At 46.2% G+C, this 71,745-nt stretch overlaps 3 protein-coding genes and 1 long non-coding RNA gene across 11 annotated transcripts; 1 reads left to right on the forward strand and 3 right to left on the reverse strand.

Annotated features, from left to right (window-relative positions):
* Nucleotides 1-34,631: 34,631 nt before the first annotated feature.
* LOC109738535 (uncharacterized) lies at nt 34,632-36,176 on the reverse strand. The gene is made up of 3 exons (XR_002226836.4): nt 35,905-36,176; nt 34,993-35,083; nt 34,632-34,887 (listed from the first exon to the last, which is right to left on the reverse strand). It is a non-coding gene; the product is annotated as an uncharacterized lncRNA (long non-coding RNA).
* A 539-nt stretch (nt 36,177-36,715) lies between these two features.
* Nucleotides 36,716-37,768, forward strand: LOC109738536 (uncharacterized). Its single transcript, XM_020297634.1, has one exon. It carries the CDS (start codon nt 36,716-36,718, stop codon nt 37,766-37,768), a length of 1,053 nt encoding a protein of 350 aa, XP_020153223.1.
* A 4,273-nt stretch (nt 37,769-42,041) lies between these two features.
* LOC109738534 (uncharacterized) lies at nt 42,042-43,231 on the reverse strand. The gene has a single exon (XM_020297632.4). It carries the CDS (start codon nt 43,129-43,131, stop codon nt 42,229-42,231), a length of 903 nt encoding a protein of 300 aa, XP_020153221.1. The 5' UTR covers nt 43,132-43,231; the 3' UTR covers nt 42,042-42,228.
* A 951-nt stretch (nt 43,232-44,182) lies between these two features.
* On the reverse strand, nt 44,183-59,171 carry LOC109738532 (transcriptional corepressor LEUNIG). Of its 8 annotated transcripts, none has more exons than XM_020297628.4 (18): nt 58,793-59,171; nt 57,787-57,884; nt 57,563-57,672; nt 55,862-56,206; nt 55,640-55,725; nt 54,541-54,628; nt 54,365-54,440; nt 54,170-54,219; nt 52,824-53,126; nt 51,991-52,194; nt 51,013-51,243; nt 50,828-50,942; nt 47,193-47,302; nt 46,966-47,115; nt 46,659-46,823; nt 46,441-46,560; nt 44,919-45,125; nt 44,183-44,572 (listed from the first exon to the last, which is right to left on the reverse strand). In XM_020297628.4, exons 1-18 carry the CDS (start codon nt 58,822-58,824, stop codon nt 44,426-44,428), a joined length of 2,637 nt encoding a protein of 878 aa, XP_020153217.2. In that variant the 5' UTR covers nt 58,825-59,171; the 3' UTR covers nt 44,183-44,425. The 8 variants fall into 8 exon arrangements, with proteins under 8 accessions (XP_020153217.2, XP_040259884.1, XP_020153219.2 ...); XM_040403950.3 differs by having other exon boundaries at nt 51,991-52,161; nt 52,824-53,123; nt 58,793-59,169; XM_020297630.4 differs by having other exon boundaries at nt 52,824-53,123; nt 58,793-59,169.
* Nucleotides 59,172-71,745: the final 12,574 nt, after the last annotated feature.

A 71,745-nucleotide genomic window follows, 5' to 3' on the forward strand; every position in this document is an offset into this window, starting at 1 on the left:
TAAGGCCCATAACTTCTCCCGGGTGGGGGGGTTCCGGTAACCTCCTGGTACTTTGAAAAATGCCCGAATCACTCGGAATCATTCCGATGTCCAAATGCAACCTTCCAATATATGAATCTTTACCTCTTGACCATTTCGAGACTCCTTGTCATGTCCGTGATCTCATCCGGGACTCCGAACAAACTTCGGTACATCAAATCACATAACTCATAATACAAATCGTCATCGAACTTAAGCGTGCGGACCCTACGGGTTCAAGAACTATGTAGACATGACCGAGACACATCTCCGGTCAATAACCAATAGCGGAACTTGGATGCTCATATTGGCTCCTACATATTCTACGAAGATCTTTATCGGTCAAACCGCATAACAACATACGTTGTTCCCTTTGTCATCGGTATGTTACTTGCCCGAGATTCGATCGTCGGTATCATCATACCTAGTCCAATCTCGTTACCGGCAAGTCTCTTTACTCGTTCCGTAATGCATCATCCCGTAACTAACTTATTAGTCACATTGCTTGCAAGGCTTATAGTGATGTGCATTACCGAGAGGGCCCAAAGATACCTCACCGATACACGGAGTGACAAATCCTAATCTCGATCTATGCCAACTCAACAAACACCTTCGGATACACCTGTAGAGCATCTTTATAATCATCCAATTACGTTGTGACGTTTGACATCACACAAGGTGTTCCTCCGGTACTCGGGAGTTGCATAATCTCATAGTTAGAGGAACATGTATAAGTCATGAAGAAAGCAATAGCAATAAAACTTAACGATCATTATGCTAAGCTAACGGATGGGTCTTGTCCATCACATCATTCTCCTAATGATGTGATCCCGTTCATCAAATGACAACACATGTCTATGGTTAGGAAACTTAACCATCTTTGATTAACGAGCTAGTCAAGTAGAGGCATACTAGGGACACTTTGTTTTTTCTATGTATTCACACATGTATCAAGTTTCCGGTTAATACAATTCTAGCATGAATAATAAACATTTATCTTGATATAAGGAAATATAAAATAACAACTTTATTATTGCCTCTAGGGCATATTTCCTTCAAAACCATGAAGAAGGGTGTATAACCCGTTGACCTGTTGGGGTGGTCCTGATGCTCCAAAGAACTGAAGGAATCTCTTCCACCCAACAACACGGTGTTCTCTTTAAAGGAACCATGGGTTGGGGTTTGATTCCTCTCAAGATCTCATGGTTAGCACGTTCTGCCTGACCATTTGGACTGAGAATGTGCAACTGATGAAGCATCAAGCCTGATGTGCTCTCGTTGACAAAATTCTTTCATAGCACCTTTAGACAAATTCATCCCATTATCAGTGATGATACTATGAGGATAACCAAAGCGGAAAATCAGCTTTTTGACAAACTAAACTGCAGTAGACGCCTCACAATTGCTGACCGGCTCTGCCTCAACCCACTTAGTGAACTTCTCAACCGCCACTAGAAGGTCGGTGTTCTTATCTTCAGAGCTCTCGAAAGGTCCAACCATATCAAGCCCCCAAACCGCAAACGGCCAAGTGATTGGGATCATCTGCAATTCCTGAGCCAGCGCATGAGCTTGCCTTACGAATTTCTGACACCGTAACACTTACTAACAATATCCTCTGCGTTTGCATGAGCGGTTAACCAAAAAAATCCATGATGAAACACCTTAGCCACCAATGATCGTGAGCCGGCATGACGACCACAGTCGCCTGCATGTATCTCTCGCAAAATCTCACGGCCCTCTTCAGGAGAGACACAACGTTGGAAGACACCAGTCACACTGCATCGATGTAACTCGCCATTGAAAATAGTCATAGACTTAGAATGTCGTGTGATCTGTCGCGCCAAGTTTTCATCCTCGGGTAACTCGCCACGAGTAAGACAAGCTAGATAAGGCAGCATCCAGTCAGGGAATGAAGAGCCGCCACCAACTGTCACTCTGTGTCAAGTATAGAAAAATCCTCCTCAGATGGTAACTTGACTGAATGATTGTGTAAGACATCAAGGAATATATTAGGGGGCACTGGCTTACGTTGAGATCCAAGTCGGGACAGTGCATCAGTCGCCTCATTATTCCGTCGATCAAGGTGATCCACCTGATAGCCTTTAAAGTGACCAACAATATTATCAATCGCCCGGCGATAAGCCGCCATGAGTGGGTGTTTAGAATCCCACTTGCCTGAAGCTTGCTATGGCACTAAGTCTGAGTCGCCCAAACATCTGACCCGCCTTAAATTCATCTCTTTAGCCATACGAAGCCCATGGAGCAATGCTTCATACTCACTTGCATTGTTAGTACAAGGAAACATTAGCCTTAAAACATAACAGAACTTTTCACCTCGTGGGGAGGTCAAAATAACTCCAGCCCCCGAGCCCTCCAACTGCCTGGACCCGTCAAAGTGGATTGTCCAATATGTATTGCCAGTCTTCTCTTTGGGTGTCTGCAACTCTGTCCAATCATTTATGAAATCCACCAAAGCTTGAGACCTGATGGCTGTTCTTGGCACATACATAAAATTATGAGGTCCAAGCTCAATTGCCCACTTAACAACCCGGTCGGTGGCTTCTCTGTTTTGAATAATATCTCCCAAAGGAGCAGAGCTGACCATAGTAATAGGATGCCCAAGGAAATAATGTTTCAATTTGCGACTCGCCATGAACAGCCCAAACACCAACTTCTGCCAATGTGGGTATCTTTGCTTGGATTCAGTCAAAACCTCACTAACATAATAAGCCGGCCGTTGAACTGGGTACTCTTTCCCTGCCTCCTTGCGCTCCATGACAACTGCTACGCTGACCGCCTTATTATTAGCAGCCACGTATAGGAGCAAAGGCTCTTTGTCTATAGGAGCAGTCAAGATGGGCGGCTCAGCTAATTGTTTCTTAAGGGCCTCAAACGCTTGATCAGCAGCATCACACCAGACAAAGTGGTATGTCTTCTTCATCATCTGGTAGAGAGGAATTGCCTTCTCTCCCAGGCGACTAATGAACCAGCTCAAAGCCGCAATACAACCCGCTAGACACTGAACATCATTGACACACGCCAGCTTAGAAAGTGAAGTGATAGCCTTAATGTTCTCCGGGTTAGCTCCAATGCCCCATACTGAGACCAGAAAATCTAGCAATTTACCTACTGGCACACCAAAGACACACTTGGCCGGGTTAAGCATCATTTTGTAGACCAGGAGATTGTCAAAACTTCCTTTCCACTCATCCAGAAGAGTCTCCTTCTTCCTAGACACATAAGCATGAACGTTACGCCCAATTTGGTTATGAAAACAATTCTGAACGCAGCGTTGATAAGTCGCCTAGGCACTCTTGAGCCCAAAAGGCATGGAAACATAGCAGAAAGCTCCAAAAGGTGTGATGAAAGCCGTCTTCTCTTGGTCTTTAACTGCCATCTTGATCTGATCATAACCAGAATAAGCATCCAGGAAGCATAAGCTCTCACAACCCACTGTTGCATCAATGATTTGGTCAATACGGGGGAGAGAAAATGGATCAACCAGACAAGCCTTGTTAAGATCTATGTAGTCAACACACATACGCCATGTGCCTTTTTCTTAAGAACAAGCACAGGGTTAGCCAACCACTCAGGGTGAAAAGCTTCCACGATAAACCCAGCTGCCAAGAGCCGGGCTACCTCTTCTCCAATAGCTTTATGCCATTCTTCATTGAAACACCGAAGGAATTGTTTCACTGGCTTAAACTTGGGATCCACATTAAGGTTGTGCTCAGCGAATTCTCTCGGCACACCTGGCATGTCAGAAGGTTTCCATGCAAAGATGTCCCGATTCTCAAGGATGAACTCGATGAGCGCACTTTCATATTTGGGATCCATATTTGCCCCCACAGTGAACTGATGAGATGAGTCGCCAGGGACAAAATCCACCTGCTTGGTATCGTCAGCCGACTTAAACTTTCACAGAGGGTCTTGTTCTGTAGTGGGCTTTTAAGAGGGGTCATATCAGCCGGGTCAACATTGTCCTTATAAAACTTGAGCTCCTCAGTAGCACAAGGTGATTATGCATAAGCTGCATCTCCTTCCTCGCACTCCAGGGCGACTTTACGATCACCATGTACCGTAATCATCCCGTTTGGCTCTGGCATCTTAAGCTACAAGTAAATATAACAAGGGCGAGCGATAAACCGAGCATAAGTCGGCCGTCCAAACAGAGCATGATATGGACTCTTGATCTTGACCACCTCGAATCACAAGGTCTCTGTTCTGTAATTACTGTCATCACCAAAAGCCACTTCCAGTAATATCTTCCCGACAGGATAAGCCAACTTACCAGGCACCACGCCATGAAAAACTATAGAGGACGGCTTGAGATGTTTGTCAGTCAGATCCATTCGACAAAAGGTGTCGTTCTATAATATGTTGATGCTGCTACCACCATCCATGAGCACTTTTGTGAACTTATAGCCGCCCACTTGAGGGGCTACCACCAATGCCAGATGACTTGGATTCTCAACCCGGGGCGGGTGATCCTCCTGACTCCATGTGATCGGATGCTCTGACCGTCGTAGGTATTGGGTTACTGCTGGCTCAAAAGCATTGACTGGGCGCTTATGAACCTTCTGATCCCGCTTGCAAAGACTTGTAGTGAAAACGTGGTATTGACCTCTGTTAAGCTGCTTTGGATTACTCTGATATCCCGATTGATTATTTTGCTGCTGGTTACCTTGACCAGACTGCTGATTATAACCACCTTGACCCTGATATCCAGAGTTTGAGCCGCCACCACCAAAGCCGGGCCCTTGAGAGCCGGATCCTGACCCGCCTGGTGGCCCATTGCTATTATCATGATGCTGGTTAAGGCCGTGATTTCTGAACTCCCGCATAGTGAAACAATCCTTCCAGGCATGAGTGGACGGCGTGTTGGGGAGACTATGCTTCGGGCACGGATCATTAAGCGTTGCCTCAAGATTAAAAGGCTTTGCTCTACCAAAAGGCGGCTTACCATTACCGTTGCGGCGCTGGTTCTTGTACCCAGTGTTGGTGTTAGCCACTAGATCTGACCCGTCGTTGGGGTGTCTGCGCTTACCACCATTACCCTGGTTGTTTCCATTATGCCCTGCTATATTCTGCTGCTGACCCTTACCATTGCCATTCTTCTTGCCCTTGTTGGATTTCTCATCATCAGATCAAGGGTCTTTTGTGTTATCAGAGTCTGCATACTTAATAAGAGCCGCCATGAGTTCGCCCATGTCATTGCAATAACACTTAAGCCGCTCGAGCTTCTGCTTAAGGGGGACAAAGTGACAGTTCTTTTCTAAGATTAGAACCGCCTGACGTGCCACAATGCTATCTGACGAGTGAATAATAGCGGAGACCCACCGGACCCAATGGTGAGCCGACTCATTCGCACGCTGCACGCAGTGATCCAGGTCAATAATCATCAAAGGTTGCTTGCATGTCCCTTGAAAGTTTTTGACGAAACGCACCTTCAACTCTACCCATGAGCTGATAGAATTAGGAGGTAAACCTTTTAGCCATGTACGAGCTGGCCCTTCCAACATCATAGTAAAGTATTTGGCACAGACAGCATCATTGACATCCAACATCTCCATGGCTAACTCATAACTCTCAATCCAACCTTCAGGAGGGAGATTAGTTGTATAACTGGGCACCTTGCGAGGACCCTTAAAATCCTTAGGCAGACATTCATTACGCAAAGCCGGTACTAAACACGGCACTCCAACCGTCCTAGAAATCGTCCCAGCCCCTACTGAGGCCGAAGGGGTCATCAGAGGCAGATAAGCTCCCTGCTGAGCCACCGCTTCTGCCTCACGGTGATCTCTGGCTTCATCCACGATCGCCTGAGCATTGCCCATTGGGTTACGGGGTAGGTTATCATCACGGGGTGGGTCACGTCGTCGTTCATTGTTGGAGACAGCGGGCAACTCAATACAATGGCTGTAACTTCGACTTGGGTGAGGGGTCGAATGAAGACGATCATGGTTGTATGAGTAAGCCGCCTGCTCCGCAACGGCCGTCTGAAGGAGCTCAACTGCGTTCTAGGTCTCCACTGCAAATGGTGACTCGCGATCGATCGGAATAACCGTCAGTCGGGTCGCTGCCACTAACATGTTATCCACCGGGTTAGAAAAGTGTCCTGACGGTGGCATCAAAAAATGATGTGGCGGCGTATGATTGGGGGCGGGTTAGGCCCCGGCTCCTCCCTCCGTGCTGTCTCAGGTTGACGAGGTTGAGCCGCCCGGTTTTCCAGCAAGTCTGGGTTTAATTGATGATTCACCCGTGCATCAGGAGTACTAGGACCTGCTCCAGGAGTGTTAAACAAACGCCTTGGATCATACGTCGATGGCAGACGACTCTGATACCTCCTCTAGAAAACTGCATTGGACGCATCCTGATTCAAACTCAAACGCCAGGCCTCAGCCTTCACACGCTCCGCCTCTGCATCAATCTGAGCCTTCAATGCAGCTGTCTGGACATTCTCAGCCGCGATATCCTCTTGGGCCTTGGTGATCTCCGCCCAAATCTTTACAATCTCTGCATTGCACTCTACTTGATTCGCCGCAGTAACCTCTATCTCTAGCAAAGTTGTCAGAGTGCCCAAGAGATCTAATAAAACCTGAGCCGGCGGCCTACCTGAGCCGCCAGCACCAGCGGCTGCCACAGCAGCGGTCGAGCCCGATGTCATAGTTGCAGCTGTTGACAAATTGAGAGTCGTCCCTATGCCCGCCATGAAGATAGCAGCCCTGCATGGCGACTAATAGGGGTCCGGAATATTATCACCGTCGGAATAGCCCTCAAGGCCGTCGTCTTCAAGCTAATAGATCGACTACGTCTCTTCGGTCGAGGACTCATCACCTGAGTAGATGAGAGTCTCTCCTCCAGATACAGAATCCTCCGCAAGATCCATGCCATGTGCGAAACCGACAAAAACATGCTTCCGGTCGGTTGAATCCGGGCGGGTTGCATGTGCCGAGCCGACTCGATGATGTCGGTGGAGGTGTCCGTCTCAGGCTCAGATCCGCCGATCTTTCTGATGAAGACATGAATTCCGCCGAAGGGGACCCAGTGCCCATACACGATTGAGTCGGCCTCGCAGCCCCAGCCAGCATCGTCGATGTAGTGCTTGCCGCGGTGACTCTTGGTCATCCTGCCAATGGCATATCTCTCGATCCCTGGGAAAGAGCCCTTCAAGAACTCAAAACCACCATGCGCTGGCCCCACGGTGGGCACCAACTGTCGTGGTTTTGTCACGGCAGATGCCCTCGTGAAAGGACTTAGGTGTGAGGCCATGGCTACGGTGATTAGCTTAAAGGGGTTGAGGGGATGAGAGACACGAGTTTACCAGGTTCGGCCCCTCACGGTGGAGGTAAAAGCCTACTCCTGCTCTTGTTGCTATTGCTTGAGTATCGATTACAAGGGAGCGGATTCGCTTGACCTAGCTATCGATTGATTGTAACTTAAGTTTACTTGCCGCAAGGACTCGTCTTTATATACACAGGTCGAGGCCCTGGGCTTACAAGAGTCCGAGTTGAGTCATACTCCGTGACCGACCCTGGTTCTAAGTCGCCTTGCCTTGCTAGGCAAGTCGCCTTCGGGCGGCTTACACTTCCGGGTCAAGCACCGTATTCTGGCCTTGGGCCTCCGTCCGGCTCACCACGTAAGTCGCCTCCCTGGTTCCATGTCTAGGCTTCTTGGGCCTGTATAAGGCTTCCTTTATGAGTCGCCAACAGCCTAATCCGGCCCTGTTAGGGTGGGTCTCACTGTGGGGTTATATCCCCAACACATTATGTGTCAATGCTTTGTTCCGGTTCTCTATTAAAAGGAGGCCTTAACATCCCTTAGTTTCCTTATGGACCCCGCTGCCACGGGAGGGTAGGACAAAAGATGGCATGCAAGTTCTTTTCCATAAGCACGTATGACTATTTACGGAATACATGCCTACATTATATTAATGAATTGGAGTTAGTTATGTGTCGCCCTAGGTTATGACTATTATATGATGAATATTATCCAACGTTGTCACTAATCCAATGCCTACGAGCTTTTCACAAATTGTTCTTGCTAAGTTACTACTGCTGTCACTACTGTTACAACTGCTACAAAACTGCCGCTACTACTATTACTGTTACTGTTGCTATCATTGCTACTGCTATCAAATTGTCAAAATACTATGCTACTGATCACTCTGATGCGGATATTTAGTCTCCATGTGTGGTTGAATTAATAACTCAGCTGGTAATACTTGCAAATATTCTTTGGCACCCCTTGTGTCGAATCAATAAATTGGGGTTGAATACTCTACCCTCAAAAACTATTGCGATCCCCTATAGTTGTGGGTTATCAAGACCTTTTTCAGGCGCCGCTACCGGGGAGCATCGCTATATTTGTTGAGTCACTTGGGATTTATATCTATTGATCACTATGAAGAATATTAAATATGACAGAACCAAGATTGTTCCCTCTAAGACGAGGGGAGGTAAGGAATTGTTATCTAGATCTGCACTTGATTCACCTTCTGTTTTGAGTAAGCTTGCAACACCACCACCTGCTATTAATTCAAATATGTTGCAAGTAATTGATCATGCTACTTCTGCTATGAATGATGCTAGTACTTTGCTTGATAAGACTGTGCCACTGGGTGAATTTCTTGATGAACAACTTGCTAGAGCTAAATAAAATGAGGTTACTGAAACTGATGAAATTATTGAAACTGAAAATTTTGATTCATCTATTGGAACTAGTGCTCCTAGATATGAATTTCCTGAGATGCCTAAGGGTTATGTTATGGATGGAGAGGTAGCTAGGGACGTTCTTACTCATAAGGATAGAGATGATCTTAAGAAATTACTATGCACGTTGAAACGAAAATCTTTGAATGCTAGAATGAAATATGATCCTAAGTTTGCCACTTCACCTATCTTTCTTAGTGATAAGGATTATTAATTCTCTGTCAACCCAGAGTTAATTACTTTGATTGAATCTAATCCTTTCCATGGCTATGAAATTGTAACTGTTGTGGCACATATTACAAAATTAAATGATATAGCCACCCTATTTGCTCATGATGAAATTTTTTACTATTACTATATTCTTAAGTTATTTCCTTTCTCGTTAAAGGGTGATGCTAAGATATGGTACAGCACTCTTACTCCTGGTTGTGTGCGTAGTCCCCAGGACATGATTTATTACTTCCCTGAAAAATACTTTCCTGCTCATAAGAAACAAGCCGCCTTACAGGAAATATTTAACTTTGTGCAAATTGAAGAAGATAGTCTCCCACAAGCTTGGGGAGGCTTCTCCAATTACTTAATGCTTTGCCTGATCATCCTCTTAAGAAAAATAAAATACTTGATATCTTTTATAACGGACTAACTAATGCTTCTAGGGACCACCTAGATAGTTGTGTTGGTTGTGTTTCAGGGAACGAACTATTGAACAAGCTGAGGAACTATTGAATAATATATTGAAGAATTATGATGATTGGACACTTCCTGAACCACCGCCTAAACCCACTCCAAAGAAGAGGGGCATTTTATTTCTCAGTCCTGAAGATATGCAAGTGATACGTCTCCAACGTATCTATAATTTTTGATTGTTCCATGCTGTTATATTATCATTCTTGGATGTTTTATAATCATTTTATATCATTTTTTGGTACTAACCTATTGACATAGTGCCAAGTGCCAGTTGCTGTTTTTTACATTGCAGGAAATCAATACCAAACGGAGTCCAAACGCAGCAAAACTTTTTGTGGATTTTTTTGGACCAGAAAACATCCAGTGGGCCGGAGAAGCACGTGGGGGGTGCTCCGAGGGGAGCACAGCCCACCAAGGCGCGCCTGGAGGCCCAGGCGCGCCCAGGTGGGTTGTGCCCACCTTGGGTGCCCCCTGAACCGCCTCTTTGCTCTATAAATACCCCAATATTCCAGAAACCATAGGGGAGTCGACGAAAATCAATTCCAGCCGCCGCAAGTTCCAGAACCACCAGATCCAATCTAGACACCATCACAGAGGGGTTCATCATGTCCATTGGTGCCTCTCCGATGATGTGTGAGTAGTTCTTTGTAGACCTATGGGTCCGTAGTTAGTAGCTAGATGGCTTCCTCTCTCTCGTTTGATTGTCAATACAATGGTCTCATGGAGATCCATATGATGTAACTCTTTTTGCGGTGTGTTTGTTGGGATCCGATGAACTTTCAGTTTATGATCAGATCTATCTTTTTATCCATGAAAGTTATTTGAGTCTTCTTTGATCTCTTATATGCATGATTACTTATAGCCTCGTATTTCTTCTCCGATATTTGGGTTTTCTTTGGCCAACTTGATCTATTTATCTTGCAATGGAAATAAGTGATTTTTGATGGGTTCGATCTTACGGTGCTTGATCCCAATGACAGAAAGGGAACCGACACGTATGTATCTTTGCTATTAAGGATAACAAGATGGGTCTATTTATACATAAATGGATCTTGTCTACATCATGTTATCGTTCTTATTGCATTACTCTGTTTTTCCATGAACTTAATACACTAGATGCATGCTGGATAGCGGTCGATGTGTGGAGTAATAGTAGTAGATGCAGGCAGGAGTCGGTCTACTAATCTTGGGCGTGATGCCTATATAATGATCATTGCTTGGATATCGTCATATTTGAAGTTCTATCAATTGCCCAACAGTAATTTGTTCACCCACCGTTTGCTATTTTTTCTCGAGAGAAGCCGCTAGTGAAACCTACGGCCCCCGGGTCTCTTCTTTATTATATTTGCCTTTGCGATCTATTTTCTTTTGCTTTTATTTTCAGATCTATTAAACCAAAAATAAAAAAATACCTTGCTGCACTTCATTTTATTTGGCATTCGATCTATCAATATTTACAACTCTCTCTCACGTCTGTTTGCCTATTTCTTGCGCCGTTGTCCGAAAGGGATTGACAACCCTTTTACACGTCAGGTTGCGAGTATTTGTTATTTGTGTGCAGGTGCTGTTCACGTAGTGTTGCGTGGTTCTCCTGCTGGTTCGGTAACCTTGGTCTCATCACTGAGGGAAATACCTACCATTGCTATGCTTCATCATCCCTTCCTCTTTGGGGAAATACCGACGTAGTTCAAGCAGACATCAAAAGGAATTTCTGGCGCCGTTGCCGGGAGACATCATCAACATCGACCAGGTTCCTAATCACAAATCTCATCTCCTCGCAATTTACATTATTTTCCATTTGCCTCTCATTTTCCTCTCCCCCACTTCACAAAAAAAATCTGTTTTATTTGCCCTCTTTTTCGTTCGCCGTTTTCTTGCCGGATCTGTTTTTGAGTGTAATCTTGTTGCGTAGTCACAATGACTCAAGAGAACACCAAGTTGTGTGATTTCTCAAATACCAACAACAATTATTATATTGGCACTCCAATTGCTGCTCCCGCCACTAGTGTGGAGTCTTGTGATATTAATACTGCTTTGCCAAATCTTGTTATGAAAGATCAATTTTCCAGTCCTCCTAATGAGGATGCCGCATCCCATCTTAACACATTCGTGGAATTATGCGATATGCAAAAAAAGATGTGGACAATGATGTTGTGAACTTGAAATTATTTCCGTTTTCTTTGCGAGATCATGCAAAAATTTGGTTTTCTTCTTTGCCTCGCAATAGTATTGGTTCTTGGAATAAGTGCAACGATGCTTTTATCACTAAGTATTTTCCGCCCGCAAATATTATTTTCCTTAGAACCCAGATCATGAATTTCAAGCAACTTGAACATGAGCATGTTGCACAATCTTTGGAAAGGATGAAAATAATGCTAAGGAATTGCCCAACTCATGGGTTAAATCTTTGGATGATCATACAAAAAATTTATGCAGGGTTGAATTTTGTTTCTCGTAATCTTTTGGATTCCGCCACGGGTGGTACTTTTATGGAAATTACTTTGGGTGAAGCCACCAAATTTCTTGATAATATCGTGGCAAATTATTCACAATGGCATTCCGAAAGAGCTCCTACTAGTAAAAAGGTTAATTCGGTTGAAGAAAGTTCTTCTTTGAGTGAAAAGGTTGATGCTCTTATGAAACTGGTTGCTAGTAAAAGTGCTCCTGTTGATTTTAATAATGTACCTTTGTCTACTTTGATTGAGCAAAATAGTGATGCCATAGATGTGAATTTTATCTCTCGAAATAATTTCAATAACAATGCTTATAGAGGCAATTTTAATACTAGGCCTTTTCCTAGTAATTCCTCTAATAGTTATGGTAATTCCTATGGTAACCAATCTTATAATTATTATAATAATAATAATAATAATAATAATAATAATAATAATAATAGGAACACCTCTGATCTTGAAAATAATATTAAAGAATTTATCAACACCCAAAAAGGTTTTCAATACTACAATGGAAGAAAAGTTGAATAAGATTGATGATTTGTCTAGAAGTGTTGATAGAATTTCTCATGATGTGGAAAATCTCAAGATGACAATTTTTGTGCCTAAGGTAGAGGAATCAATTAAATCTCTTTATGTTTCTATGCATGAAAGTAAGAAAAGGACCGCTATGCTTAGAGCTAGAAGAGAATTTTTAGAAAAAGCGTTTTCTAGTGATTTCTTTCATAAAAAATGATGAAGATCTTAAAATGATTGGTGTTTCTTCTATTGATTCATTGTTTAGTAAAATTAATATTGATGAAAAAGGGACTGGAGAAGAGTCAACTTTAGCTAGAAGGCGTCCCGATAATTTGGAGGGTGAAAATCTTGTTGAGAAAATTGATAAAAGTGGGTTTGAAGAGGTCAAAACTTTAACTAGTGATGTGCCCAATTTTTTTGATTACAAAAAATTTAATTATGATAGTTTCTCTTTGATTGATTATATTTCTTTGTTGCAATCCATGATAAATTCACCCCATGCTTATGAACAAAATAAAGCTTTTACTAAACATATTGTTGATGCTTTGATGAAAGCTTTGGAAGAAAAGTTGGAATTAGAAGTTTCAATTCCTAGAAAACTACATGATGAGTGGGAACCTACTATCAAAGTCAAGATTAAAAATTATGAGTGTTTTGCTTTATGTGACTTGGGTGCTAGTGTTTCTACAATTCTGAAATCTTTATGTGATGTGCTTGGTCTTACTAATATTGAAGAATGTTCTTCAAATTTGCACTTGGCGGATTCTACTATTAAAAAGCCTATGCGAAGAATTAATGATGTTATTATTCTTACAAATAGGAATTATATGCCCATAGATTTTATTGTTCTTGATATTGATTGCAATATGTCTTGTCCAATTATCCTCGGTAGACCGTTTTTACGTACTATTGGTGTCGTGATTGATATGAAAGAAGGCAATATTAAATTTCAATTTCCACTAAGGAAGCGTATGGAACACTTCCCTAGAACAAGAATTGGGCCACCACATGAATCAATCATGAGGGCATCTTATGGGTCTAGAAACAAAGACAACAAAACATAGATCCTTGCCTTTTGCCTAGCTAGGGGCATGAGACAATAGCGCTTGTTGCGAGGCAACCCAATGAATAAAATTTATTTTTGCTTTTTGCTTTATGTTATTGAGTGTTTGCACAATTATGCTATTGTTATGATTGTTTTTTTGTGTGTGTTTTAATTAGTGTTTGTGCCAAGCAAAGCCTTTAGGATCATGCTGGGTGATAGTAGATTTGATCTTGCTAAAAAATAGAAACTTTTACGCTCACGAAAATAATTCTCATTTTTAACAGAATAGTGATTTTGAGTTGATTCTTTTTGCAGAAGATTAATATACAAATTGTTCACGTGTTCCTAATTTTTCAGAATTTTTGGAGTTACAGAAGTATTCGAAATATCCAAATTGCTACAGACTGTTCTGTTTTGACAGATTCTGTTTTCTTTGCGTTGTGTGCTTGTTTTGATGTTTCTATGGTTTTCTTTGATGAGTTTTTTCCATAGAAAAGTTGTAATACAGTAGATATAATGCAAGAATAAAATATGAATCGGTTTGCTACAGTACTTATAGTAGTGATTTATTTTCTTATACTAACGGATCTCACGAAGGTTTTGTTGAGTTTTGTGTGATTGAAGTTTTCAAGTTTTGGGTGATGTTACGATGGATGAAGGAATAAGGAGTAAGAAGAGCCTAAGCTTGGGTATGCCCATGGCATCCCAAGCTATTATCCAAAGAGAAGCAAGCAACTAAGCTTGGGAATGCCCCGAGTGGCATCCCCTCTTTCTTCTAACGACCATCAGTATTTTACTCGAAGCTATATTTTTATTCGTCACATACTATGAGTTTTGCTTGGAGCGTCTTGTATGATATGAGTCTTTGCTTGTTTTGCTTTTTATTTTAAGTCTTGAATCCTTGCTGGACACACCTATTTGAGAGAGCCAGAAATATGCTATGACTTGGTAGAATTGCTCTCTATGCTTCACTTAAATCTTTATGAGCTATGGAATTGCTCTAGTGCTTCACTTATATCTTTTTGAACACGGTGTGCTTTAGTATTTTTGAAGAAATGCTCTCTTGATTCACTTAGATTTGTTTGAGAGTTAGTAAAAAATTTAAGAAATTCTCTCTTGCTTCACTTAAATTAATTTTAGAGAAATAAATATTATGCTCTTGATCTTCACTTATATTTGTTTGAGCTTATCAGAAGCAACACATGAAAATTAGTTCCAAAGTGATAGACATCCAAGGAGGATATAATAAAAACTTTCATGAAGATCATTGGACAAAATAAACTTGATTCCTTGTAATAGTTTTGAGATATGATGATGTGATATGTGAGTCATGTTGATGAGTATTGTGCTTTAGTAAGAATATTGGTGTTAATGTTTGTGATTCCCTATGCAAGCGCGAAAGTCAATAGTCATGCAATGAAATTACATCCTTCTTGTGGTGCATTATTCCGTGTTAATTATGCTTAATGCTCGCTTATGAGATTATTCGTTTCTTGGTTGGTCGCTTCTCAATCTTTTGCTAGCCTTCATTTTGCACTAAGTATGATCACTACTTGTGCATCCAAAAACCTTTAAACCAGTTTTGCCACATGAGTCCACTATATCTACCTATATGCGGTATTATTTTGCCGTTCTGAGCAAATTTGCATGTGCCATCTCTAATTTTCAAAATAAATTTCTCTTTTGTGTGCTCGTACCGCTCGCGAGGCGGGGAAGGGTGGCCGATATTTTCCATGCTAGAAGTGTTATTCTCACGATGAGTCTTTATTCACTTGTCATCGCACGAGAGTATGCCCAGTCCCGAAATGAAAAATGAATTTACTTTATGTTGTCAAATAATAAATTCCTTAGAAAGTGTTGGTATGGAGGGCACCCGTGGATACGGTTAGCCATGGAAAGTGAAAGTATGGTGGAAAAAGGAATAAACTTTATTTTCTGTTTGGGAACCGCCTATGATATATCTAGCATGGAAAGTGTGGGGAACTCTAATTCGTTTTCGTTGGTGGGAAGAGTACGACTCCCAAAATGTTTTTATCTGTATGTTTTTCGCTTTGAGCTCTGGCACCTCTACAAATCACTACTTCCCTCCGCGAAGGGCCTTTCTTTTATTTTATGCAATTTTTATTTTTAATTTGAGTCTCCATCTTCTCTTATAAAGCACCAACTAGGAGGCACTGTGATCGTACTTGAGCATTGGGTGTAGCTAATATGCGAGTGTGTTGAAAGACATGGTTGCTTATTGATATGATTGAGTATTTAAGTCTCATGTCAAAACTAGACTATTGCTTTGAACCATATAAAAGTCCAAATGTCCATGCTATAAAGAAAATAATATGAGATGACATGTTAGGCAACATTCCACATCAAAAATTCTGTTTTTATCATTTACCTACTCGAGGACGAGCAGGAATTAAGTTGGGGATGTTGATACGTCTCCAACGTATCTATAATTTTTTATTGTTCCATGCTGTTATATTATCATTCTTGGATGTTTTATAATCATTTTATAGTCATTTTATATCATTTTTGGTACTAACCTATTAACATAGGGCCAAGTGCCAATTGCTGTTTTTTGCATGTTTTTTACATCGCAGGAAATCAATACCAAACGGAGTCCAAACGCAGCGAAACTTTTTGTGGATTTTTTTGGACCAGAAGACATCCAGTGGGCCGAAGAAGCGCCTAGGGTTGCTCCGAGGGGGGCACAACCCACCAGGGTGCGCCTGGAGGCCCAAGCGCGCCCAGGTGGGTTGTACCCACCTCGGGTGCCCCCTGAACCGCCTCGTTTTTCTATAAATACCCCAATATTACAGAAACCCAAGGGGAGTCGATGAAAATCAATTACAGCCGCCGCAAGTTCCAGAACCACCAGATCAAATCTAGTTACCATCATGGAGGGGTTCATCATGTCTATTGGTGCCTCTCCGATGATGCGTGAGTAGTTCTTTGTAGACCTACGGGTCCGTAGTTAGTAGCTAGATGGCTTCCTCTCTCTCGTTTGATTCTCAATACAATGGTCTCTTGGAGATCCATATGATGTAACTCTTTTTGCGGTGTGTTTGTTGGGATCCGATGAACTTTGAGTTTATGATCAGATCTATATTTTTATCCATGAAATTCATTTGAGTCTTCCTTGATCTCTTATATGCATGATTACTTATAGCCTCATATTTCTTCTCCGATATTTGGGGTTTGTTTGGTCAACTTGATCTATTTATCTTGCAATGGGAAGAGGTGCTTTGTGATGGGTTCGATCTTACGGTGCTTGATCCCAGTGACAGAAAGGGAACCCACACGTATGTATCGTTGCTATTAAGGATAATAAGATGGGGTCTATTTCTACATAAATACATCTTGTCTACATCATGTCATCGTTCTTATTGCATTACTCCGTTTTTCCATGAACTTAATACACTAGATGCATGCTGGATAGCGGTCGATGTGTGGAGTAATAGTAGTAGATGCAGGCCGGAGTCGGTCTACTAATCTTGGACGTGATGCCTATATAATGATCATTGCCTGGATATCGTCATGATTATTTGAAGTTATATCAATTGCCCAACAGTAATTTGTTCACCCACCGTTTGCTATTTTTTCTCGAGAGAAGCCACTAGTGAAACCTACGGCCCCCGGGTCTCTTCTTTATTATATTTGCCTTTGCGATCTACATTCCTTTGCTTTTATTTTCAGATCTATTAAACCAAAAATACAAAAATACCTTGCTGCACTTTATTTTATTTGGCGTTCGATCTATCAATATTTACAACTCTCTCTCAAGTCTGTTTGCCAATTTCTGGCGCCGTTGCCCGAAAGGGATTGACAACCCCTTTCACACGTTGGGTTGCGAGTATTTGTTATTTGTGTGTAGGTGTTGTTCACATAGTGTTGCGTGGTTCTCCTACTGGTTCGATAACCTTGGTCTCATCACTAAGGGAAATAACTACCATTGTTGTGATGCATCATCCCTTCCTCTTTGGGGAAATATTGACGTAGTTCAAGCAGACATGAGCAAGAAGCAAGGAAATGTATGAGGGAAAAGGTATTAAAGCTGAAGATGTTAAGAATTTACCTCATATTGAAGAAATACATGGTCTTGACACACCACCACAGGTGGTAGAGGTAAATTCTTTCATAAAGTTTGATGAAGGTGACGTCCCTTATAATAAACATCCTAGTCAATGCTTGTATGAATTCGACAATTACATTATGAAACAAGATCACTTCAATGCCTATGTTATGAAACAAGTAAAGCAAAATGTTGATATGATTGCTCGCTTGAGTGACTTATTATTTAGAATCACTAATGATGTTAAAGGAGTAGGAAAACATGCTTCTATGGTTCAAACTCAGTTAGAACAAGTTGCTAAATCTCAGAGTAGTAACTAGAGGAGGTACAATGACTCAGGAGCCACTTTATCCTGAGGGACTCCCTAAGAGAATTGAGAAAGACTCCCAAAGAATTAATGTTGATGCACCTAGTCCTTCCAAAAATAAAAATAAAAGGAAGAATGATAGGACTTTGCATACTTCTAGTGAACCTGAGTTAGAAAAAACTTCTGAGGATAATAATGATGTCTCTATCTCTGATGCTGAAACTCAATCTGGTAATGAACATTCACCTGGTGATAATGAAAATGACAATTATGATGTTCGTATAGATGCTCAACCAGAAAATGATAAAGAACCAGATAATGATGTTGAAATAGAACCTGTTGTTGATCTTGATAAACCACCTGCTAAAAATAAAGGTTACGATAAAATAGATTTTGTTGCTAGAAAACATGGTAAAGAAAGAGAACCATGGGTCCAGAAACCCATGCCTTTTCCACCTAAACCATCCAAGAAAAAAGATGAGGAAGAATTTGAACGCTTTGCTGAAATGCTTAGGCCAATTTTTTTGCGTACTCGTTTGACTGATATTTTAAAGATAGCCCCTTATGCTAAATATATGAAAGATATTGTCACTAATAAAGAAAAAATACCTGAAGCTGAAATCTCCACCATGCTTGCAAACTACTCTTTTAAGGATGGAGTACCTAAGAAATTAGGAGATCCAGGAATACCAACCATACCATGATCCATTAAAAGAAATTATGTCAAAACTGCCTTATGTGATTTGGGAGTCGGTGTTAGAGTTATGCCTTTCTATTTCTACAAAAGACTTGATTTGAATAAACTCACACCTACTGAAATATCTTTGCAAATGGCTGACAAATCAACTGCCATACCTATCGGTATTTGTGAGGATGTGCCCGTTGTTGTTGCAAATGTTACAATCTTGACGGACTTTGTTATACTTGAGATGCCCGAGGACGACAACATGTCGATTATCCTTGGTAGACCCTTTTTGAATACTGCAGGGGCTATTATTGATTGCAACAAAAGCAAGGTCACTTTTCATATCAATGATAATGAGCATACGGTACATTTTCCGAAGAAACAATTTCAAGTGAATGGAATTAATGTTATTGAAAAGACTCCGACAATCACTTTTGGAAGTTTTCAATTCCCTCTACATACTGTCAAAAAGAAATATGAAACACTTATTGTTGGGGAGATGCATGTCCTCGTTGAGGTAACTTAGTGTTTTACAAAAGTTCTTCGGGTGCATGCTAATCGAAAGTGGTTGTTAATAAGACTTGATCAACCTTATTAATGGATTATTTTTTAGAGGCATGTGGTCGACGATTTAGTAAGCACAACCTTTTGTCCCTACCTTTTGTTTTCTGTTATTTTTAGTTAAATACAATAAAATGCCATGGATATCCTGTTTTCTGAATTATTCGTGCAATAAAAAAGTGCCCGAAAATGAAAATGCTCAGAATGACCTGAAATTATAACACGGTTTTTTCTAAATATTTAAGAATTTTTGGCACTGAAAACATCACAGGGGGTGCCCCAGGTGCTCACTAGGCACCAGGGCGTGCCACACCCACCTGGCGCGCCCTGGTGGGTAGTGGGCCCCACAAGGTCCCACTCACTTATCCTCTTAGCTCACTTCATCATCTACCTCCAAAAAACATCTATGTGGCTCTCTCTCTCTCATGTTCTTGCTCTCAAACCCGCGAATTTTGATCTCATTGCTGTCGGCATTCTGGGAACGGGGGTCCCCAGACTTGCCTGCCTGCGGCCCACGGGGTGGCTATGCTAGCAGGCCTGTACGGCCCATCTTATTCAAGGAGACATTCAAGACCCTCGCGAGGGGCCAAGCCTCGCGGGGCGGACGACGCAAGACCTCCTCAGGAGCGGCCTCACCAGGCTGCCTCGCGAGGAGCGGAGAAATCAAGGCAGGGCAAACCTCGCGAGGCTCTCGTGACGTGAGCCATGACGATCAAGATCAGGCGGGCTCCAGGAGGGCGCCAACGCGCGCAGTGTCCTGTTTTCCTCTTTGGTGCTAAGGAGGCAAGCGCAGGCGCAGAGTACCGAGGCATCAAGCAAAGGTTTCCATATCGGTGCAACGAGACCAAGACCAGTGGGACGGCAAGACAGAGGTCACCATGGAGCCCAAGACGGCGTCACCACCAGAGCCTTTCGCAGGCGAAGACCGCTTTTGTCAGGATAAGTTGTACTATTTGTCCCCTTCAAATTGGCCGTTGTTGGCTCCCTTCCTGCTCAATATTTGGGGAGAGGACCAGGGCCTATATAAGTAGAGCTAGCCACCATCGTAGGGGGCGGATTGAGAGGCATCTCACCCACACAAGTTTGTCAAGCACAAGAACACCTCAACCTCAGGAGGCTGTTATTCCCCTTGTACTGTTCACCATCAGCCCAAGAGGCAATCCACCACCACCACACTGGAGTAGGGTATTACACCACAACGGTGGCCCGAACCAGTATAAATCTTGTGTCTTTTGTGTTGCGAGTTCGTCAAGTTCGTCCACGAGATCTTAGCGAGCTAGGGCGTGGATCGGTAGGGAGGAAATCTTCGCGCGCACCCCAGTGTTCGAACCTTGAGGGTTTTGCCGGAACCCATGATCCGACATTTGGCACGCTAGGTAGGGGGTGAGCCGGAGCTTCCTTCCTGTCGTTTCGCGTCCGGTTGCTCCGTCGTCTCCATGGCGGACGCTCGTCGTGCTCGTGCTGAGCGCCGGGCTGCCCTAGCCACCCGCGTCGCTCAGACGGCTCCCGTCGGTGGGCCACCTCGTCGTTCTCCGTCTCCTGCCGCCAACGCCGCCACCGGCCCGGTGGGGAAAGAGCAGCAAGCGTCCTCGCTGCACCCCTCGGTGCGGCGGGACGGTCGCACCGCCACTCCATTGCTGACCCCTGCCGGTTCCTCGTCCCACGCTCGTCGCGCTCCCATGGACGCACGGGCCGCGCTCCTCATGGCGCACGAGCTCCTGCGCTATCGCCCGGTCGACGACCTCTACGAGGACTAGCTCGACCGCGTCGCCGAGCTCGTCCGCGCCGCAGGGGGCTCCCCTGCGCCGTCCCTCTCTCCGCCTCACCCTCCACCAGCTACAGGCAACGTAGCTCACGAAGCGCCTCCACCAGCCCTGCCCCAAGACGGCGCCCTGGCGCCAAGGCGCGTGGCTCCATGACGCGACCCGCCACGTCCGGCGCCTGCGCGTGAAGAAAGAAGCTGCCAAGAAGTCCCTCAACCGCAAGAGAACGCTCCGCCACTCCTCGCGCCAAGAGGATTGTCTGCCGCGGTAGGGCCCCGCGCCGCTTGCTGTGGCGGCACGTGAGCGTCAGGACCAAGCTCCACCTCCAAGACGGGCCCCGGCGACCACGGCCGGCTGCCGCGCCTTCACCCCCGAGCTGCGTAGCGTCGCCTGGCCAGGCAAGTTCAAGCCAGATATGCCTCCTCGCTACGACGGCACCCCCGACCCCGCGGAGTTCCTGCAGCTCTACGAGCTGAGCATCGAGGCGGCCAACGGCGACGAGAAAGTCATGGCGAACTGGTTTCCTATGGCACTCAAAGACGGCGCCCGTTCGTGGCTCTTGAACCTGCCTCCAGGGTCGATCTCCTCCTGGGACGAGATGCGCGACCGCTTCGTCGCCAACTTCCAGAGCACTCGCGACCGCCCGCCGGCCGCGGGTGACCTGCGCCGCGTCAAGCAACAACCAGGAGAGACCCTCCAGAAGTACATCCAGCGCTTCAACAACATTTTCTGATGGTGTCAAGGTGACGGACGAGGCCATCATCTCCGCGTTTTCTGATGGCGTCCGCGACATCAAGATGAAGGAAGAGCTCGCTATCCACGAGGAGCTGTGCACATCTCAGGAGCTGTTCAACCTGGCAACCAAGTGCGCAAGAGCTGAGGAAGGGCGCCTCTCCCTCCTCGAGCTGCCGGCTGCGGACCCGGAGGAGAAGAAAGCCAAGACCAAGGACGTCAAGCGCAAGGGAGCAGCCGTGCTCGCGGCGGAGCCGGACACCAAGCAAGGCAGAGACCAGCCCGAATCATCCAAGAGCAGCCGACCGTTCTGCGCCTTCCACAACCTGAATACCCACAACACCAGCGACTGTCAATAGCTCAGAGCCATTTGTGAAGGACGCTTCGGTCGACGCCCCGAGTGCAGCGACCGGGGCTACGGCCGAGGAGGAGGAGGACGTGCTGGCGGGCGCTGGGACGACCGTGGCCCGCGCCAGGAGTGGCGCGACCGGCCTCGTGAGGACCGCTGGCAGGATCATCCTCGCGAGGGCGCCTGGAGGGACCAGCCTCGTGAGGATCGTCCTCAGGGCAATGCCGGTCTTCCCCCGCTGCCGCCACCGCCAAGAAGGAATGACGACCACCATCAGGACGAGGGGGCTGGGGGCTTCCAGGAGCCGCGCGCTATCGCCTGCATCTTGGGCGGAGCCCAGGCCCCCAGCCTCGCAGCATATCTTCAAACAGTTTGCTCGTGAAGTGAATGCAGTCCTCCCCAAACTGGAGGCCACGCGCCCGCTCAGGTGGTCCCAGTGCGCCATCACCTTTAGCTCGGCAGATCAGCTCAAGTGCGCAGCCACCTTTGGCGCCCTCCCGATGCTTTGTTCACCAGTCATCAGCAACGTGCAAGTCACCAAGACCCTCATCGACGACGGCGCAGGGCTCAATGTCCTGTCTGTCGACACGTTCGACAACCTCCAAGTGCCGTATGACCAGCTCCAGCCTACCAAGCCTTTCTCAGGAGTGACCGACGGTTCTACCACACCGGTAGGGCAGGTCCACCTCCCTGTCACCTTCGGAGAACGCAAGAACTACCGCACCGAGCTCATCGACTTCGACATCGCGCACATCCGTCTGCCATACAACGCCATCCTTGGGTATCCAACCCTGGCCAAGTTCATGGCGGTGACCCACCACGGCTACAATGTCCTCAAGATGCCGGGAAGCCGCGGAATAATCACGGTCTCGTGCGAAAGAGACACGGTGTGCTCCCTCGAGCGTGCCTTTCAAGCTGCAGCAATCGACGACCCCGACAACAAGGGCGAGGGCCCTCTAGAGGCCATCCCCAAGAAGAAGAAGAAGCTGCGCCGTGCCGGACCTCAGGAGGGCGGCATCGCAGCTGGAACCTCGTCAGGATCAGCGCCCGCTCCAGGGGCGCCCCCCTCCATCGCATAGGAAGGCGCGCCCAGCGCCCTCCTCGGGCAGGGCTCGGGGGCTCTCTTCTGGAGGGCCTCAGACCTTGCCAACATCACGAGGGAGGCGCTCGGGCACCACTTGGAGGCGTGCTTCACGGCACGTTTCCCTCAGGAGGACACAGGGCGAGGAGCGCCCGCTGCTCAGGAGTTCATCACCAAGACCACTCAGAAACTGCAAGACGCAAGGGCCATGCGCGGCGACCGCTGCTCAGGAGGCGCAGCTCCCCATCCAGGCGAGGATGCCGGGCTGCGCGTCTGCATCGACGTCCCAGGGCTCAACAGGGCCGCTTCTCAGGAGCTTTTCTGGCCTTCGCACATGGGCCGTTGCGAGGGTCCACCACACAACTACGTTCGCATGCCTTTCGGCCTGCCGAGCGTGTCATCAGCCTATCAGCGCATCCTGGCAGCTCAGGAGGCCAGGCACCACGCAGTGCTAACGGAGATGGAGATGGTCCTCAAGGAACCGCCTGGACCCCCAGAGCCTCCCGAGGTTCAGGGCCCCGGTGGCTCGTGAGGAGCAATCCCTTCGCCGCGTACCTTCAGCTGCCCCGACATCTCTTCATCAACAGAACCAGGTGACATTTTCCAAGTTCATTCAGCTAGGAGCGCCCCTCGGGTTGCACCATTCCCAGGCCGCGTGGGTCCGTCCCTATGGCATGTATCCCTTTTTCTTCATGTCTTTAGCTTACCTTGCTGGGGGCGCCCTTCGGGCCGCATCATCCCCAAGCCGCTCGGGCCTGACCCAGTGGCATGTGTCTCCCTTGCATTTACTTAAGCCTGCTGCTCTCCATGCTTAATCTACCTATGATTATCACCTGCTTAATCGCCACCCATCATGGGGACCGCGCGCCGGCCGTCTTTCTTTGGGACCCTCCGCGTGAGTAAGTTGAGCACGGCGTCTGTGCTCGGGCCCATCCCTGCAGCATCGATAAATCCAACGGTTGGGCTCTGTCTGGCGGGCCGGCCCTGTTTACGTCACCTCCTAGGGCCATTGGTGCTTGGCTTTCTCACGCGATAACCTCAGGAGATTCGTTCGGCGCAGGTTGTCTGACCACCTCGCAGGACTAGCACAGCAAACAAGAACCAAGACTAGGCGCAACCCGCCTTGAGGTAGGGCCTCGTGAGTCCTGCGCTGGCTCACGAGTGCCCAGATACACCTCGTCTAGCCCTGCCGTGCAAGCCACGTGTCAGGGCGGGGCTGTACACGCCCCGGGGGCTCTCCGCAGAGGGAGCCCCCTCCCACGCATAAGCGGAAGCACCATGCTCCGCGCTGGCGATAAACAACTGAGGGCGGCTTCACGGTCGTACCAACCTCAGGGAGCCCCAGAGCTCAGCGTCCAGCCTCACCGCAACACCTCCCCTCGGGAGAGCCGCGCGAAGGGGCTGGGCACGGGGGCTGCGCTCGGGTCACGCCCAAGCGTACGCCACCCAACCAGGTCTCCCGGACCTGGGGGCTGCGCTCGGGTCACTCCCAAGCGCACGCCACCCAACCAGGTCTCCCGGACCTGGTCGTCGCATGCCCCTCCCGAGCCGAGCCTCGGCGAGGGCAAAGGTATAGAGATTGTTTGCACGTCAAGGGGGACTCCTAAGCATCGCGACTCAGGAGCCTAACTGGTCACGTAGCCCCTCACTCCTTGGTCCGTCCTGGTCTCCGGTCGGCCCAACGGCGGTTGAGGTATGCGCGGGGCCGGGCTCTGTCGACGTAGAACATTAACCTATCCTCGCGTACTCTCCCTATAAGTTGTTTCGTCAAGGGGGACTCCTGAGCATCGCGACTCAGGAGCCTAACTGGTCACGTAGCCCCTCACTCATTGGTCCGTCCTGGTCTCCGGTCGGCCCAACGGCGGTTGAGGTATGCGCGGGGTCGGGCTCTGTCGATGCAGAACACAAAGCAGATAGGAAGAAAATCGCAAAATCTCGAAGCAAATATTACAAGACATATTATTCTCACAATATCAAACAAAAGTTTAACGCCTCCACAAGGCCTGATGCATGCTGCAGGAATGAAACAGGAAGGCAGCCGCAGGTCATTCGTGAACACCGCCATCGCCCGCAGAAGGTGTTCCTCCCTTGGTAGCATCGCCTTCACCTGCACCGCCAGCCGCAGGATCGGTGGCATCGCCGGTCGAGGGCGCGAGGACGAAGCCGTGGAACTTCTTCAGCAGGGCCTCCACCTGACCTTTCATGGCTGCGGCGGCAGCCGCGCAATGCTCATCAGCTACAGGCTCCAGTAGCTCGTTGAGACGAGCATTGGGGTCGCGAAGGTACAGATGACTGAAGACACGCGTCAGAGCAGCTGAAGAAAGGACGCGAGCCTCTGCCTCAACCATGGGACCGATGCCCTCCACGACTTCCTCAAGCGCCTTCACCAAGTGGGGAAGCAGCTGAGCAGGGCCATCCTCGTCGGTGGTCAGCGGCTTCTCCAAGCCCTTCTCGTATAGTGACTTCAGCGCCACGCTGGACCTCTTCTCAAGAAGCGAGAAGGCCACGCGGTCTTCGGCCAGGACCTTCGCCTTGGCGTCGAGGTCGGCCTCCCTCGCCTTCGCCTTCTGCTCCAGCGCCTCCAGCCGGCTGCGCTCCGCGGCCTGTGCCTTCGCCAGCTCCACCAGCTCGGCGTCGCGGCTCCTGATGGCGTCTTCCCGAGCCTTCATCTCCTCCTCCTTCGCCTGGCGGCCATGGGTTTCTTCAGCGCGCTGGTCACGCAGACTCTTCAACTCGTCCTCCAGCACCTGATAGCGGTCACGAGCGGCCTTGGCGTCCTTCAGCGCCGCCTCACGATCGGCCGCAGCTTTTGCGGTGGCCCGCTTCTCCTCCTCGGAGGTCGTCGCGGCCTGGTTCAGTGTCGCTCGAACCGCCGCATCAGAATGAAGCCAGCCGGAGGCCAGCTCCAGGCGCCCAGCCACCAGGCGCGGGTCCGCACTCAGGAGATCTTCCCGCAGCTGGGCCCTCTCCGAAAGGACGCGCTCCAAGACGACGGAGGAAGCGGAAGAACCTGGGGCCAGGAGCGCGGCAGGAGGAGGGGGCGACGTCGTTACCTGGGCCTGGAAAATCAAGGGCTCCAGAGCCTTTGGGACCTCATCAGCCGAGCTAGGTGCCAGCACTTCCGGAGCCAGCGGGGCCACGGGGGCTGACTCCTCCCGATGATGTCTATCTGGGCCTCGCGAGGGCGACCGGGCTGGGGAGGTGCGAGTGCTGCCACCTCCTTTCTCCGCAGAGGGGGGCGCGGCCGCTGTGTCCTCCTTCCTTTTCTTCACCGAAGGCACCAGCCTGATCAACCAAGGGTGAACGTCAGAAAATAGCAAGTATAAGCAGAAGCAAGACGAAGCTCGAAGCACTTGCTGATCCACCGCGATATAGTCCACCTTCCGCTTGGGGAGCCTAAAACCTGAAAGCGTCGGAGCCTGAGGAGTAGGCGCATGGGCTCCCGGAGCAGAAGACGGCGCAGCAGAAGGGCTGGAGGCGGCTCCAGGTGGCGTCAAGGCAGAGGCAGCATCTCGGGAGATCAGCGACGATCTACCCCGTGTTGGGATGAGAGGCAGCTCCCCCTCCCCCTGGCGAGCGTCGATCTCGGCGTCGTCTGGCAGGGCGCGGAGGATGTCGGCCTTGCTCAAGGGAGAAGTCTCCCCCAATTCCTCGGGGGTCGCCTCCGAGTCCACCTCCTCTTCCTCCCTCCCGCGAGACTCGTCAGAAGACAGCTCCACCGGCTTCGCCGCCGCAGGGCCTCCAGAGGGCATGGGCGGCACCAGCCCGCGCGCATCAAAGGTCGGCTTGGAGGCCACGATTGGCTCCCAGTCCTTGCGATGGAAGAAAGGAGTGAAGGCGCTCGGCGGGTACTCCTGGTTGTCCCCAACCAGGAGCCGCAGGACAGCAGTCAGCTCATCGTCAGGAAGGGCCTCCGGCCTCAGGCGAACCATGTCTCCTACATCTCCAAGCCTCCACAAGGGGCGCGCGCGCGCCTGAAGTGGAGCAACGCGCAGCGTCAGGAATTCCCTCAGGAGCATGGCCCCTGTCACTTTGGCCGCCTTCGTGTTGCCCGGCTTCAAGTCGGTCATCATCTGCTCCAACACCGACGACGCCCGCTCATCAGTGAGCTCCGCACGAGGCCACCCCTTGTTAGGCTGGGGCGCCTCCGTCGGCAATGCCAAGTGCGGATGGGCGCACTTGGCATCCATCATGACCCATTTGGCCCGGATGTTGTCGACCCTCTTCCCGGTGTTCGAGATCAAGTTGGCCTTGCCGGATGCGATGAAATTGGCGCACCCGGAGACGTGTCCCTCGCTGACGCAAAGAAAGAAGAAGTGGCGCAGAAGAGCCACGGACGGCATCACGCCAAGATACGCCTCGCAATAGTAGGCGAAGATGGACATGAGGAGGATAGAGTTGGGATGGAGATGCAACGCCTGCAGCCCGTAGTGGTCGAGGACCTCATAAAAGAAATCGAAGAAGGGAGGAACCAACCTGGCGGTGATGCTGCTCGTGAAGAAGGGGAAGAAGGTGCTTCCCTCAGGCTCCGGCACGTCGGAGGCAAGACGGAGCTCCGTCTTCCCCCATTCATTGCTCTCCCCCGCCGTCAGCAAGCACGTGGAGGCGAGGCTCTTCTCCGAGACGTTGGGCGCATCGAGAGCAGGCGCGTACCAAGTCGGAGCCGAGGAGGACTTGACCTTGCGCGGCGCCATTGGTCGTAGATGCGGAGCAAGATTGGAGCAGATCTGGAGGCTTCGGCAGCGAGGAGCGAGAAAGGGGATCTGAGGCCAGGCGAAAGGGAACAGTGAAGGCAAGCGCTGTCTGCGCCAGCCTTTTGTCAAGTCGAGCAGTTGCCGAGGCAACGTGGGGAAGCGAAGACGCCCACGTCCAATCAACCGCCACGTGTCGACCAAGGCCGCAGGCTTTTGGGGCCCGCGGCGCTCCGCGCTTGACCTTTGGCTTCTCCTCGAAGCCAAGCCCAAGCGCGCCTTGGGCCCGGGGGCTACTATCGGCGTTCTGGGAACGGGGGTCCCCAGACTTGCCTGCCTGCAGCCCACGGCGTGGCTATGCTAGCAGGCCTGTACGACCCATCTTCTTCAACGAGACATTCAAGACCCTCGCGAGGGGCCAAGCCTCGCGGGGCGGACGATGCAAGACCTCCTCAGGAGCGGCCTCACCAGGCTGCCTCGCGAGGAGCGGAGAAATCAAGGCAGGCCAAACCTCGCGAGGCTCTCGTGACGTGAGCCATGACGATCAAGATCAGGCGGGCTCCAGGAGGGCGCCAACGCGCGCAGTGTCCTGTTTTCCTCTTTGGTGCTAAGGAGGCAAGCGCAGGCGCAGAGTACCGAGGCATCAAGCAAAGGTTTCCATATCGGTGCAACGAGACCAAGACCAGTGGGACGGCAAGACAGAGGTCACCATGGAGCCCAAGACGGCGTCACCACCAGAGCCTTTCGCGGGTGAAGACCGCTTTTGTCAGGATAAGCTGTACTAGTTGTCCCCTTTCAAATTGGCCGTTATTGGCTCCCTTCCCGCTCAATATTTGGGGAGAGGACCTGGGCCTATATAAGTAGAGCTAGCCACCACCGTAGGGGGCGGATTGAGAGGCATCTCACCCACACAAGTTCGTCAAGCACAAGAACACCTCAACCTCAGGAGGCTGTTCTTTCCCTTGTACTGTTCACCATCAGCCCAAGAGGCAATCCACCACCACCACACTGGAGTAGGGTATTACACCACAACGGTGGCCCGAACCAGTATAAATATTGTGTCTTTTGTGTTGCGAGTTCGTCCGCGAGATCTTAGTGAGCTAGGGCGTGGATCGGTAGGGAGGAAATCTTCGCGCGCACCCTAGTGGTCGAACCTTGAGGGTTTTTCCGGAACCCGTGATCCGACAATTGCATAGAGCTCCGTTTCCAAAACTATTGTGGGGGACTACTACTTGGTATGTGACTCCTCCATTGCTCCAATTAGTTTTTGTTATACTGGTTTATATATTGAGTAATTAGCTACTCTTGGTGTTCTTATAAATGAGCTTGCATGTTGAATTCTTCGAGTTCCAAGTAGTTTGAATGCTTGATATAGCCTCTAGGCATCCATATGAGTAGTTGCTATCAATCTTGTGAAGTTTTATTGATATCATTTTTGTGACCCAAAATTTCATAAATTCGTTCTTAGGGAGATCGATTTCTTTCGAAGGAGTTCGTCTAAAAGAAATGACAAGGGAGTCACCGGTAAATCATCATATGGTGACATCAACACTCCGCGTTGGACAGAGGTCCGGCCATGCGAATGCCTGCACATTGCCTTCATGGACGAAGCCGAATTCCACCAAGAATTCGTGCAATTCATTGCAAATGCTGGATTGACCAACTTCCTCGCACATGAGTGTGACCAACACCACATCCTTACAAATTCCTTTGTGCAAAACTTTCATTTCTTGAATAGGCTTGAACCTCCTACGGTGCGGTTTAATTTATACTCTGAAACCCGTCAGATACCGCTTACTGAATTTTGTGAGATATGTTTAATTCCCTCTCATGTGGAATTAAGAGAGCCTAGACCGGCAGAGTTTGAGGGTTTCCTCAGTATTTTAACTGTGGGAGAGGAAAGGGTTGGATCGAAAGCCGCGGCCACTAGTTTGCAATTTCCTTTTGTGCATTACTTTGCTCTTTTCATAACGAAATGCTTGATTATTAGAGAAAAAGGCAGTATACTCAGTGCCCCTGACCTCGCCATTTTATGCCGTGAACTTCATAATGACCACACCTATAAATTAGGGGCTATCATTGCACGTCGCCTGCACAATGATAGAACTAAGGGTAAGATTCATGAGGCATTTATGCCACTCACTTAGCGAGACGTATTAACGTTCAGTTACACCAACATGATTATCTATTGCCCAGAGTTTATTTAGATCACTAGGCGATGGAGGCCCATCACTTTATTGATGCTCCTGTGCCTCCGCAACACATTCAGTATAACTTGGTTTTTAGTGAGAATACTCGTGATATTATTCTGTTGCCTACACTTGCTTTGTTTGACTCTCATGCCAGGAACGGATACACCATCCTACCAGAGGATATCATCGCCTACCGGAACACACAGGCAGCAGCAGAGGAGGAGCCCCATGAGTGGGACGCTCAGGTGCCACCACCTCAGCATTTTCACATGGGACCAGACAACTACTACGAATGGTGATCACCAAGCTAGGCGAAAGCCTAAGCTTGGGGGAGTATGTATTTCCCACTTATATTACATTCATGTTCACACATTTCTTTCCAGTTGTCGGTGTCCATCCTATTTCATTGTATTTTTTCTCCTTTTTCTCGCTTTCTTCTTGTGTGTTTGAAAAACTTTGAGAAAATCCAAAAACATTTCTCGCTTACTTTTGGTTTTTCTTTTTAGTTTAATTAGTTTTAGTATTAAAAGAAAACCCAAAAGGATTTCTTGTTCTTCTTTTGCTTGTTGGGAGGTTTCCCGTGTAAATAGTTTTTTCGGTTTTTGTTTTCCTATGTTAATTTGCTTTCTTCAAGAAAAAACTAAAAACTCTAAAAATATTTCAGTGTGTTTGATGTCTACTACACAAATTTATTCTTGTAGACTCATGTTGTGCCTCCAAGCGCAGAGTTTTGTAGGACAGTAGCAATTTTCCCTCAAGTGGATGACCTAAGGTTTATCAATCTGTGGGAGACATAGGATGAAGATGGTCTCTCTCAAACAACCCTGTAACCAAATAACAAGGAGTCTCTTGTGTCCCCAACACACCCAATACAATGAAAAATTATATAGGTGCACTAGTTAGGCGAAGAGATGGTGATAAAATATATTTTTATAATCTGAGTAAATAAAAACAGAAAGGTAGCAATTGATAAAACGGGGCACAAACGGTATTACACTGCTTGAAAATGAGGCCTAGGGTTCGTACTTTCGCTAGTGTAATCTCTCCACAATGCTAATATAATTGGATCACGTAACCATCCCTCAAAGTGCGATGAAGAATCACTCCAAAGTTCCTATCTAGCGGAGAACATAAGAAGAAATAGTTTGTAGGATACGAAACCACCTTGAAGCTATTCTTTCCGATCGATCAATCCAAGAGTTCGTACTAAAATAACACCAAATAATTTCATAATCATAATACTCAATCTAACACAAAGAACCTCAAAGAGTGCCCCAAGATTTCTACCGAAGAAACAAAGACAAGAACATGCATCAACCCCTATCATAGATTACCCCAATGTCACCTCGAGAATCCGTGAGTTGAGTGCCAAAACATATATCAAGTGAATCAATACGATACCCCATTGTCACCACGGGTATTCATAGCAAGACATACATAAAGTGTTCTCAAATCCATGAAAGTATTCGATCCAATAAAACGAAATCTCAAAGGAAAAACTCAATTAATCACAACAAGATAGAGAGGGGAAAACACCATATGATCCAACTATATTAGCAAAGCCCGCGATACATCAAGATCGTGCCATCTCAAAAACACGAGAGAGAGAGAGAGAGAGAGATTAAACACAAAGCTACTGGTACAAACCCTCAGCCCCGAGGGTGGACTACTCCCTCCTCATCATGGTGGCCGCCAGGATAATGAACATGGCCACCGGTGATTATTTCCCCCTCCGGTGGAGTGTCGGGACGGGGTCTAGATTGGTTTCTCGTGGCTACAGAGGCTTGCGGCGGTAGAACTTCTGATCTAGGGTCTCCGCGATGGTTTTTGGAATATTTGGGAATTTGTAGGGCGAAGAGGCTGTGCGGGAGGCCACCGAGGTGGGCAAAACCCACCTGCCCTCGGGGCACCCCTATGGTACTTCTCTGGCCCATCCTGGGTGTTCTGGTCCATAAAAAATCTCCAAAAAGTTTCTTTACGTTTGGACTCCGTTTGGTATTGATTTTCTGTGATGTAAAAAACAAGCAAAAAACAGCAACTGGCACCGGGCTCTATGTCAATAGGTTAGTCCCAAAAAAATGATATAAAGTTGCTATAAAATGATTGTAGAATATCCAAGAATGATAATATAACAACATGAATACTTCATAAATTATAGATACGTTGGAGACGTATCGGTGATTCTCTGAAATTCTTTTCTTTTGTTGAGTCATACCAAGGAGAAGACCATGATGAAAATATTGAATGGTTCTCATATGCATTATTGTTGATCCAACAAAGAGGCCATATTATTTTGTCTTCTCCTTTGAATAAAATGTTTGCAGATTCTAGCTTAGTCCACGGCACTCTTGCACTATTATTATTTTCATATCATTCGGTCGTGCAAGTGAAAGGCTATAATGACGATATTTGATGAAGTGACTATGACCAGGAAAGGCGTGTATGAACTAAACTTGTTTTTTGTAAATATGTTTAACTCACTATCCATGATTCAACATATTGTGACAAAATATGTTTATGATGACAATTAGAGATTATAGTTGCTCATGACATGCTTAAGTAGCTAGGAGTGGATAATGATTTATCTTAGATGTCAACATGCATTAAAATGGTTGTGATGTAGTATGATGATATGGTATCCTCCTCTGAATGTTTCGAGTGGCTTGACTAGGCACATGTTCACACATGTAGTCGATTCAAAACCAACATAGCCTCCACAATATTTATGTTCATGGTGTTTATATCCTACTCATGCTAGTGATCAATGTTAATTATTCACAATGCATGTTCATGACCTTTTTTCGCTCTCTAGTTGGTCGCTTCTCAACCTATTGCTAGCCTTCGTCTGTACTAAGCGGGAATACTGCTTGTGCATCCAAATCCATAAGTTAAATTTGTTCCAGATGAGTCCACATCTACATATATACGGTAGTACTCTGCTGTTCTAAGTAAATTTGCATGTGTCACCTTTAAAAATTCAAATGAACATCTATTTTATGTGCCTGTACCGCTCGTAGAACGATGGGGTGGTCAGTATCTTCCATGCTAAACGGGTTATTCTCATGATGAGTGTTTATTCACTTGTCCTTGCATGAGAGGGGCCGGTAATCGGGATGCCCAGTCCCATGATCAAAAATCATGAATAATTAAACACCCCCCCCCCAACTTTTGTTGGTATGATGGGCACCCAAGGATTCGGCTAGGCATGGCTTGTGTTTGTTGGTGGGGGGGGGGGGACTTTACTTTTACTGCTTTGAAACCGCCACTAATTTATTTAGCATGGAAGATATTGAAAATTCTTGGTCGTAATGTTGACGGGAAAGGTGTACCTCCCAAAATTATATTTATCTTTGATTTAAGCTTTGAGCTCTGGCATCTCTGCAAATCCATACTTCCCTCTGCGAAGGGCCTATCTGTTTATTTTTATGTTATTTTACTTTTATGTTGAGTCATCACCTTCTCAAATAAGCACCAGTCTTGAGAGCACTATTGTCATCCTTATGCATTGTGTATAGTTAATGTTGCGTGCATCATGACTGGATCTCTTCTATCATGAATTACAATGTTCAGTCGCTGCTTGAACTTTGGAGGTGCTCTGCATTTATGTTTTGTGATCTCAAAAAGGGCTAGCGATATACCATTATTGTCATATTATATCATGATTGTTCTGACAAAGTGTTGGCATTTGAAATATTTTATTACTGCTCGCTAGTTGATTATGCCATTGATATAAGTGAATATAATTTATAATATTTACCGTTCACATGCTTAGTTATGATCTTTGCTGAAAACCTGGGTGCTATTTAAGCATATATATGAACACAAAAACAAAAGAGTTCGTAAAAGTTTTTCTTTATCACTTTTAGTTTATCAACTGAATTGCTTGAGGACAAGCAAAGAGTTAAGCTTGGGGGAGTTAATACGTCTCCGTCGTATATACTTTTCCTAACGCTTTTGCTCTTGTTTTGGACTCTAATTTGCATGGTCTGAATGAAACTAACCTAGATTGACACTGTTTTCAGCAGAACTACCATGGTGTTGTTTTTATACAGAAATAAAAGTTCTCGAAATTGGATGGAACTTTCTGAAGAATTATTTTGGAGTAAATGAAAAATACTGAAGGGGGCAGCTGCCCACTAGGCACCAGGGCGAGCCACCCCCTCTGGCCCGCCCTCCTGGGTAGTGGGGCCTACGAGGCTCCGCTGACGCTAATCTCGATCATATAATTCCTATTTTCAGAGAAAAATATCGAAGAGAAAGTTTCATCGCGTTTTACGATACGAAGCCGCCGGCACCTCCTGTTCTTCATCGGGAGGCCACATCTGGACTCCGTTCGGGGCTCCGAAGAAGAGGAACTTCCGTCTTTGTCATCATCAACCATCCTTCATCATCAATTTCATGATGCTCACCGCCGGGAATGAGTAATCTCTTCGTAGGCTTGCTAGACGATGATGGGTTGAATGAGATTCATCTTGTAATCAAGTTAGTTTTGTTAGGGCTTGATCCCTAGTATCCATTATGTTTTGTAATCGAGCGAAGGCTTCGATGCTGTCCTAAAAAGGTACGTGAACCTGCAAAATTCTGTGCTCAACTTTATAAAGCAATATGAGAAGATAAATGACAAGATCTTGGTGAAAGAAGGGGGTAATGATTACCGAACAGATGAGCTTGAGCCAAGGCTTTGGTCCCTGTTCCCAATCGAGAAGCAAGCCTTGCGAGTTTACACAAGGGATATATACTACATATTTCAACATGAGTTTTCTTCGATTGGCATGTATAATGTTTTCTACGATGCACTCGCTATCTGGGTCGTAGATATGCATTACCCACCTGCTGAGGTCTGCGGGCATTGTTGTTGCTTCGATCTTCAGTATGCCTCCCAGATGGTAAGTTTCTATCAGATCCTTCTGCCGTTGGTCCAAGCTCTTGTTTAACTTTACTAGCCTTGCTGGCGATGCTCTGTTTCTACCTTCCTGAACTTGCTTCTTCCTAGGACGCCTATGGCCTTGTATTACTCTTGCAGCTCCCTGTTTAAAGCGACATCAAAACACAAAGAAAAAAAGGATGATTCTCTCTGATTCTCTGCCGAAAGTCATTTTGAAAAAAATGTTCAGTGGGGAGTGGGCAGGTACCTCGCCATTCTGTTCATCCGTGGAATCCTCCATTTTTTTAAATCTGTCGTACGGCTGCTGATGAAAAAAGAAAATTCTGTTGTTGCCTTGCCTGCATTTGAAAAGGTAAGAAAATGAGTTAGAAGAAACTGACTACATTTTTGCCTACTCATCTCATATTTGATTCCTACAAAAAAACACACAAAATTGCCTATTATCTATTCTGATTCCCCTACTAAAACACAGTGTTTATTGCATACTGATCTATGTCTAATTGCATATAGAAACCACAATAATGTCCTACATCAGTATGAAATTCACTTTTGCCCCTTTGTTCGACATTACTTTTGCCCCAGTACATCAGTACTGTTGCCCCCCGTTCATCAGTACTATTGCCCTTGAACACAAAAATGCTGAACACATATGTTATAGTGTTTTCATTGCTGGGAAAACATGCTGACCACAACCCATAGTACCTTATACTACAGTACTGCCTACTGAAATACAGATATATTGCATAATGAACCACAAAAAATTGCATACTGAACCACACATGCGCTGCCAAAAAATTGCCTACTGAAAAATTGTGTCAGGTTGAGCGCCTCTCCTTCCTCATCTCACCCGTGCCACCTCCCTACCCCTCCTCGCTTGAGCCTCGGGCGCCGCACCTGAGCTGAGCCGAAACCACACCCACCCTCCCTGCGCACGCACTCCGGCGACTCCCCGCTGCTCCACCTCCACTAGTACCCCTCGCCCGGCCCTCGCCTCCTCGCAGAAAAATCCCTCCCCTCTCTCCCTCCTCCTCGGGAGCATCTCCGTTGATCTGCCCTTGCTCCTCCCCCCCCCCCCCCCCCCCCTGCGGTCGTTGATGACGACGAACCCCCAGCAGCCATGAGATGTGTGCGCGAGGGGGGAAACGTGGGATGAACTCACCTAGGTCGTCGAAGCAAAGCAGGATCTCGCTCTCGGGGTGGTCGTCGCCGCCTCGCGCCGAACCACCAGCTCCACCCTCTCCCCCCTTCACCGCTACCTTCTCTTCCTTGTACGGCACGCGCGCGCCGCCCTCGCCCCGGCGAACTGCTACGGGGTCCTTCGCCGGGCCATCGCCGCGCTCGTTGAATTGAACTCGTCACCGGCCCTCTCGCCGCCCGCGCTCGCGGCGAAGCTAGGGATTTCGTGTGTGATTTGGCTCCTCGCCGGGAGAGTGTGAGGTGGGGAAGGGGAAACGGCAGGATAGATGAGCGGCGCGTCTCCCAAAATTTCGAAAAGATCTCAACAAAACCCACCGCCCACCTGGTCGGTCCACCAGGCCACGTGTCTATGCGGGACGCGCGAGATGGACGGTCGTGGTGCGGCCGCTGCATCGCGTCTCATAGCGCGCGCGCACCGGACAGCGATTGGGTTATAAAAAGGCCAAGTTAGATGCGCCTTTTGAGAGAATGAAACTGTTAAGATTAAACTATAATCTATAATTAAGGGAAATCTCCCCTTGCCCATCGAACGAGTTGCACCGGTACGGACACCTGTGTCCGTTGCAACCGTCGCCTCTCTCCCGTCCTCCTGGAACCGATGCATCTCTTCGGGATCGTCGCGTCTCTCCAGGGGATATATATACTCTCTGTAACCATTGACAAAGGATAAATCACTTTCGATTCAAAACACGTTATCACGCACGTAGAACAGCCAGCGAGAGCGAAAGGCAACAGAGAAAGGAGAAGAGAGGAAGTACTCGCTGCCGGCAAAGATGACTGCCAAAGAGTTTGAGGAGCTTGCCCTCAATGGCCACAATTACCCTACATGGGCTATGGACATCAAGATCAATCTTGCGTCCCGTGGGATAGCGCGTGCAATACAACCCCCGGAGACTCCTCTCCCGGATGGGGCCACGCCGCTGACAGAACAGCAGAACTATGTTGCCTTATTCATCATAAGGCACCATATTCATCCAGATCTCAAGTCTGAGTATTTACAGGAGGAATCTCCTAGTACTTTGTTTCTGGCCCTCAAAACGAGGTATGAACAGCAGAAGGCAGTAGTCCTGCCCGAAGCACTCCATGATTGGACTCATCTCCGTCTTCAGGATTTCAAATCCATCGGTGAGTACAATCATGCTGTTCATAAGATATGTTCCAAACTGCGCTTTTGTGAGAAGGAACCTACTGAGGGCGAGAAGATAGAGAAAACTTTGTCTACTATGCTCCCTTCAGATAGGATCCTCCAACAACAATACCGTGCTCGTAACTACACTGTCTATTCCGAGCTTATTCACATGTTACTTCAGGCTGAAAAGCATGATGAGCTACTTGCTAAGAATGGCTCTCAGCGCCCAGTTGGGGCACAACCTTTACCTGAAGTCCATCTGAATGTTGCAAATAGACAGAAGTTCAATGGTACCCCTCGGGGTAAACAATCCAATTTCGAGCATAAGCGAAAGCGCAATGGGAACAGGAGATCTAGATACCCAGGCAAGGGAAAAGGCACTTCAAAGCCCAGGCTTGATAAATCTAAGCTTTGCAACAAGTGTGGATGCTCCACGCATTCTACTGAAAAGTGCACAATGCCCAAGCATCTGGTTATGTTGTACCAGCAATCTCAGGGACGCAAAGCACCTCAAGGGAAAAGGTTTGAAGCCAACTTCAACCTTCATCCGGATAGCGCAAAAGGAGCTGGTGGTTCGCACGATGTTCCTCCTGGACCGAGCAACGCCGTGGTTCCTTATCTGCCTGAGGCTACTGCTGAAATGGAGAACACGTTGATTGAGTACACCGCAAACAACGTGTTTGGCGACTTCGACTAGTCCCTCAATCTCCTAGTGATCTACTTAATTATGTCCATTTGTGATGATTGTAATAAGAACATAAGTTTGTTGTTGTCTTTATATTGTATTGTATCAACACATTTGATATAATAAAGATTGTATTCTATATATTACTATGAGGTTTTCTTATTGAAAATTCTTTGTTTTATATAGTTTTCTACGGGGACAATCCGATGGAAGAGGAATTATGCCTTGTGGACAGTGGTGCCACAAACTCCATACTGAGGGAGATGAAATATTTCCAAACTCTGAAAAAGACGAATGGAGATATTCTAACTATCGCTGGACGCGATACTGTGATTGTTGGTACTGGACGTGCCATATTCACCCTCCCAAGTGGTACATATGTGACAATTGAGGATGCTTTACTATATCCCGATTCTGCACGTACCCTGATCAGTTATCGAGATATCCGTAAAAATGGTTTTCATATTGAAACCCATGAAGACAACAAAGAGGAGTATCTACTCTTTACTAAAGATGACGGATATGGCAAAAAGGTACATGAGAAAATTCCTTCTCTATCGTCTGGTTTGTACTATACGTACATCAAACCCGTGGAACATGTTGCATACAAAGTAATTTTTCAGAATGTTAACGCATTCCAAACCTGGCATGATCGCCTAGGCCATCCTGGAATAGGGATGATGAGAAAAATTACTAGCAATTCCATTGGTCATAATTTGCTTGAGTCGAAATTTCCTCAATCTTCTGATTTTGTGTGCACATCTTGTGCCACGGGAAAGCTAATTTTGAGGCCCTCACACCTCAAAATACAAGCTGAACCACTTCAGTTCCTTGAACGTATTCAAGGAGACATTTGTGGTCCCATTCAGCCATTATCTGGACCTTTCCAGTATTTCATGGTTCTGATTGACGCATCTACACGATGGTCACATGTGTGTCTTCTATCCACACGAAACCATGCATTTGCCAAGATAATGAGGCAAGTCATTAAGTTGCAAGCCCATTATCCTGAAAGTCGGATTAAATCAATTTGAATGGACAATGCTGCAGAATTCTCCTCACGTGCTTTCAATGATTATTGCATGGCTTTGGGGATTGAAGTTCAGCACTCTGTTCCATATGTCCATACACAAAATGGTTTGGCTGAAGCGTTGATTAAGAGGATCAAACTCATTGCAAGACCTTTGTTGACGAATTGCAACTTGCCAACCTCTTGTTGGGGTCACGCTGTTTTACACCCTGCTGACTTGATACAATTGAGGCCAACTGCATATCACAGTTCTTCCCCTCTGGAATTGGTACGTGGAAATCCTCCAAGCATCTCCCATTTGCGTAAGTTCAGATGTGCTGCATACATCCCGATCTCACCACCACAGCGGACATCTATGGGCCCACACAGGAAGTTGAGGATCTATGTGGGGTACAAATCGCCGTCGATTATTAAGTACCTGGAACCCCTGACTGGGGATCTGTTCACAGCCCGTCACGCTGATTGCATATTTTATGAGGAACATTTTCCGGCATTAGGGGGAGATTTCAAGTACCAGAAAGAATGCCCGGAAATTGATTGGAATGCTCATTCCATTTCATCCTCTGATCCACGTACCCAAGAGACCGAACTTCAAGTTCAAAAGATCATTAATTTGCAACATCTTGCAAATAATCTGCCAGATTCATTTACTGATTTGAAAGGTGTTACAAAATCCTTAAACCCGGCCAGAAACGCGCCAGAAAGAGTGGAGGTACCAATAAAAACCACTCAACTCCCTATTCCTAAAAAGAGGGGGAGTAGTACGGCCTCTGACCCGGAGCATGCTTCTAGCAAGCAGCAAAGGAAATCAAGGAGAAAAACCTCGAAGTTAGTAAATGCAGGTCAACTCAACGTTGACAAACACCTGATGGGTAGTATACACCCAGTGGAAGGGCAACCTCCACAACCCAGTTCCAGTATGCACAAACTGACTGGGACATCGGAACACCCAGACTCGATCGTATTGGGAAATCACGAAGAGTCACTAGGGGTGCAGGAAATTTCCATCAACTATGTTGATTCTGGAGAATCATTTGACCGTAAGACTACGACTGTCGACATATATTTTGCTGAAAAGATTGCAGATACCCTTCTCACTGATCATGATCCAAGGTCTATCGTTGAGTGCCAAAAGCGCTCCGACTGGCCTAAATGGAAGGATGCAATCCAAGCAGAAATTGCCTCGCTTAACAAAAGAAAGGTATTCACTGAAGCAATACCCACACCTTCCAGTGTTTTCCCTGTGGGATTCAAATGGGTTTTTCTCCAGAAACGGAACGAGAACAATGAGGTGGTGAGATATAAAGCAAGGCTCGTAGCACAAGGTTTCACGCAAAAACCCGGCATTGATTTCACTGAAACATATTCTCCAGTAATGAGTGCAACCACTTTCCGATATCTTATATCCTTGGCAGTGCAAAATCGTCTATCTATGCAGTTGATGGACGTCGTGACCGCATATCTTTATGGGTCACTAGATTCGAACATATATATGAAGGTTCCTGATGGAATCTCTGTCCCGAATAAAAATGCAAAACGCAACATGTATTGTGTAAAGCTGAATAAGTCATTATATGGCTTAAGGCAGTCAGGACGGATGTGGTACAACCGACTCAGTGAGTTCCTTCTTCAGAAAGGTTACTCCAATAGTGCTGATTGCCCATGTGTTTTCATCAAGAAGTCATCTACAGGATTTTGCATCATTTCTGTGTATGTTGACGATCTCAACATCATCGGCAGCACACCAGACATTGATGAAGCACGCAATCACCTAAAGATGGAATTTGAGATGAAGGATTTGGGTAAAACCAAATTTTGCTTAGGTATTCAACTTGAGCATCTTCCCTCAGGAATCATGGTACACCAATCTGCCTATATCCAGAAAATATTGGAGAAATTCAATATGGACAAATCCTATCCATCTAAAACTCCCATGGTGGTTCGATCTCTAGACATAGAGAAAGATCCGTTCAGACCAAGGGATGATGGAGAAGAGGTGTTGGGACCTGAAGTTCCATACCTTAGTGCTGTTGGGGCGCTTATGTATCTTGCAAATTGCACAAGACCTGATATTGCATTTGCAGTGAATCTACTTGCTAGACATAGCGCAGCTCCCACCAAACGTCATTGGTCTGGAGTGAAGAATATCTTTCGATATCTCCAAGGCACAAAGGATCTTGGCCTATTTTTTCAGTTCCAGAAAAATCAGGACTCTGATATGATTGGATATGCAGATGCCGGTTATTTGTCTGATCCCCATAATGCTAGATCTCAGACCGGCTTCGTGTTCCTACATGGTGGCACTGCTATATCATGGAAGTCTTCGAAACAGACTCTGGTGGCAACATCTACCAATCATTCTGAAATAATTTCATTATTTGAAGCAACATGTGAATGTGTATGGCTTCGCAGAATGATAAACCACATACAACAGTCATGTGGAATGGGTTCGATAGAATCGCCTACCATTATCTATGAAGATAATGCGGCATGTGTTGCGCAGATGCAAACAGGATACATCAAGAGTAATATCACCAAGCATATTTCTCCTAAATGGTTTTTCCCCCATAATCTTCAGAAAAGCGGGGAAATAAGCATTCTACAAGTCAAATCATGCGACAACCTTGCTGATTTATTTACCAAGTCTCTACCAAATTCTACATTCCAGAAATGTGTTCATGGAATTGGTATGCGAAGACTTAGGGACTTGCAGGTGTCAGGGGGAGTCTCTTCTTGAGATATCCTTATTTTAATGACATCACATTATGCTATCTTTCTTTGTGAGTATATGTTTCAGAATCTCATCAAAGATTTTATGAAGAACTTTTGAAGGAGAATCTTTTGAGATGATAGAGCTTCCCGGACAATCGTGAAGATGATTCTACATGGTCAAGCGTAAATTAGGGGGAGTGTTAAGATTAAACTATAATCTGTAATTAAGGGAAATCTCCCCTTGCCCATCGAACGAGTTGCACCGGTACGGACGCCTGTGTCCGTTGCAACCGTCGCCTCTCTCCCGTCCTCCTGGAACCGATGCATCTTTTCGGGATCGTCGCGTCTCTCCAGGAAATATATATACTCTCTGTAACCATTGACAAAGGATAAATCACTTTCGATTCAAAACAGAAACCATGCTCTCTTGTAGCTTGGCTACAAGGATCCCTGGACCGACATATCGGTGACTAATGGCACCTGCAGTATGTCAAGGGATATGCTTCCATATGAGTCCTCGGGACCCTACCATTGTTAGAAAGATATCCTTTTGCACTTGCATCTCTACCCCTCTTCTTAAATTACTCTAGTTCAGTTCATAATAAGAGTATACCAAATCTGGTCATGAATCATGACTGCTAAATTAATATCATAATCATAGCGCAGACTAACACATGATTTTGATTGGTTCATACGTCTCCGTACAAGGAATGCGTACGCAGTTACGCAGTCAAATGAAGCCGCCGAGGGAGAGGCTGAGGGTGGCCTGAAGGTCGAGCCGCCAGAGGTAGCCGCCAGCGTCTAGCCGCCACACGTCGCACGGGGCCACGAGGGAACCTCGGCGAGGGCATGCGTACGGGACGTGCACCCGACAGGTGAAACCGGCACAGGAGCCCCACGCCGGCACGGGGGCGCCATCCTTGGCGGCGAGCACCACCCGCACCTCGGAAGCAGCCGCCGACGGGGCCATGGCAGCGTCGGCGCCCTCCCTACCGGACACTGCCCGGTTGAAAGCCACGTTTGTCCAGGTGACGCGGCCGCACTGGTCGGACACGAACGTTGGGCCCTCGTCGCCGCCGCAGGCCGCAGCGTACGGCTCCTCGCCGTCGCGCCAGATGCCTGTAACGTCTTCAACCGTCACCCAGGACACCACTTGCCTCAAGGCCTGCGGCGGCAGGACCAGTCCGGCAACGTGGGCAGGCGCCAGATTCGCCACCGGCGCCGCCCCACCGAACCCCTCCTCTGCCGGCAGCACAGGCATGAGCGGCAGGGTTGCAGGCAGGGGTGGAGGAGGCGACGAGTCGACGGACGTCATCCCCGACGAGGAGGAGGACGGCGAGGACAAAGGCTTGTCCTGCACGTAGTCCAACTTTTGCGTCGTCGGTGCAGCCACAGTGGCTGGCTTCTTGTGCTTCCGTCCCCTCCTCCCAGTACCCCCTGCAACCGCCTTCCGCTTCCCCTTCCCAGCCGGCACGGCCGGCATCGGCGCAGGCGCCATCGCCGCCGGCTTTGGCGCGATGGGCCTAAACTTCAGCATGGCCCTTCCCATGTGCCACCCCTGGCCTGCCTGTGCCTGGGCGGCCCCGGCTGCGTACCTCGGCGCCAAGCAGCACCCTCCCTTCCTCTCCATCATACACCACGCGCCTCGGTGGAAGCAGAACAGAACAGCAGCGACTAGTCTCAGCTACACTGAGTGCTACTTTCTCGGCGCGGTGCGAGTAGACCACGGCGGCAATCAGGTTGGTTTTATACAAGGACGCGCAAGGGACACGCGTCAGGGAGCACAGGTGTCGCGAGTGGGCGCGGGCTATGATTGGTCTCGCGACACCACCTGGCCCCCGACGGGCAGCGGCAGCACGTGAAAGGCCGTGACCCCATTGGGCGCGCTCGCCATGGCTGCCGTGGCACGCAAGCGGATTAAATATCTGCTATGAGTACCAGACTAGCCAGTAAGAGAAGAGATTTGTACTAGCGCTAGCGCGACGTGTCCCTTGCTTGCTGCCCCATCCGTAGAACGCAAGAGAGCGCAAAAGGCGTGATTCGCTTCGGCCACAAGTACAAGCACGCGCACCTCACTGAGACGTGGGCCTGACCGAGCTATGAGGTCCACATGTCTGTGGGGCGAAGTTCGAGGTTTTGCGTGTGATGTTGCTGCGGGTAAAGGTGGCGGTGGTCGGGTGGGTAGAGTGGGGGTGAGGATTTTGGACCAATGGGAGTGCGTCCAGTGTGCAGCGCTTTATTGGTGGGGAGGGAACACGTAGAGCGGTCAGAGGGACCGTCTGGAAGATCGATGGCTCGTGGCCCCATCGCTGCTGCTTTATCTTAGGGAAAGGAACCGTGCACCAAAACTACTAGCCCCACACAACATGGTCCAAGTCTTTAGACTAGTGAAAGTGAAGTTGTTGTACCGTCCGTGCGTTGGACATACTACTCTCCAGTTGATGCATCGGCCTACCCTAGGTCGGCGCAAGCATTGCGACTTCCTACTTGCCAGCAGAATCAAAGCTACCTTGCCCTCCACCCATACGTTGCTGAGTATCACGCAACACTTAGACAGCCTTAATTTTTACTCGGTTTTTCTTGATTGATAAAATAGGGATTGGGAAATATTACTTCTCTATCAAGGGGAGTTACAAGGCTTCAGGACGGTGACTTCCAAAAGGGCATACATGAGACGGCAAGGGTAGTTCTGTAACTTTTAATCAGCACAAAGTCCTCACTGTAACAGCAGGCAAACAGCCCATTCTATAACGAGTTACAAACTTGAGAAGCAGCATACAAGATACAACTAAGACAACCACAAATCGCAAACCTGCCTTTTGTTAGCTAGTACCTCCTTGTCATGTGGTTATCTGAACCATCCTGTTCTCTATAAAATCTAGCAACAGAATGTAAAAGTCGACAAACAACAGTCACTATTTTACAAGTCATTTCCAGAGCTTGACAAGCCTGTCATGACTAACTGAGGCAACCTTGCCTGTTGCGCTCGATGCTGCTAGGGCTGCAATTAAACCGTCATGAGCATTGTTGAAGGTCATGGCATTCTTCTCCCTGATGTCCCAAAGTTCCAAGGACTGCACGGCAGAGTATAGCAACACACACTATCAGCATGCTCGCAAAATGGAGTTTCTACACTCAAGCTCAAATGCACCCTCGTGAACAGTAAAGTTGAAAAGGCATTTCTATGGCGCTGGGTGAAAAAAACAAAATTGATGCTCCAAAAGGACTTTTTTTAAGCATTTTAGAGTGCTATTTTGTTATTTTTGCCCAAACCTCCACGAATGTGATTTCATCACCAAAATGTGCATGAAGGAAGAAAACTAAGATCGAGCCCAAATTCAATCAATTTTCTATTTATTTTTTTCCTGTTCATAGAGGGGCATTTGGGCTCGGGATTAAAAGGGCACTTTCGAAACTTACCTCGTAACAACCAATGACTAGCAAAGAAGGGTGAGCTGGATGGAAAACACATGTTTGAAACTTGTTCCCACTGCAGTTCAACTCATTCACAAATTCACCGTCCTGCCCAGAAGTAAATGACCATATTCTGACAGCATCTTCACTAACAGAAGCAAGATAGTCACCCGCAGAGTCCCAACAAACTGACTGAATGTCCTTTGCATGACCCTGCATACATGTAACAGAACTTCCCACTCAAAAATCCACCACCACCACTGGACGACAAGATACTTGCAACTTCTTTTTTGAGATGGAAGAAACATACAACTTAACATAATTAAGGTTCATAAAATCCCTAGAGGAAATACCATTTGAATCATAATCTTTGATGCCTTTGATATATATAGGAGATGATTATTAGCAAAGAGGAACTTATTCTGGGTGCACTGGTCTGATCATGCAGTGTCTACCTAATGGACCATGCTCCGTTTGTTCCCTAGCAGGTCAAATGGAAACTCTTGGACCAAGGAACACAATTCTACAGAAAGGTGTAAAACATATTTCAGTTTCGTCAAACCTACTGATTAAAGCCTCCTAGTGCCAAGGGCATATAGTGAACCTTCTTTGTCCACTGCTATCTTAGAAAATTGGTATGCTTTTACTACTGGAGAAACTAAAGACATGGCACAGCATAACTTGCACAGTAATGAGTTCTCCAACAGCTGATAAAAAACAGCCACAGTGCCCAAACAACTGCCGTTTGGGGCACTTTGGGCCAAAAGGACCAGCTCCAGCAGATGATGTATCTCTACTTGATGATGCAAAAAATTGTGGGCAGCCCAAAACTTCAGCCCCAAGTGCTGCCCAAAAACCTCTAGTGGCTGCCCAATACCAAAACGCTGCGGCGGGAACCTAACTGCCACGCTGAAACTTCCCCATCGCCTGATCATCGCCCGGTTCTGACATATTCTCGCCGCCGGTCCCATAACGACCCCAGCCCGGAGCCACCCCACCGCTCATTCTCGTCGGCCAAGACAACCGCCACGACCCCAGCCGCTGCCGCCGATTCCGGCCATTCCCCCCACCCCCTCCACCACCAGAGAATGTCACCGTCGCTCCACCGTCGAGGTCGATTAGTGGCCGGGCGACCTCCAATCCAGCGGCCAGACCACCGCCAAGCTGCCAGACCCTTTCGGAGCTCTCGGCGCGCCACCGCCGGAGTTGGCCGCTCCCCCGGCTCCTGGTGCCTCCCGTCTCCTGTCCTAGGCGGCCCGGCGACCATCTCGACCCCGGCAACCTCCGCCGGTCGAAGTCAAGCTCGGCTCCCGGCAGCCGTCAGCTCCGCCTCCCCACCATTGGATCTCATGTTTCATTTGCTTTCCAATTTTTTGTCATCTGGAAAAGCAACAGCAGCCACGATACCCAAAAACCTTCTCTCCCTCCTACCCTATAATCGTTTTCTGGAGATGCTCTTATGAGAGGGATGTAAATGCGTTCTTAAATGCTCTCAGCAAATGTTGTAGCTGATCTTTTGGTAACAAACCTGTAAAGGGCTTCTACAAGCATGCTGTGTCTCCCCATCAAGTATGTAGATAGCCTTCTCTGATGCAGCTGCTAGATATTTTCCTTTGCGGGGTTGAAATCTCATCTGAGTGGCACCTCCCTGCGAAGATAACAATATGAGAGAAAACCATCAAAAAAATAATTGTTTGAGCAGAAAATTGTGCAGTATGTGAAAATCATAACTGAATAGGCAAATACCTTAAAAACCTTGACACAGGTCAGGCAGCTACCATTGTTAATGCTCCAACTGCGGACTTCCCCATCACTATCACAGGAGCAAATAATATCTTCTTTGTTGGGATGAAAATCAAGTGACATCACAGATGCTGAATGACCCGTGAAAGTACGGAGTGAATAGTCAGTCTGCACAGTCAAATCAGTTAGTCACAACAAACTAAGATTGCAGCAGTTTCTAATGCAATATCTTCGTACGAGAAATACATTGAAAGGAGGAAACAAATGCTAAGGAGTATACAAAGGAGGAAACAAATGCTAAGGAGTATACATTGTCAGCATCCCAAACCCGTACGGTTTTGTCAAAGGAAGATGTAGCAAGGCGGGACATGCTTGGGCTAAATCGAACATCGGTTATCAAAAACGAATGCTCTTCTAACGACGATTTAGGCTTCAGGGGATCTGTACACCATAAAAGAACCTGCAGAGGAGCAGGTGTGTGATTGAAGGTTTTCTGACAATGGTAGAATATAGCTACTTCTGCATCAACAGCCACACCTTTTTATCATGACCACCAGTAGCAAGCAATTTGCCATCGGATGAGAAGTGGCAACAAACAACTTTACTTGCACTTGCACGTGCTTTTGCAACCTCAGCAAAGCCAAAGCCTGCAACAAACAGATCTTGAGAAGATTGCAGCAGTTGGACGCCTTAAGAATTTATGATACTTCTACTTTTGACACCTTTTTTCCTACTTTTAGACTAAAATTGATAAAGCCACGTGGCAAGTAGGAACAGTTTCGAGTTTCTGGTCTGTTTTCTTTTGAGAATCAGAACTCTAATGGGTTTTTGCTACCAGGAGAAGGGAATGGCCATGTCGATGGGGTCTATCTAAATAGAGAGGAACCTACACGGCTGATTACTCAATCACTCCATTGTGATAACAATCAAACCCATATTCTTTATCATTTTTAAATACAGATAACTGTCATCTGCCGGTATAATAAGGAATGGCCCTAACAACAGCCCCTTTAAATACTACGAAACGTTTTAAATCAGACTGGACTGAACGAAGAAGGATCTTTCCGCACAAGAGTGGAAGGGATCCTTTATATATAGATCATAGCTCCAATCAAGCTTGCTCTGCTGTCTAGGATCGTTAGTGCTATAGTGGAGACACTTATCTCAAATAAGAATGGTTGGCACATTCCCTTTCTGGTGGTAGTCATTGAGGATCTCAGAAACAGGGATCGCAAAAACGTGTCAATAATGACAACGCTGGGCGAGAAGGCTGAAGAAGAAAAACCTGTAGATTTGAATGTCACTTTCTTTGCTAAGATAGCTAGATTTGAATGTCCATAAGGTACAGCTGCAAGCAAGCAGGAGCTCCCTTACATGGAGCAAGGAATAAATTTGATGTCAAGACATTTCTTACGGAGAGGATTGCATATAGTTACCTAAAGTGGTATGATCATATCACAGGTCCCTATCCTGCATACCTTTCCATGTTATATCACAATCGCATTTAATTTCAAGATTAGACGACAGCTTACCGACAGCTTGAGGATCTAACTAGTGTAAAGCCTGTGCTTTGCTGCGGACAAGTTTATTTTAAAATGCGTGTATACGAAATTTGAATATATTTTTAAGCACAGTCACAAATTTCAATCATTATTTAAGTGCATAAACAAATGAAAATGTTAAACTTTGGCACAGCTAAGGCAATTTCAGTGGTAGCATCATTCGTGAAGTTACAACCTGAATTTTGTGACGTGTTAATGTAACAATCGTTCTGCTTCTTTTGATTCTTTCCTAATGTCTTTCCACGAAGAGGTATCATTTCACCAAGAGAAACGCCTCTCCACGAAGGGACATCTTTTCATCAATGGTCGTGTCCCATGAGTAGATATATTTTAAACAAGGGACATCTTCACCAACAAATGTGTCTTTTAATCAAAGGACATGTTGTTCGTAGGCCCCAACCGCTAAGATCTAACTGACTTGATTAATTCTTGATATAATCCGACGACTGTTCTTTTTAAAGTGATGTGGCTTAACGCGGATGCTGCATTAGGAGTCAGTTTTAGAATAAAGAGATGCGGAAAATACTCTCCCCCTTCCCATATGGAACCAAGGCCCCATGACTTTATCAATGGTGACATTGTTGAGATGTAGCCACGGGGCACAACTACTTCTGTGCACCGCACCTTGGACCTTGATGCCTACCACTTGGGAGGAGGGGGGGGGGGGGGGGGGGGGTCGACATTGGTATATCTTATAGTTCAGTGGTACCGAGCTAGCAAGATGGTCAACACTAGCAGGAGATCACATGATCAAGGACACGCAACAGCAAGCAAACCAAGAGGGGTGCTTTTAACGAAAAAGGGTTTCCCCCCGCTTTGTACTGCAAAGCAACCAACCGATACAACCAACGATAGGTGCTGGGGCGGAAGCAGCACAGACACGCCCAAAAGAACCGAAAGAGAAAGAACAAAAGAAAAAATGCCGACAACGGCGGATCGACAGAAAAACGAAGAAGCCTCGCGACCACTGCGCCCATCGGAAATCTCCCACCGAGCTCTAGACTCCGAAGCGCCGGTACCAATCAACACCTCCAAGAAGGGACGCGACGATGACGACACTGTTGCCAAGGGTTTCCCCCGGTACGCAACGAGGAGAGAGGAAGGGTAGCCCCCGACGCCCTCCAGGAAGGTCCGGTGACACCCTCAGGCGCCACCACGTCGGTGTCGGACAAGCCGACCTGGATTTCTCCCGATCCCAACCTTCACCTCGGGCGCTCCGGAGCTCGCCACCAAACCGATCACCACCCTGCGCCAACATGATCTTGAAACTTCCACGCCGTCTCACCACGGCACCACGAAGAGAGGTCTGCACACCGAAGACGAGGAGCCGGGACTAGAGGCAGCAGCACCGTCAGCACGCGGGAGGGCTCAACCTCCACCGTCAACGACGGTAGCCGACCGGACGCAATAGCAGGAGCACACCAGGCCCGGCCGGGCCCTCATAGGCCCGTAAAGCTCCCGCCTTCGCGCTGCAACAGGCACGTCGTCGGCGTCGCCGCCCCCGGTCCGAGCTGCTCCTCCTCCCCACCACGCAGAAGACGACACAGCCGCGCCGGGGGCCGGCCCGCTAGGACCCAGATGGAGCCCGCAGGGCCCAGATCTGAGCCGGGGGCGCGCCGCCGACCACCCCGCGCCACCAAGCTGCCCCGCCGCCAAGGAGCCCCGCCACCACCTCGCCTGCCGCCGGCCACCGCCGCTGGGTCGCCGGACTGCAGCCAAACCGAGGAGCACCGCCGCCGTCCCCTGCCCCGGGAAGAGGAAACGAGCGCGCGGGGACAAGAGGTCCCGCTGCCGCCGGCACCACCCGGACCGAGGGGAAAAAGGAGGCGCGCCGCCCCGGCCACCTCCCGAGGAGGCGGCGCAAGGGGCGGATCCGGGAGGGGGAGGGAGGGGCCGGGCTCCGGCGACCGACGGACGGCAGCAGCGCGGGGGAGGAGGACGGCCGGCAGCGGCGGGAGGTGAGGAGGAACCCTAGCTAGCTAGAGCGACGCGGGAGCGGGTCGGGCAGAAACCATATTCACGGAGAAAGGTGTCGTATGGATCAAGCCCAGGGGTGCTTTTAGGAAACAGTACTGTATTATGAAGCTCGGGATTAATAAAGGAATCTAGATTATTAGGAGCCCATATTGTTTTAGGGAAGGAAAAGGGCTTTAGCATCCAACTATATAAGGATGCCATGTATCTATGTTTGAGGCAAGCAAGAACAAGCAATTTAAACTCTGCCAGTTATTCTCTCGACTCAACCGATGTCTACACAATACCTAGCGAGAGCTGCTATACATACGACAGAAATCTATACGATTTTTGTACGACCAGACTCATCTGGTGGTGTGGGCCCAAACCTCGGGAAACGTGCCTGTGTCTTGTCGTACGATATCGTACAACGAAAAATCATCGTACACTAGGCAGTTTCGATACCTAGCAGCCACGCCATCTGGCTATCTTTAGCATTGTGGTTCTTAGAATAAGGATTGTGGCCAATGTACCGAAAATAGGCATGCGATCAGCAACGAGGGCTATTTATCAAGCTACATTACCTCGGTCACAAGTAACAGAACACACAGATTGAACTTGACAAGGACCAGTTATCAGCAGGACTAAAAAGCATACCTTTACTGGCATCCATGCAGCGTCCCAAGGTATCCCTGGGATCCATGTCATCCTGTGACAGAAAAGATTCAACATTTTCATCCAATCCTTCTTCCAGCAAACGGTCTACATCACCCTGTAATGAAGCAATTTTATTATTATACTGCCAAAAAAATAAAAATAAAATCGATCAAACATATGAATACCAGTGGGTTTGCAGTAGATGTCAAGCTTCCAGTGCCATCAGAGCCAAACATTACCAAGGGTTTTGCTGAAACACCATTCTGCTGAAGTTGTGGTACTGGCATCGGATCTCCTGGTGTATGAGTGGAAGGTGTCGAGGGTGCAGAACCTGGAGACGGGCCAGCAGTATTTCCAGTTCCTGAACTATTAGCTCTACCAGAGGAAGAGCCAGGCTTCTTTCTTTTCTTCGTTGACTGAACAACAAATAGTATTGTTTGTGTAAATGAACTGAGATCTAGTGTATCGGTCACTTCACTAATCTAAAGCAGTGGGAGGCAAAAATGAAACGACGGTTTTGAAAGTTAACCGGGGAGAGACCGGTAGCCTATAACCAAGAGGTTACCGTCAGTCTCCTATGATCCATTTCAGTTTGCTATATTTTCTTTACACATTTGCCTGTCGAGGTACTGTATTTCTCTGGTGTTATATGAACACTAATATCAAGTTACATCTTTACTAGTCTGAAAGCACCACTTTCCGGACTGATATAATTTTACCAGTCTGGTGAGGTCTAGCTGGTTGGTCATATTTTTGTCACTGCTGGGAAGTAGATCTAAACCCGTCAACAACAACAAACAATGGAAGATCAGGAGTAACAGTAAGGGTGACAAGGAGCAGTAACAGCTCGGTCGATTTAGTGCTATAGATAAATGAACTGTAGTGCAGAGCAAAGAATACAATTCTATGTTTTTATAAACCCTAGAAGATGGATCATGGAGCTAGACACAGTGGTGTAGGCATGGCCGGATCATGTACCACAGCAAACTTAGCTCAGTTATTACTACTATTATATCGTGTGAAAATACATTATTTGGCAGGAAGATTTGAAAGAAAGTTATCAGCACATTCAGATCTTATGTATACTATAAACAGGAGGACTTTAGGTTTAATGATTAATGCAAAATAACCATAAAAGGCATTTGTGTGCTGCAAAAGTTTACTTGATCGGTGGCCCCAAAAGAATTCGGCATGCCCCCATCAACAGGCATATTTCCAGTTCCTGGCTTTTCTTGTTGGAGAAGCTGATTTGAGCTTTGAGACTGCTGACTGGAGACAGCCTGATGGTGCTGCTGTTGGCTATTGCTTTGTTGTTGTAATAGTTGCTGCTGTTGCTGCTGGTGGTGGTGTGCATTAGCAATTTTCTTCTACTAAACAGAAAATTCTACATAAGAACATGGCAGCAGAAAAAAAAAGGCTAGAAGAATAACCCAAAGGCATATCTACAAGTTGAATCATCAAAGACAAATGTAACATAAAATTAGGTCATCTTGTATCAAAAGGGAAGCATAATACATATGAGTGGAATAAAACAGAGTTGGAAGATAGAGAACCACAAAATCAATACCATATAAAAGTATAAATCCAGGAGCTAGAAAAAATTATGAACATTATGAGTTGTCTTTGAACTATTAAAACATTGGCCTTACCATGCCAAACACCTTATGAGGAATTAGATGTTTAGGCAGTCAGGTAAAATGGCAAATATAAAATAACTCACATTCATTGTTTTGTCATTACAGAAAATGCCAAAATGTGATAACAGGCAACAAAAATACGTTATGAACAGATTGAGATGATGACATTTTGCCATGATGTTCTATCTTCTATGATCAAACCCCCCATCTATCATGGAACAGGAGTTGCCTTACCTCATATAATAAGCACTTGACACAATTAAAAAATAAAGATAAAATTTCACCAAGGAGAAAAAACAAACCTGTTGGTGGAGAAAATACAAGAAAATGAACACTCGGTTAAAAATGAAAAGGTCTACCTTTATTAGCATGTCTATATCACCACCACTTTGACTAGGAGAGCCAATATTTGGAATGATATCTCCACCGCTTGTTGTCTGCCCATCCCGCCCAAGAACTACATTCCTGTTGTTAAACATCATCCTCAATCTTCTGCTGTCAACATCACTAGATGTTGGGGAAGCCATATTTTGCTGCGCCTGCAACGCAAGCTGCTGCTGTTGTTGTGGAGTCAGAAATTGGATCTGTTGTTGCAATTGATGTTGATTCTGCATGAATGACTTCTGCTGTAGAATTCCAGACCGAAGTTGCTCAAGTCCCTGCTGAGATAAACAAAGCAGAATGCATGTCAAAACAAGGTTAAAATTTAGCATCCTTACTAGCAGATGTCAAATCACATATTTGCTATTTGACACTATATTGGAAAAGAAATACTCCCTCCGTTCCATAATGTAGTGCGATAATAGATTTTTTGAAGAGTCAAACTTTCCAAACTTTGACCAAGTTTATAGAGAAACTATTTATATCTACAATACCAAATATATAAAATATGAAACTACATCTTATGATGAATCTAATGGTATATGTTTGGCATTCTAGATGTATATGTTTTTCACCACAAACTTGGTCAAAATTTGTGAGGTTTGACTTTTCAAAAAAACTATATGCCCAACATTATAGAACAGAAAATATATATGCCCAACATTATGAAACAGAGGGAGTACAAAACTAGCCTTTGTTCCACAAATTGCTGGCGATGACATTGTCTGTGATACCACTATATTTTAACTGTACGTAAACCACACAAAATTAAAATTACTTAAGTACAGGGGTCAAAGAGAGCCATAGACAAGGTCCGGGATATGATAGCATAAAGGTGAGATCCACTAGGGCAATATCAAATTGTGCAAATCAACAGAAGAAAGAACAGGCATGGTCATAATGTACCAGGTTAACACAAAACAGATCAACGCAAATTTAGATGCTTCCCTTGGTCAGTTAAGTACTACAAAAAATACTATGCTATTACCAACTATGGCAAGTGTGTGTCCCATAAAATATTTGTCAGGTATCGTCAACGTAGGGGAATTCAGTCTAAGCTGAATCAATACTGAATAGAAGGTCATTAATCATAAGTGGAGTGTACGTAACTAGGATTCAAGTTGGGGCCCTTGCAGTTTTTGACTGGTTACTGACGTAACTGGAAAAAAATTCATTTCGATTTTAAAAAAGATGAATTAAATTCAGACACTTTATACAGAAACCTCTTAGGCCTGAAATCTCTCGCAACAAATTTGAACCCTGAATACAACACTGATGAAGAAGCACAAAATAGTGAATGTTTAGTCATAAACTAAACCCTTACTGTGAGTGGCCATCCTTTGAGAGTCAAATTATTGGCAGCTTGATTAGATCCTGTTAAGAATGCATCTAAATTAGCCTCACAAAACTGGTCACCCAACTAAGATGAATACAAAATTGGAAATAATAGTGGGAAAAATGAAAAAAAAATGACGTTAGTGGAGAATAGTGATTCATTGGAGCGGAATAATAATATTACCTTGTAGACCCATGAATGACCCCTCAGGACCAGCAGCTCTAGGTGTCAAAATGGGATTTATCTCTGTCTTGATACTCTGCTAAAAGAACACATACATAGTTTTTCCTTGTTTTCACAGCTGAGTATAGTTAGGGCTGACAGATAATAGATAAATCAGGAAGACTCAAGGTACTAACCTGAGCATGCCCTGGAAGTTGGGGACTTCTACCCTGAATTTGTTGCATAGTGCCCGACAAACCACCAATGGAACCATGCAAAATTTGCCTATATAGGGGGCAAATGTTAACATATTAAGAAAAAAATACGGAATAAAATATATCATTCGGTCTGACTAATAAAGAAACAGTATGTCCTTCCATATAGGGATGAAAACGGAACAGAAACGGACGGAGCTGGGTGCTACCACATTTGTTTTCGTAATTTTTTTTTTGCGTAAGCGGAAACGGATACAGAAACTCCAGAAATGAATATGGAAACAGTTACTAGCGGGAACAAACACGGAGCAAATACGGACTGGACATGGCAACAAAAGCAGGTGTTGATCGGAACTTAAACACACTTTAACCATAAAATGATCAATTGTTAACATGGCTACAAAGTAATGTGATTAGGTTAGTGAATTAGCATAGTATTGTAGTAGTACTGGACAATTGCGTATAGGGTCTATTTGAGTACGTGCGTGGTAGTAGAAGTTGGGCCATTCTGCTCACTGTGTCATTGCGTGTTGTTTGGTGGCTGAGCTACAAAACAGCCATAGGCCCATAGTAAGAACGGAAATTCTATATTCACAGAAACGGAGAGTTCCGTTTCCATGTCTGTTCCGTCGGAAAATTATGTTCCCGTCTCCGTTTTTGTTTCCGTTTTTGTTTTGCAAATTTCCATTTCCATATTTGTTTCCGTTTCCAAAAGCAGCCAGTTCTGTTTTTGTTTCCGTTTCCGCATAAAAAATTATGTTCCCGTTTCCGTTTTGCAAATTTCCATTTCCATATTTCCTCTCCTTCTCAGATTTTCCTCCGGAAACTACTTTCATAGGGCGTACGCATCTACACTCCATACACACTGAAAACCTTACAATTGATGCACGTCCAGGATTATTAACATCTAGGCTCTAAGGAGAAGGCAGCAAGGATAGCCAGCCACACCAGCAAGTCTAAGTGTGGCATTTAAATGATGATTTTGTAACTTTTAACAAGAATGCTAAAATGTCATCAGCTACTTCTGTATGCAGAACATTTTTTGTTAAAGCACTTCATAATTTACAAGTTCAGCGAGTACCCTGAGGATTGTCCACTTGCAGCTGCTTTCAGCAGTGATGTTTCATTTGGATCAAGTAGTTGCCCAGCATTTTCTCCATACCTTTGCTGCAACCGTAAGTTTCAATGTCATAACGAGTAATAACAAATGAACTTATTTTTCTTTTGAGGAAAACATAAATGAAAACCTTTTAGAGGAGCCAACTAAAAGAATGTAGAACAATGGATGTAGCTACAGTGATACCTTCATAGATGCGTCTTCCAAAGAGTCTCTCTGGGGAGGCAACTTTAACCTCTCCTCATACATTTTGGTCGCCATAACATTTGCAGTACTTTGGTTTTGTCGCATTAAAGGATTGTTTCCAGAAAGTCCACTTGAAGTACCATTAAGAAGATAAGAATCATCTCTACGCTGCTGCTGCTGCTGCTGCTGCTGCTGCTGCTGTTGCTGCTGCTGATGTTGCTGCTGCTGCTGCTGCTGTTGTGCGGCTCTTTGTAACAACATTTGTTGCATTTGTATATGCTGTGGTTGCTGCTGCCGCTGTTGAGGTAACTGCTGTTGTTGGTCCCGGGCTTTCATGAGCTGCGTCTGAAAAGAGAGCAGCACATTCTAGCTGAGTTAGAACTACCAATCCAGGACAAAAGATGCCTCAGAATCACAGCTATTGATGCAACACAAATAAAATTATGATTTTCTAATGCAATTAATTAGATCAATATGCAACCAAGTGCCCTTGACAAGCGAAAACATAGAAAACAACAATGTATTATTAATATGTAAAATAAAACATATGTGACGACAGCGGAATTTCCCAGCTATAGTGGACGTAACACATGTAACAAGAAGTTTAAGAACTAAGAACTTGTTTAGTTCGTCAGAAGTAATGGAAAGGTAAACGTGGTGGAAAAACAGTGTCACACTGTTAATGTAAATGGAATGGAATGGAAGAAGGTTCAATCTTGTTTGGTTAGCATGAAATATGACGTTAACTAATTGCAAAGCTAGGTCTGTGTTCTTTAACCTGTAGGATGCAACTAGGAAGAACATCCACAAATGGAATTTAAACCACCAAACAACGAAGAATACAAATTGGTATTTTGAATCATTTACATCCAGCACCAATTTACAAAAAGTCAATGATTAGAAGGGATTTCATCTGCGGAAGAAAAACAAAAATAGCACGTGGGAGAAGAACAAAAATTGCATCAGCCCTCATAAGACATAGCAGATTAGGAAAAATCAATCTAGAGCGCATCAATCAAAACCCAAAAGATCTCCTGAGTGGCAGCCCAGCCACGATTTCATGTCTCCGCCATGCCTCGACCAAAACTCAGGCGTCGCTAAGATCCAATTGCATGAGATGGGGGTCATGGAGAATGAATCAGGTCTGGCAGTTTGACGAAGGGAAGAATGATACGGCCGGTTTGTGGCGACGGTGGCACCCTCTAGCCAGGGGAGATCGTGGAGAATACATCGTGGTCTCCTGGGGATAAACTCGTATGGGAGATTTTCCTTTTTTTTCTTACAGGAGCTCAGATGCGATTACACCGGATCTCGGGCGGAAACGGAATTCCACTAGGCCAGGAACTGATACTGCGGCAACTGATTATGACCCAGTCTAAACAAACACCGGTGTAAATGGATCACCTCCTAAGTGTCATTTAAAAGCAATAGAAAATGAATAAAACGAATTGTGGTAAACAAAAAGGACCTCACAGGCCTTGCAGTAAAATTGGTTACTGACTCACGAACCAAACACCTCCTAAGTGTCATTTAGCAGTAACAGCAAACAAATTGTAGTAAACCAAAGGACCTCGCAGGCCCTGCAGACTAAAATTAGTGACATTTGACATCAGATTACAGGTCACATAGGATTTTTAGTTCATTTGAAGTTTCTTCAGTAGATCCCATATAATAAGGATAATCAAATGCATAACTGTTTACCTCAATATATGACGCTGCAACATCTGAATGCTTCTCGTTTGTTCTTGCTATGAATATATCCCAAAAAACTGACCACCACTCAAAAAGAAACCCACCAGGTGCATCAATTGCTGCATGGAAGCACAGCCTAAAAAGTGAGCAATAGTTTTCACGAACAAAATGTTTAAAGGGAAAGGTTGCAAAAACCAGGACATAAGTAGCTAAACTTGCTGAGAAGCACATACCAACTGGATCTGAAGAAACCTTCCCTTCTGATTGGAAGGCCTTTGCAGTTGCCTGCAAATTTCTCTTCATAAAATAGTCGTATATGTAAACATCGAGCCTGTTTCAGCAAGCAGTTAAACATTAGTCCTTAGGGTGAAGGTTAAATGCACTAAGACATAGGAGTACAATTCTTCAACTACAAGTACAATACCATTCAAAAGACCCGCAACCAGTATGGTGAATAACCAGCTTGGGCATAAAACATTAAGACTTGAATGGCACATTTATGCTGCATCAATGTATATTCATTTTGTTTCTTCAACTTTTATTTTAACACTAGCACATCGTCACCTAGAGTGATCTTATGCACGACAAATGCTTAGGTTTGCTAGTGCACGTTTCCGTGAAACACTGAAAAATCATGAAAAGTATTAGTAGGTCTAGTTCCCAGAAGCAGAATGAGATATTTCACCTCCTTCCGCATACAAGAAATGTTGAAACTCATATGTGAGTACAAATCTAGTCATCGATGTGTAAGGAATCAACTTATTCGCTGGTACTTCCCTCCATACTATCTTCCTGAAGAAGATTACCGCGGCCCATGAACCAAATCGAACTCCCTTGTCTTATATCCATAATGGATAGGTCAACTATTACTACCGGTATTTCAAATCTGATGGACAAGTTATCCTGCTGTTCTCAAATCCCCAAATCAGTTCTCTGATATTTGAGAGATCACCACGCCAGATTTCACTGAAGAGCTATATAGTCAAAACAGTAGGTCCTTCAACTGGTAAAACAAAGCTCAAACCAAACCCGCAAAAAAAAAAACTCCTGAAACCCTAGCGGCCAAACGCGCCACCACCGCACCACGGGTCTCCTCTCGTCTACTTCAGTTCAAACTTCGTAGCCCCTCCCGTGATTTTTGCTCAAATAATCGCCACCCAGATTAAGCAACAACAACGTCGCCCAACCAAAACATGCCGCGAATAACAGAATGAATACGAAAAGAAACAAAATCCTCACATCTTGTCAGCCTCCCAGTTCGTCTGCGACATGGCCACCGCAGCTCGCCGACTGGCCTCCCTTCCCCCGAAGCGCCGCCCACGAGAAAAGTTAGCTCTGGCTACGCCTAGGCCACCACGGCCACCGACGTCTACGCAGCCGCTGGGCAGAGGGTGGACGGCCGAGTTGCTCGAGACGAGGAGATGCGGAAGGGAGGAACCCGAGGCGAAACCCTAGAAGCAGCTCTGTTGGGAGGAGGGAAGGTGAGGCGAGGCGGCGGCGACAGATGTGGGAACAGATTGGAGTTTGCAGTTGCAGAGGCGCGAGGAGGGTGTGCAGGGGAGAACTGGAGAGGAAGGGGAGAAGAAAAGAGAAGGTATAGAAACGCAACGGGACCCACGGATTTCCCACCTCCTTTTTTATATATAAATGTAATGCATAAATTTTAAGATGGCTTACCACATATGCTATGTGATGTTTGTACACTTTTCCTATGTATATAATTCTTTTTCAAATGACCCAGGGATGTTTGGGGGACTAGAACACGGCAATGCTTAATGGACCATGGTTGTTTAGAAATCGGACAATGATCTTGATGGAATATGATGGTTTCATGAACCCTAGATCGGTGTCTTTGGAAAAAAAATGTTGTATGGCAAGAGTATTAAAGTTGCCAGATAATTATTTGAATGATGCAGTGATCAAGGGAATGTGTAGAAAGATGAGAAAGATCGTGAAAGTGCAAATTCAGCTTCAGACAGGTTATGTTGGCCCCTTTGTTCATGTGAAAGTAAATCTGGATGTAAATAAAAAAATTAGGAAGATTTGTTTCGACTACTAGGGCTAGGAAAAAGGACTGGTGCCAAGTAAATATGAGAAGCTGCCAATTTTTTGCAACCAGTATGGACTTATAGGTCATTGATATAAGGAATGTGGAACGGGATAACACGTTGTGTCCAAGTTTGAACAAGGGAAATTTATTCTAACTTGTGAACGAAGAAATCGAGAAGGTGTTCGTGGTTCTAGAAGGGGTAACAGAAGAGGAAGGGGAGGTGCTCCTTTTGGCAGGGGGGTTTGGAAGAGGAGGTGTTCCAGATCGGAACTAGAATAGTAACAGAGAAGAGGATATAACCTATGATGGTCAAGGTAGCTGGAGATGGAATGCAGCATTTGGATACAAAGAACCTCAAAATCTTTTGACGGGACATGCGAAAAAGAATGACCATCATGAGGATATTAACATGACTGATATAGTTCCTTCAGCGAGGAAGAGGATGGCTACGGACTCTAACTCGAGGGTCAGAGAAGCGCAAAGCTTGGCTGGAGCTCTAATCCTAGTGGATGTGTCATCAAAGGTCGCAAAATAGTGGACTTATTTGGTGGGAATATGGATCGGGGTCCGCTTCAACTCCTCAAAAAGGTGCAAAAGAAAAGAAACAAAAGGGGTTTGATGGTCTGGCTCTTGATGGTATGGTTTCAAATGTCAATGCTCTAGGATCGGTGATACCACGTGAAGGGGAGGTGAGGGAGAAAAAGAAAAAAAGACCTTATATCGGCGGCCTTGGGGATGGCAGTTATTCGGAAACAATGAAAATCCTAAGCTATAGTTGTCAGGGACTTTCGAGGAACCCGGTTATAAGGGCATTGCTAGATATTAAGTGGCTACAAGGCCCGGATATTGTATTCGCGTCTGAAACTCATTTGGATGATTGGGCTACGAAAGTGGTCGAAGACGTATGAAGACAGATCATAAGGAAGTGGTGCGTAGTGATGGTAGGAGTGGTAGCTTGCTCTTGCTTTAGAAGAATGAGGCTATGGTTACCCTCGGATAGAAAACAAACTTTTTATAAACGTCTACATTGGAACAAGGGCAGGCCGGGAATGTAGCTCCCACTTGCACAGGGGCCGGGATCCGATGGGTCAGAATAATGTTTGGAGGATGATAGGTTTGTATGGAGAGCCAAAATGGAAAAACAAACATGAATCATGGGCTTGTCTTAGAGATCTTCATGTAGTCAATAATCTTCCTTGGTTGGTAATTGGTGATATGAATGAATTTTTATTTACTTTGGAGAAAGGAGGAGGAAACCCATGTCTGCATCAATACATGCAAGCTTTTATGGTGGCGATAGCAGATTGAGAACTGTTAGATTTTGAGTACACTTGAGATAAGTTGACATGGCATAGAGGTCTTATTAAGGGAGTGACTAGATCAAACACTAGTTAATGAGGAGTGGATGAATAAATTCCCAGAAGTAGCTCTCTCACACTTAGGCTATGCAAAGTCAGATAATAGGCCCTTACTTATGAATACAAAGGCCCAAATAGCCCAAGAAGGATACAGACCAAGGGTATTGAGGTTCGAGGCTAAATGGCTAAAGGAAGCTCGGTTTAAGGAAATGGTCCAAGGGGCCTGGGGGATGGCAGGAAATAGAGTTCAAACCAATAATTTGGCAAGCAATCTGGTTGTGGTTCACAAATAGTTATCGATGAGACATAAGGGTCCTGAGAAGCACAAAAGCGGATTAAGGGGAGCTCGGCAAGGATTCGAAGTTGTCACACAACAATGTTGAATGATTCAAATCTTGCAAAGCAAAGAGGGATGGTAGAGGAGATTGAGAAACTATTGCAGGAGGAGGAGATGTACCATCTCCAAAATAGTTGCATAAGCCCTCATCTCCTTGTTGATCTCAATCCAATCAACTGTTTCCGTTAGTGGCGGGTTGTCACCTCATAATTTTGAGATGTGTTCCATAAGCCCTCATCAAGCTTGTTCTTTTCGTTGTTGATTTTCCAACAACTCCGTTATAACCTTCTTGGAAGGGTGCTTTCCAAGCTCATTTGTGGCAGAAGTTGTCATTTTCTTCTCCATTCCTTTATTCCAATGATCTATCTTCTATTTTTCTTCCGGAGGCATGGTGATGTTGCTCTCTTCACTCATCATCTCGATTTGTGAGGACCGTGTTCTTTTCGTTCTTATCCATTTCCAACCGGAGTGCCGTGCCCTCTTTTCAAGTTCGTCCCATTCTGTCAAGTTTTACGTCCCTTCTCAACCGGAGTGCTGTCTGAAATCTTTCTGACCCATTGTGCCATTCTTTCAATAGTTCCGGAGGCAGTGTGTTGCTGATTTCATCAAGTGTCATCCCATCTTCTCAAGTTCATGTAATTCCTTCCATTTACAGTCGGAGTGCTGTCCAAATTATATCATTATTATTCCTTCTTTATCTTGTTTTAACCGGAGTGTTGTGTCTATCATTCCTCTTCTAACCGGAGTCTCATCCAAGTGCTTTCTTTTTGCCAAGTTCACATTCTACCCCTTCCATTTTCCAACCGGAGCGTTATCGTAATTGATCATTATCGTTCCTTGTACATCTCGTTTCAACCGGAGTGCTTGCTTGTACTTCTCGTCCATTGTTCTCGTCATTCATAGCTTTGCAAACTCCAAGGTTTACATGGTGTTCCTTGTTTCTCTTTTCTACCGGTGTGCTTTCATATTCCTTTTGATCCGTTAAGCTCTTGTTCCATATTCTTCAACCTACAAAGGTTCTCGCAATGTTCCTAATTCCTCTTTGATAACGGAGTGTTTTCAATCTCGTTCATCTCCCTTGTATTCTCTCTTTTCGTTCGTTCAATCCCTCAAGGTTCGTGGTTTCACTCGTTTGTCAAAGAAGCAACTTAGCTTTACCTCTTCTCTTCCTCTTCCGCTTTTCTCCGGTGCCGTCCTTAGATCTCGGGACGAGATCCTCTTGCAGTGGTGGAGTGTTGTAACGCCCCGAGACCGACGCTCCAGAAGACTTCCAGATGCTCTGAGTTTCGTCGTGTGATTTGTTTTGTTTGTTGCATCTCTTGCATTGCATCATGTCATCATGCAACCTTTTAAAAAAAACTCAACTGAATAAATTGCATGGATCTTTGATCCATTTAAATCGAGGGAAATGCACATGGTGATTTCTCTTTAAAACATATAAAAATCTCCCAATATTATTAGGGATCTATATTAAAATATTCCATTAACTTTGGAATTAACCATAACACACTTGCAAAATAATTCCGTGCCTTTTCTGCTTCAAGTTTGGTCTCCAAACTCTGCCCTAAATTCTTTCTTCACTTTCCGGAGCTCCACCAAAAATCCGAACATTTTTGGACCTTCCCAACCCTCACTTCCTATTCAAATCATTTGAATTAAATTCAAATGCATTTGAATTTATATCTTTCAATCATGCCACTTCTATTTTCCTGGATCAAGCGCATTTTTATGAGCCCGGGAAAATTAACCGCATGCACAAATCCTTTCCCTAACCCTTCCTTTCTTTTCTTCTCTCTAATTTCTTTTCTATTAAAAGAAATATGAGGGAGAGAGAGAGAGCGCAGCCTTGCAACCCAGCCGGCCTCTTGGGCCTAACCAACCAGCGCAGGCCCAGCCGCATGCCTATCTAACCCTAGCCCCTCACCACGCTCTCTCCCGATCCCCATCTCCTTCCCCTACTCGCACCGCCAGAGAGGAGTGAGAGCCTCTCGCTCGATCCCGCAAGCAGGAGCTCGCGCCCAACCTTCCCCTCGTCGCCTCCTCCCTCCGCTGCACGCGAGGTCGTTTAGCCCCGTGCCCCTGCCGACCCTGTCGTCGCCCGGTCATCTGTCCTCCCTCCGTTTGTTCCTGCTCCGCCGCCGGAGATCGCCAGGTCCGGTGACCCCTCGTCCAGCGTGCCCTCTCCTTCCTCGCCGGGTTTCTCCTCTCCCCGTGTCCGCACCTCGCCACTCCACTCGGTCTCCCGCGGCTGCTCTGTTGCCGTCGCCTTGCTACCCGCGCTCCTCCTCTGCATGGAGCTCCACCACCTCCCTGGCCTCGGATCCGGCTGGTTCCCGCCGACCCAGTCGCCGTCCCGTGGCCGCCATCTTCATCTTCGGCGGATCTCGCGCCGCTGCAAGCCCCTGCCCCGCCTCTGCTTCGTTCGAGCGGGGTGGAGGACGCGTCTCTGCTCGCCCGCATCGACCAGCGCCAAGTCCCTGCTGCCGACCTCTGTTTTCTCTGCTCGTCGCGTGAGCATCAGCGCCCGCTCTCTTGCCCGTGCGTGAGTGCTCGCGTGGGTCACTTCGACTGTTGACTTCCTCAAGTTCAGGACCAAGACCCGAGACCCATGTACGATTACGCAACGAACGGTGGAGTTACACGAGCTACAAGTACCGCGACGACCCCGGGGACTGGATTCTGTCAAGTTCCTCTTTGATATGTGTACCACTACTTCCACAACATGTCGTGTACGACTACCGTCGCTCGGATTCGACAAGACAACGTGTACCACTACCGTCGCCAAGTTCGACTACTTCACGGTTACGCCAAGTTCATCTACGAAACGTGTACAACTACTTCCCACGACGACCCGTGAACGACTACTTCCTCTACATCGTACCGAACTTGATCCGTTCCGAAACGCACGCTTCAAAGCTTCGGTTTCGTTCCGGAGTTGTGAGGATTCGTTCGACTACGTCCGTTTGTCTTCTTCATGGACTCGTTCTTCTTCCTTGCGGGATCTCAGGCAAGATGACCATACCCTCGAAATCACTTCTATCTTTGCTTGCTAGTTGTTCGCTCTATCGCTATGTTGCGCTACCTACCACTTGCTATATCATGCCTCCCATATTGCCATGTCAAGCCTCTAACCCACCTTCCTAGCAAACCATTGTTTGGCTATGTTATCGCTTTTGCTCGGCCCCTCTTATAGCGTTGCTAGTTGCAGGTGAAGATGAAGATTGCTCCATGTTGGATTATGTTTATGTTGGGATATCACAATATCTCTTATATTATTAATGCATCTATATACTTGGTAAAGGGTGGAAGGCTCGGCCTTATGTCCGGTGTTTTGTTCCACTCTTGCCGCCCTAGTTTCCGTCATACCGGTGTTATGTTCCTTGATTTTGCGTCCCTTACGCGGTTGGGTGATTTATGGGACCCCCTTGACAGTTCGCTTTGAATAAAACTCCTCTAGCAAGGCCCAACCTTGGTTTTACATTTGCCTCACCTAGCCTTTTTCCCTTGGGAGTCGCGCTCCCGAGGGTCATCTTATTTTACCCCCCCCCCCGGGCCAGTGCTCCTCGGAGTGTTGGTCCAAACTAGAGCCACTTGCAGCGCCACCTCGGGGAAACTTGAGGGCTGGTTTTAGTTGTACGTAGTGTTCATCCGGTGTGTCCTAAGAACGAGGTACGTGCGACTCCTATCGGGATTGTCGACACATCGGGCGGCTTTGCTGGTTTTACCATTGTCGAAATGTCTTGTAAACCGGGATTCCGAGACTGATCGGGTCTTCCCGGGAGAAGGAATATCCTTCGTTGACCGTGAGAGCTTATAATGGGCTAAGTTGGGACACCCCTGCAGGGTATTATATTTCGAAAGCCGTGCCCGCGGTTACGTGGCAGATGGGAATTTGTTAATATCCGGTTGTAGAGAACTTGACATTTGACTTAATTAAAATACATCAACCGCGTGTGTAGCCGTGATGGTCTCTTTTCGGCGGAGTCCGGGAAGTGAACACGGTTCTTGTGTTATGGTTGTGCGTAAGTAGTTTCAGGATCACTTCTTGATCACTTCTAGCTTCACGACCGTTCCGTTGCTTCTCTTCTCGCTCTTATTTGCGTATGTTAGCCACCATATATACTTAGTGCTTGCTGCAGCTCCACCTCACTACCCTTTCCTACCCATAAGCTTAAATAGTCTTGATCTCGCGGGTGTGAGATTGCTGAGTCCTCGTGACTCACAGATTCTACAAAAACAGTTGCAGGTGCCGACGAGACCAGTGCAGATGACGCAACCGAGCTCAAGTGGGAGCTCGATGAAGCTCTTGTTCGTTGTGTTGTTTCGTTTCCTGTTGATCAGTAGTGGAGCCCAGTTGGGACGATCGGGGATCTAGCATTTGGGGTTGTCTTCTTTGTATTTGGTTTTGACCGTAGTCGGTCTATGTGTGTATCTTGAATGATGTATGATTTTATTTATGTATTGTGTGAAGTGGCGATTGTAAGCCAACTCTTTAACCCATTCTTGTTCATTGCATGGGATTGTGTGAAGATGACCCTTCCTGCGACAAAACCACCATGCGGTTATGCCTCTAAGTCGTGCCTCGACACATGGGAGATATAGCCGCATCGTGGGTGTTACACCCTTACTTATGAATACAAAGGCCCAAATAGCCCAAGAAGGATACAGACCAAGGGTATTGAGGTTCGAGGCTAAATGGCTAAAGGAATCTCGGTTTAAGGAAATGGTCCAAGGGGCCTGGGGGATGGCAGGAAATAGAGTTCAAACCAATAATTTGGCAAGCAATCTGGTTGTGGTTCACAAACAGTTATCGATGATACATAAGGGTCCTGAGAAGCACAAAAGCGGATTAAGGGGAGCTCGGCAAGGATTAGAAGTTGTCACACGACAATGTTGAATGATTCAAATCTTGCAAAGCAAAGAGAGATGGTAGAGGAGATTGAGAAACTATTGCAGGAGGAGGAGATGTACCATCTCCAAATAAGTTGCATGCACTGGATGAAGTTTGGTGACAGGAATACTTCTTTTTCCATCAATCCGTCACAACGAGAAAACAGAGAGAACATGAAGGTATTGCATATTTGAACCCACTTGTTGCATAGCTACTAAAATTGATGAGATAGATCCTGCATTATTGGACAAAGTGGTGCCTAGGTGAACGAACATACGAATGGGTCTCTGTCAGAACCTTTAGCTGAAGAGGTAAGAAAAGCCTTATTTTCTATATGAGACGTGGAAGCTCTGGGGGTTGACGGTTTGCATGTTATATTTATCAAAAAATGTTGGCACATCCTAGGCGATTCAATCACAGGAGAGGTTCTTGATGTTGTGAATAATAAATTGATTCCTAAGGGGTGGAACATATAGTTATTGAGCTCATGCAGAAATTGTGATTCCAGAATGTATCACACAATATAGGCCAATCAGCCTATGTACAGTCCTTTACAAAGATAATTTCAAAGATGATCACCCTTAGACTGAAGCATGTCCTTGATGATATAGTTTCCCATGTGCAAAGTGTTTTTGTAACATGCAAGTTAATTACTAATAGTATCTTGTTAGCTTATTAATATATCCATACATTAAAGCATAACAAGTCGGGAAAATAGTACAGTGAAGCTAGACATGCATAAGGTGTGTGATAGAGTTGAATGGAGGTTCCTAGAAAAAATGATGCTGAGATTGGGTGTTCATGGTGACTTTGCTGGTATGATTATGGCATGTAATACTTCGGTAAAGTATAAAGTTTGCTTCAATGACCAAAAGCACAAAAGATTCCATTCCTAAAAGGGGGCTCTGGTAGGGGGACCCCTTATCGCCTTGTTTGTTTCATTTGTGCACAAGAGATTTTTCAAGTTTATTGGCTCATAGAGGGAAGGTTGGTAGGATTGTGGGAGTTAAGGTGTGCACAAATGCATCATCAGGGTCACACTTACTTTTTGTAGATGATTCATTAATTCTTGTGAAGGATGACTCGAATAATGTAACCTCAGTGAGATAAATTTTTGATGAATATCGTTCAAACTTGGGACAACTGTAAGCGAAGCAAAGTGTAGCATATTTTTTAGTCTAGATATGAAGCTGAAAGACAGAGATATGTTCATAATTGCATATTGTGTCAGAATCCTTATCATATAAATATATTGGATTACTATAAATGGTTGGTGCAGATAGATCTAATAGTTTCATACATTTGCTTGAAAGGGTGGTAGCTAGATTAAAGGGATGGAAGGAAAAAAATGTTAGCAATGGGGGGGATCTTGCTTAAAGCGGTCATTCAATCAATTCCGATCTTTACCATGGTCGTGTTCAAGATTCCGTAGGAAGTAATAAGGCTATCACATATGATATGGCTGCTTTTCTTCAACAGGCACTTCTATTACTGTCTCATGAGCATTAACTTGTCTGAAAGTAAAATCCCCTGCCTCTCTTCCCTGAACGAACCTTTTAGCCACCTCATCGATCATAGCCACATGTTCGCATTCCAAACTCTTAGGCCGTCATCAAATCCATAGTCCTTTGTTTGTATCCCATCCATCATCGACGGTCCATCATATCATGTGAACCGCCTGTAGCTAAAACCTCGATAAGCTGGTGGAATTGGGGAAAGCTCAGGCCATACCCCCCAACCGTGTTGAGGTGGTGGTGGTGGTGGTGCTGCCTCGTAGGCATTTGCTGCATTCTGAAGATGCCACACCTGTGCATGATGTTGCTCCTGCTGCATTACATTCAGAAACAACAATTGTTCTGGATGTGGTGACACACCCATGGGCGGCGGCGCTTCTTCATTACCCTCCAGACCAAGACTCGGGTTTCTGTCGTTCACACATAGAATTGGTTGGAACAGGGATGAGTATGCATTGGAGATTGTTTGGAAGAGATTTGCTAAGGGTTTGCAGGTTGCTCTGAATGAGATGGTGGGGGCTGCATGTTTTATCAAATTCCCTTTCTCACCATTCACTCCTGGGACCAATACCATACACCTCTCACCTGAAACTTGGACTCTCTGTATTGATTATGTTACTAAAAGTCTGAATAACCTGCTGCCAAGTTTCTCTCAGGGAGATATGGTAATGGAGGACATGCTTACTTCTGAATCTGCTTCCTCCCAGGTTATGCAACAAGACATGATGGACATGGACACTGCCACTTCTAGGAAAAGACGTCGCAAGGATACTCCTCTGTATTTGTCTGAGGTTAGGCGCAGCGTCAGAGCCACTAGATACCTGGGATTCAAAGCGTCGTCTATGGCAGAGTTGAAGAAGAAAACCTCACATGTTAAAGCAAGGTGTGTCCCTGAACTTCTAGTGAAGCAACAGCAGCCTGACACAACAAACCATTTGGAAGAACATCAAGTACCCCCTCCGACCCCGATCGAGACAATGCAGTACCTGGGTACAAATGCTTGTGTCGTGCCACTGGAAGAAATCACTAAGGAAAAGCTCCTGGCCCCTCTCAAGAACAAGGGGAAGGGCCCGGCTATGGCTCAGTGAAGATTAATTGTTTTCCTATCTTTTATTTTCGTGTTCTGCACTTTAATTTGTTGTGAACCTTAATGTCGTCGCTTTTGTGGAACATTCTATGCCGGAACGTGTGCGGTCTGAGCTCTGATACCAAGGGAGGCGGCTGATGCATTATCACGCCTCGGCTCTCAACGTAAGTCGGTCCCTCCCAATGTGTTCCTTGACATCCTCCATAATCCTTCTATCACATTGCCTTCAGAGGAAGATCTCGTTGTACGTGACCCGGAGGCACAATTGGCGGCGGCTCTTCGTGCTATTCCCGATTGGATGATTCCTTACTTGGCTTATTTGACTCGCGGTGAACTCCCCAAGGATGAAATCGTTGCTCGTCAGATAGTCTGTTATTCCAAGTCCATGACTATTGTCAAAGGCGAGTTGCACAGAAGAAGCATCACCGGTGTTTTTCAATGATGTGTTTCCCCCGACGAAGGCCGCGAGATCCTTAATGAGATTCACTCTGGTGATTGTGGTCATCCTGCCGGCTCAAGATCCCTGGTGGCAAAGGCTTTTAGACATGGTTTTTATTGGCTCAGGGCTCATGCAGATGCTGAAGATATCGTGCGCAAGTGTGATGGATGTCAGAAGTTTACACGTCAGGCTCAGGTGCCGGCTTAAGAACTCCGGATGATTCCCATCACTTGGACATTTGCAGTCTGGGGGCTTGATATGGTTGGTCCGTTCAAACGCTCCAAGGATAAGAAGACACACCTTTTGGTTGCGGTCGATAAATTCACCAAGTGGGTCGAAGCAGAGCCGATCATCAATTGTGATGCAACCACAATGGTCAAATTCCTGAAAAAGTTACTTTTCGCTTTGGTTATCCAGATAGCATCATCACTAATAATGGCACTAATTTGTCCAAGGGAGCCATGAAGCAGTTCTGTCAAAGGGAGCATATCTGGCTTGATGTAGCATCAGTAGCACATCCTCAGTCCAATGGTCAACCAGAACGTGCTAACCAGGAGATCTTACGAGGTATCAAGCCAAGACTCATGGTTTTGCTTGAGCGCACTCCAGGTCACTGGGTTGAGGAACCCCCCTCGGTTCTTTGGAGTATACGGACTACCCCCAATAGATCAATAGGCTATACACCGTTCTTCATGGTCTATGGTGTAGAAACTATGTTACCCAGCGACATCCATCATGATTCTCCAGGGTGGCTGATGTCTCCAATGTATCTATAAATTTTTATTGTTCCATGCTGTTATATTATCATTCTTGGATGCTTTATAGTCATTTTATATCATTTTTTGGTACTAACCTATTAACATAGTACCAAGTGCCAGTTGCTATTTTTTTGCATGTTTTTTACATCACGGGAAATCAATACCAAACGGAGTCCAAACGCAGCGAAACTTTTTGTGGATTTTTTTTGGACCAGAAGACATTCAGTGGGCCGGAGAAGCACCTGGGGGGTGCTCCAAGGGGAGCACAACCCACCAGGGCGCGCCTAGACCCCATGAACCACCTCTTTGCTCTATAAATACCCCAATATTCCAGAAACCCTAGAGGAGTCGACGAAAATCAATTCCAGCCGCCATAAGTTCCAGAACCACCAGATCCAATCTAGACACCATCACGGAGGGGTTCATCATGTCCATTGGTGCCTCTCTGATGAAGTGTGAGTAGTTCTTTGTAGACCTATGGGTCCGTAGTTAGTAGCTAGATGGCTTCCTCTCTCTCGTTTGATTCTCAATACAATGGTCTCTTGGAGATCCATATGATGTAATGATACGTCCATTTTGCATCATGCTTTTATGTTGATATTTATTGCATTATGGGCTGTTATTACACATTATATCACAATACTTATTGCTATTCTCTCTTATTTTACAAGGTTTACATGAAGAGGGAGAATGCCGGCAGCTGGAATTCTGGGCTGGAAAAGGAGGAAATATTATAGACCTATTCTGCACAACTCCAAAAGCCCTGAAACTTCACGGAGATTATTTTTGGAATATATAAAAATATTGGGTGAAGAAAGTACCAGAGGGGGCCCACCAGCTAGCCGAAAGGGTGGAGGGCGCGCCCCTGACCTTGTGGGCCCCCTAGCAGGCGTCTGGTGCCCATCTTCTGCTATATTGTGTCTTTTACCCTGGAAAAAAAATTATAAGGAAGCTTTCGGGACGAAGCCCCGCCGTCTCGAGGCGGAACCTGGGCAGAACCAATCTAGGGCTCCGGCGGAGCTGTTCTGCCGGGGAAACATCCCTCCCGGAGGGGGAAATCATCGCCATCGTCATCACCATCGATCCTCTCATCGGGGGAGGGTCAATCTCCATCAACATCTTCACCAGCACCATATCCTCTCAAACCCTAGTTCATCTCTTGTATTCGATCTTGGTCCCAAAACCTCAGATTGGTACCTGTGGGTTGCTAGTAGTGTTGATTACTCCTTGTAGTTGATGGTAGTTGGTTTATTCGGTGGGAGATCATATGTTCAGATCCTTAATGGTAATTAATACTCCTCTGATTATGATTATGAACATGCTTTGTGAGTAGTTACATTTGTTCCTGAGGACATGGGAGAAGTCCTGTTATAAGTAATCATGTGAATTTGGTATTCGTTCGCTATTTTGATGAGATGTATGTTGTCTCTCCTCTAGTGGTGTTATGTGAACGTCGACTACATGACAGTTCACCATTATTTGGGCCTAGGGGAAGGCATTGGGAAGTAACAAGTAGATGATGGGTTGCTAGAGTGACAGAAGCTTAAACCCTAGTTTATGCTTTGCTTCGTAAGGGGCTGATTTGGATCCATATGTTTCATGCTATGGTTAGGTTTACCTTAATACTTCTTTCGTAGTTGCAGATGCTTGCGAGAGGGGTTAATCATAATTGGGAGGCTTGTCCAAGGAAGGGCAGCACCCAAGCACCGGTCCACCCACATATCAAATTATCAAAGTAACAAACGCGAATCATATGCG

The sequence above is a fragment of the Aegilops tauschii genome, chromosome 3, assembly GCF_002575655.3.
Source record: "Aegilops tauschii subsp. strangulata cultivar AL8/78 chromosome 3, Aet v6.0, whole genome shotgun sequence".
NCBI lineage: Eukaryota > Viridiplantae > Streptophyta > Magnoliopsida > Poales > Poaceae > Aegilops > Aegilops tauschii.

Coding starts and splice junctions, on each gene's coding strand:
- LOC109738536 (XM_020297634.1), top strand. CDS start 36,716: ATGACTGCCAAAGAGTTTGAGGAGCTTGCCCTCAATGGCCACAATTAC.
- LOC109738534 (XM_020297632.4), bottom strand. CDS start 43,131: ATGATGGAGAGGAAGGGAGGGTGCTGCTTGGCGCCGAGGTACGCAGCC.
- LOC109738532 (XM_020297627.4), bottom strand. CDS start 58,824: ATGTCGCAGACGAACTGGGAGGCTGACAAGAT. Junction 57,885..58,792: donor AACTGGGAGGCTGACAAGAT/GTGAGGATTTTG, acceptor TTGCTGAAACAG/GCTCGATGTTTACATATACG. Junction 46,824..46,965: donor GGGTTTGGGATGCTGACAAT/GTATACTCCTTA, acceptor TTGACTGTGCAG/ACTGACTATTCACTCCGTAC.